The sequence below is a fragment of the Carcharodon carcharias genome, chromosome 4, assembly GCF_017639515.1.
Source record: "Carcharodon carcharias isolate sCarCar2 chromosome 4, sCarCar2.pri, whole genome shotgun sequence".
Lineage (NCBI taxonomy): Eukaryota > Metazoa > Chordata > Chondrichthyes > Lamniformes > Lamnidae > Carcharodon > Carcharodon carcharias.
Window position 1 is genome coordinate 6,382,327 of NC_054470.1, and position 72,089 is coordinate 6,454,415.

At 43.6% G+C, this 72,089-nt stretch overlaps 1 protein-coding gene across 1 annotated transcript; it reads left to right on the forward strand.

The window, feature by feature from the left end:
* Positions 1-19,779: 19,779 nt before the first annotated feature.
* On the forward strand, positions 19,780-45,596 carry LOC121276707 (cysteine dioxygenase type 1-like). The gene is made up of 5 exons (XM_041185254.1): positions 19,780-20,017; positions 35,371-35,448; positions 36,175-36,329; positions 40,653-40,822; positions 44,590-45,596. Exons 1-5 carry the CDS (start codon positions 19,848-19,850, stop codon positions 44,617-44,619), a joined length of 603 nt encoding a protein of 200 aa, XP_041041188.1. The 5' UTR covers positions 19,780-19,847; the 3' UTR covers positions 44,620-45,596.
* The last annotated feature ends 26,493 nt before the right edge of the window (positions 45,597-72,089 follow it).

Below are 72,089 nucleotides of genomic sequence, written 5' to 3' on the forward strand. Positions count from 1 at the left end.
GTATTAACCTCAGCTGGGATCATAACAAAGTGAGGGTTTTTGCGGGATCAAAAAAGCTTGAATTTTGGTGGGATCTGTTAATCCTTAAAGAAACAAGGATGTGGAGGTATTGGGCATAGGTACAAGATTTTCTGTGACATATATTACACTGGTTAGAACTCAAAAATGGCTTTAACTGTTGCTAAGACTTTTCTGGGAGTAAAAGATGGAGCAGTAGTTTGAAATCCTTGACTAAGGCTAAACTGAGAGAGTTAGCAGATAAATTGAATGTAGAAATAAAAGCAGGATTTCATAAGGGTGAAATGATTAAAATAATTACCCAACATTTGGAATTAAAAGGAGAGAAACCTGAAATTGGTGCCTCACAGCTAGAGTTAGCTAAAATTCAATTAAGAATGAAAGAAATAAAGATAGGAAGAGACAGAGAAAATTAAGAGCTTGAACTTGAAAAAGAAATGGAAATGCAAAACCTTGAGTTTGAGTTTCAAAGACAGAAAGAAATCAGACAATGTGACTTAGCTAGAGAAAAGCTAGGAATAAAGGAAGAAAGAAGAGTTGGTGGTTCAAAGGATGATTGTAGTTCCATTGAGGATCTTGATTCAACTAAAAATCTTTGTTTCATGTCTAAATTTATGGGGGATGGAGTTGAAAGATATTTCATCTCATTTGAAAAGATAGTTGTGAAGTTGAAATGGCCAAAAGAATACTTGGGCCTTAATGTTACAAAGTGTCCTGTCAGGTACAGCTATGGATGTGTACACTAGTCTATCAGAAGAGCAGTCTGTAGTGGTTAAAAGGGCAATATCTAATGCTTATGAGCTCATCCCTGAAACTTATCAATTAAAGCTTAGGACCATAAGAAAGAAACCTAATCAGACATTTGTAGAATTTGCAAGAGGAAAAGAAATGTGTGGGATCAGTGGTTTCGATAACTGATATAAAGAAAAAGTTTGTGAATGTGAGGTAAGTCTTGATTATGGAAGAATTCCGAAATAGCATTCCAGTAACCATCAAGACTTATTTAGATGAGTGTCACACATCAAAGATCCAAGAAGTGGCTGCTTTGGCTGATACCTATGATATTTCACACAGACACAGTTACACATAAGGAAATGGTCATATGAGAATCAACAGGAAAAATTGAAGCAATAGCTGCATCACCAAGATGCTGTTGACAATCATGGGCATTGTGAAGGATCAGTCACAGTGCATCCAGGTACAGATATTCGACTTCTACTGTGATTCAATCTCAAGCATTTGGAAGCAATTAAAATCTAAACACATCCCCACCATTATCAATGATGCATGCTACTGACAAAGCTTCCTGACCTCATCATTCATGACATCATGACCAAAATATGCCCTGGCTGGTGTGCAAGAGCTTCTTTTAACTTTCTGCAACAAAATCTCTATTTAGGCTCCTGAATTCATGAATGTATCCTGAATTGAGCAGCCAGCAGCTTCACATTGCTCTGAATGGTAAATGTCTCCTCTTGGCCCGAGATTCCAAGGAAACTTTAAAAAGGACTGGTAACATAATACGTGATTGCAATTAGCCTTTAACTGAAACTAAGGCAACATCATTTTCCTGCCCTCATGAAACCGTCCCCGTAAATGCTGTTTCACGTTCACTCACTATTTTCCTTTGCAGACGCTGAATATGCACATGGCCGTGAAACTGAAGAGAGGACAATGAGGGGCTGACAGGGCATTCATTTCATGAATTATTCAATGAGCTACTGTTTCCAGGATGAAAATGCACAAAGGCAGAAGCAATGTTGTTGGATCTAACGTTCGCCATGTTAATCATGTGCTGCGGTGATTCATCTCCTGGAACTTGTAAATGCGTTATGTGGTATTTAAGTCCACAAAGTCAACTCTCAAAAAGTATTTTCCAGCAATGCAGTCAGCCTACAATTCCACCTCTATTGCCTGTATTGCTACAGTTGTGTCAGCTCTTGAAGAAGAAGAGGTACCATGCCCCCATTGTGAGCATCCATGTGTCATTAAAAATTTAACCAGTGGAAACATTTTTGTCATTTCAGATCCCAAGTTGCAAGAGCAGACGCTCTTCCAGAAAGATGAAATAAGAGAGAATCTGACGTACCAAGAGAAAACCATTGAAATTTGGCAGAGGGAAACATTGAGGACATATGTGATGGATCGTGTTACAGAAACATGTCTGAGGTGGGCCAAGCACTTATAACATAAATAGCTTCTTGTACGCAATCAATTCGGTTGGGCTTCCAGTACTTAAATCTTCATTATGGCCTATGTAATTAATGATTAACGAGCTCCCCCCAAAACTCAGAACAAGTAATCTTATTCTAGTTGAATTATGGCCCGGAAAATGCGAACTGAAAATGGAATTATCCCTGGTTAAAGTTGTTAATGAAGCGAGGAGACTATGAGAAGAAGGGTTTGATTGGAATCAGGGAGGAGGGGTGGGGGAAGTGGTAACCAGAAGACTGTTTCTACTTTGGTGCTTCTGCGTGGGTTTGCCCACATGCGCTGCAATGCAGAATACAGTCAGATTTAATGGATATTATGGATGTGGCTTGTGTTGCCATCCTGGTAAGGCAGTAGAGCAGGTCGTGAAATACCCAACGGACATCAGTGAGTATGAGGGCAGCCCAGATGATGAAATACTTTATGACATGTCAAGGGCACTGGAAGAGGGAAGGACACTTAGAGGTGTTAAGAGACCTAGTGCCTTTGTGAACTTGCCATATTTTCCATTATCCTGGGGATTTCCCCCAGAATTCATGCATTGCCTTCTACTGGGAGCTGCAAGAGAATTAACTGAATTGTGGCTATCCTCACCAGCAAAGGAAGAATTTTACATTGGGTCTCCCTGAAGTATTGCGGTGCTGGACGAGCGTCTGCATTCCATCGGTCACCAAATTTTGTAGCAAAATTCTCCAAGACAATTAGCTGAAAGGAGATACTGGAAGGCCTCTGAATGGTACATGTCGCTATGGTTCTATAGCTCGCCATATTTAAGCGGGACTCTTTCAGATATTTATTTAAATCACTGGGTGAGGCTCATACAGATCTCTTTCCTCCTGTTACAAAAATAATTTTCTCCCAGTGAAGTAAGCAAATATGACGCATTGATGTATTAATTTGTGGCCAGGGTGCCAATTCTGTGTGGTGCTGCTGCCATGATCTTCAATGTGCACTTGCTGAAATATCTTCCAAAAAGTTGTGGGGCCCCTAGTGGACTCATTCATGATTCCCCTTCGAGGCATGCAATTGGCGGGTGAAGCAACAATTCAAAGGGCACAGGGGAATTATCTCACAAGTGGTGCATTAGTTTCTCCTAATGCAAAGTCTGCCACTCACGATGGGTGAGTTTACAGGCTCACCATTAAGCCCAAAGGGAGGAGAGGACAGTGCCCATGAAACCCTTGGAGGGATAGACCTTTTCAGCAAAGGTGACATGCAGGCCTTCAATCCTCAAGAAGTAATAGCTTTAGCTAGAAGAGACTATACCATTGCTGGGGATGAAATGGCTCATGGCTGTCATAGAATGGGGTGGTGCTCTTTTGTACACCGTAGTACAGAGGTGAAACAATGCAAAGAAATTAGCAACAAACAAAATGGACAGCTGCAAATCATCTTGGCATTCCAAGGTCATTGCCTAATTATTATCAAAGAACTATTGATCTAAGACACTGGCCCATTCCAAGATCTGAAAACAGGATACATTGCACACCTGCAGATCTGCACAGGCATTTCCCCTGATACTCAAGCAGTGTTGGCTGAAGAAGCAGTGGCTACCTGTGTTAAAATGGAGTTTGGTGATATATGCTATGTTGCATAGTTTCCAAATTATGCGGCTCTGAACTAGACCCCTCCTCATTTGAACATTTTGGAACTGAGGCTTAGTTGTTCTGCATTGTGGGGGCCAACGTTTCACACTTACAGTCATGGGAGAGAAATGTGTTAATTCGGACCGCCAAGTTATACAGCCCCATATTCGCAAAATGCCTGGTGGGTGCAAGGGTGACTGCTATTCTGAGGAACTGGAATGGAATAAAAACAAAGTATGTGATTGATGTCATGAAGTAATCTGTTATTGTCTTTATGATGGAATCATGCCGATGAAACAACAATGCATTACCACATAAATAACAAGCCTGCATATAAATGTACAAAGATGAATAAGATATGAATGAACAAATATGTTTCCATACATGAAAATCTCCATTGAAATTGCCACTTGTGTAATTTTTGCAATTTTCCTTCTGCAACATAAATAAAGAACAAAGAGGCAACAACATGCTCCTTGGATGGAACTTTATTAAGATGACACACCAATCATGAGACAATATAAAGCTTGGATGATCTGGGAGCGGAGAGGGTAAAGACTGGGGAGGAAGGAGTCTGAGGGAGAGAGATGTAGCTGGTGGGGGGGTGGGTGCAGGTTGGGGAAAGACTGCTGGAGCTAGGGGACAGCGAGGGACAAACAAAGCCAGATGCTGCATTGTGGAGGGTGGGGGGTGGGTGCGGTGTGGGAGTGGTTGGGGGAGATAGCGTCCAGTTTCTACATGAAGGGGCAGGGAAATTGCTGCATCTGGTTGGCAAGGCTGCATACAACAGCAGGGAAATTCAGCTGGTGGGTGCAAGGGTAAACCCAGAGCTGAAGATTAATGGAATTAAAATGAATAACAAAGTTAGTGACTGAGATCATGACATAATCAGAGAGGGATGAGAGAGAAGCATTGACTGGTGTTAAGTGAAGTAAAATTGACAGCCATATGGTTCTAGCTCAAGTGGGCTGAGAAGTATTGGTGTCCACTAGTGAATATTCAGAAACTGGGAGCCCCTACTGGATTTCTGATGAGTCCATTATGACTTGCTAGTTCATCAGTTGCTTCCAGTAAAATCCAGATGAGACCTGTCCCACACCAATTCATGCCAGTTCAGGCTTGAACTGTTTTTTCTTCAAGGCTTTTTTTAAATTCATTCATAGGATGTGGGCTTCACTGGGTGGGCCAGCATTTATTGCCCAAGCCTAGTTGCTCTTGAAAAGGTGGTGGTGAGCTGCCTTCTTGAACCGCTGCAGTCCATGTAGTGTGGGTACACCCATAGTGCTGTTAGGAAGGGAGTTCCTGGATTTTGACTCGGTGACGGTGAAGGAACGGTGATATATTTCCAAGTCAGGATGGTGAGTGACTTGGAGGGGAACTTCCAGGTGGTGGTGCTCCATCTATCCCTTGTCCTTCTAGATGGTAGTGGTCTTGGATTTGGATGGTGCTGTCGAAGGAGCCTTAGTGAATTCCTGCAGTGCATTTTGTAGATGGCACACACCACTGCCACTTTGTCAGTGGTGGAGGGAGTGAATGTTTGTGGATGTGGTGCTAACTAAGTGGGCTGCTTTGTCCTGGATGGTGTTAAGCTTCCTGAGTGTTGTGGGAGCTACGCTCATTCAGGCAAGTGGGGAGTATTCCATCACACTCCTGACTTGTGTCTTGTAGATGGTGGACAGGCTATGGGGAGTCAGGAGGTGGGTTACTCATTGCACGATTCCTAGCCTCTGACTTGTTCTTGCAGCCACAGTATTTATATGGTTAGTCCAGTTCAGTTTCTAGTTAATGGTAACCCCAGGATGTTGATAGTGGGAGATTCAGTGATAGTAATGCCATTGAACATCAAGGGGCGATGGTTGGATTCTCTCCTGTTGGAGATGGTCATTGCCTGACATTTGTGTGGTGCGAATGTTACTTGCCACTTGTCAGCCTAAGCCTTGATACTGTCCAGAGCTTGCTGTATTTGGACATAGATCGCTTCAGTACCTGAGGAGTCGTGAATGGTACTGAACATCTTGCAATCATCAGCGAACATCCCCACTTCTGATTTTATGATGGAAGGAAGGTAATTGATGGATCAGCTGAAGATGGTTGGGCTGAGGACACTACCCTGAGGAACTCCTGCAGTGATGTCCTGGAGCTGAGATGACTGACCTCCAACAACCACAGCCATCTTCCTTTGTGCTAGGTATGACTCGAACCAGCTGAGAGCTTTCCCCCTGATTCCCATTAACTCCAGTTTTGCTAGGGCTCCTTGATGCCCCATTCAGTCAAAGGCTGCCTTGATGTCAAGGGCAGTCACTCTCACCTCATCTTGGCAGTTCAGCTCTTTTGTCATGTTTGAACCAAGGCTGTAATGAGGTCAGGAGCTGAGTGGCCCTGACTGAACCCAAACTGGGCATCAGTGAGCAGGTTATTGCTAAGCAAGTGCCTCTTGATAGCACTGTTGATGACCCCTTCCATTACTTTACTGATGATGGAGAGTAGACTGATGGGGCGGTAATTGGCCTGGTTGAATTTGTCGTGCTTTTTGTGTACAGGACATACCTGGGCAATTTTCCACATAGCCAGGTAAATGCCAGTGTTGTAGCTGTACTGGAACAGCTTGGTGAGGGGCGTGCCCAAGTTCTGCAGCACAAGTCTTCAGTACTATTGCTGGTATATTGTCAGGGGCTGTAGCCTTTGCAGTATCCAGTGTCTTCAGCCATTTCTTGATATCACGTGGAGTGAATCGTATTGGCTGAAGACTGGCACCTGTGATGCTGGGGCCTCCTTACGAGGCTGAGATGGATCATCCACTGGGCACTTCTGGCTGAAGATTGTAGCAAATGCTTCAGCCTTATCTTTTGCACTGATGTGCTGGGCTCCTCCATCATTGAGGATGGGGATATTTGTGGAGCCTCCTCCTCCAGTGAGTTGTTTAATTGTCCATGACCTTTCACTACTGGATGTGGCAGAACTCCAGATCTTAGACCTGATAGTTGGCTGCGGGATTGCTTAGCTCTGTCTATCACATGCTGCTTATGCTGTTTGGTATGCAAGTAGTCCTGTGTTATAGCTTCAACAGGTTGAAACCTCATTTTTAGGTATGCCTGGTGCTGCTCCTGACATGCCCTCCTGCACTCTTCATGGAACCAGGGTTGATCCCCTGGCTTTATGGTAATGGTTAAGTGGGGAATATGCCAGGCCATGAGGTTACAGATTGTGTTCGAGTACAATTCTGCTGTTGCTGATGACCCACAGCGCCTCATGGATGCCCAGTCTTGAGTTGCTAGATCTGTTTGAAATCTATCCCATTTAGCACGGTAGTGCCACGATGGAGAGTATCCTCAATGTGAAGCTGGGACTTCGTCTCCACAATGACTCTGCGGTAGTCACTCCTACTGATACTATCATGGGCAGATGCATCTGCAGCAGGTAGGTTGGTGAGGGTGAGGTCAAGTATGTTTTTCCCTCTTGTTGGTTCCCTCACTGCCTGCCACAGACCCAGTCTACCAGTTATGTCTTTTAGTACTCAGCCAGCTCAGCCTGTAGTGGTGCTACTGAGCCACTCTTGGTGGTGGACATTGAAGTCCCACACCCAGAGTACATTCTGTGCCCTTGCCACCCTCAGTGCTTCCTCCAAGCGTTGTTCAACATGGAGGAGCACTGATTCATCAGCTGAGGGAGGACGGTACGTGGTAATCAGCAGGAGGTTTCCTTGCCCATGTTTGGGCTGATGCCATGAGACTTCATGGGGTCCTGAGTTGATGTTGAGGACTCCCAGGGAAACTCCCTCCTGACTGTATACTACTGTGCCACGATCTCTGCTGCGTCTGTCCTGTCGGTGGGACCCAGGGATGGTGATGGTGGCGTCTGGGACATGATCTGTAAGATATGATTCCCTGAGGATGCCTGTGTCAGGCTGTTGCTTGACTAGTAAATTTTGGCACTAGCCCCCAGATATTAGTAAGGAGGACCTTGCAGGGTCAACAGGGCTGAGATTGCTATTGTCGTTCCGGTGCCTAGATCGATGCTGGGCGGTTGTCCGGTTTCATTCCTTTTTGGTGACTTTGTAGCGATTTGTTACAACTGAGTGGCTTTCTGGGCCATTTCAGAGGGCATTTAAGAGTCAACCACATTGCTGTGGGTCTGGAGTCACACGTAGGCCAGACCAGGTAAGGACGACAGATTTCCTTCCGTAAAGGACATTAGTGAACCAGATGGGTTTTTTCAACAATGGTTTTATGCTCATCATTTGACTTCTAATTCCAGATATTTATTGAATTCAAACTCTACCATCTGCCTTGGCGGGATTTGAACCTGAGTCCCTAGAACATTGCCCGGGGTCTCTGGATCACTAGTCCAGTGACAAAAGCAGTAAGCCATCACCTCCCCACTATGGTCATAACTCTATGCAATTAAATCCTGATGAACAGTGAACAGCATCTCTCCAACCCATTTTAAACTATCTCTTCATTTATTTCGCTATTGTAACATATCCACATGGATTACATTGACTTGTGTACTCGTCTTGAACTTAGAAATCCAAAGAGAAAAACTGAATCAATAGAATCCCAGAAGGTAAAAACAGTTTGGACCAATATTCCTATTTCCCAGTTTTTACTGGTCTTCCATTTTAAGGTATACAAGACCAGTTTGGACCAGTGTTCTTATTTCTCTTATTTCTCCCTTCTGTCCTGAGCATTTTTGGCCAACAGGAGGCCCCATACTTCGGAATGGGCACACCCTGGCCTCTATTCACCCACCATAATCAATACCATCCTGGAGGATCGCTGCTGAGAACACTTCTTTTTGATGCAGCTATGTGCATGGACACTGGAGCAGTGTCCCTGTAAATGAAAGCCATAACCATACACCAGCCCTCAATCGCTTTTGAGCTTCCCTCCAGCACCCTCAAGCCTTAGTGCATCACCCTTGCCCTGCCCTCAGATAAGATCTACCCATCCCCTTATCAGCCATGACCAGCTATCAGGAACCCTTGAGCTTCCCGCCGGTACAGTAGTACATTCCCTCCCCCATAACCCTCAACGTGCCATCCATCATCCTCGGCACTTCCACTGTCATATCTGAACTTTCCAAAGTTACCCTCAAGCCTCAGGACTTCAAGGATAACCTTCTTAGACCCTTGCTTTCCACAATCATTCTGGACCTATGATCTTCTGATATCTAAGTTCATTGTGTGGTCCAGTATCCTCATTCTATCCCTCATGAGGGATCATAGGGGACAACGTTGGGGATTACAACATAACCACACCCATTGTGCTAGGTCCCTCCCTCCAGCACGTCCCTGCACCCTCGCCTTCCCTCCCTACCTCCCTCTCTCCCTGCTTCAGATATCCTCCCTGCTTCCCTCGCTCCCTGGCTTGGACAGCCCTGCCCTGTCTCACTAAGCCTGCAGCCTCCCTCCCTCCCCCTCTCCTTCCCTGCCTCAGACAGCCCTGCCCCATTGCCTTTTGACTGCCACCAACCGATCTCAATAATCCCTTGCTGTGGAACACCGAAAGGATACCACCTTGCCTGCTGCATGCCACTTATATGCATTTGTGAACCTGAATGCACGTATCCCTTGCTTGCCGATAACTTCGTTTGAAAGGTACACTTCATTCTGGTGAGATTGCCTTTTAATGAGCATGCACGCAGATATGTGCAAAGGGTTTCCCAATGCTGGCCGCTGGGAAGCCCAACACGTCTTCAAGCTTCCGAGAACTTCATACCTGAGTTTTATCCTGCTGTCAAGAAGTTGACTTTTGGTCTCCTGCTCAATGAAGTTCCCCCACCCGTCTTGCTTCATGCTCTGAGAAGCAGCACAAGATTCTACCCCATGTCTTTGTAATGGTGATTAAATCTAAACCGTTTATCTCTAATTGTGCCACTAGTTCATCCGTCTTATTGTGGATGCTTTGCAAATTCAGATAAAGAGCCTCTAATTTTTTTTAACCGCTATTTTTTAAATTGACCTTATTCACTCTTGCATCATTATCGTTAAAACTCTCTGCCCCTTCCTGTCCCCTGCTGCTTGTCTTTACCCACAGGAAAAAAACAGTAAAAACTGGGAAATAAGAATACTGGCCCGAACTGGGCTAGTGTACCTTAAAATGGAACACCAGTAAAAACTGGGAAATAGGAATATTGGTCCAAACTGTTTTTTCCTTCTGGAATTCTATTGTTTCAGCTTTTTTCTTTGGATTTCTAAGTTCTAGACCAATACACAAGCCAATGTAATCCGGTGTGGGATAAGTTACAATGGTGAAACAAGTGAAGAGATAGTTTAAAATGGGTTGGACTGAAGCTGTTCACTGTTCATCAGGATTTAATTGCATAGAGTTATGATCATCAGTTCCATTGTTTTTATGATCTGAATTGTACTGCTCAACAGCATAAACAGTATCGGATTTTCACCCAGAGACAGCAGCAGAATTTGCAAGTCTAACCAAGTTACTGTATAACTAATATTATTGTGTGGTATTTGTACACTAATATTGTACTGTCTAACTTGGCAATTTGCAGAAATGTTACTGCAGGAACATGGAACGGTACAAAGGTTCAAAGTTTTGAATCTCATTGTGAACCCCAGGGTCAGTCACCTGAAACATTCATGTAACCTTGTTACTTTACCCATAGATGCAGATGAGTGCTTCCAGCATTTTTCATTTTTATCCCAGTTTCACCCTGGTTGTTCCAAGGTGAAGTAATTTCTTAGATGTAAGGAAGGAATAGTGAACCTGCATATGCCCACTTCTTTAACACTGAAGTAAGACCACAGTAGCAGAGGCCAAGAAACATGCCATAGAAAAACACTACAAAATAGTTTGTGCATGATGTTTAAATTCACTGACAATAGGACTTTCAAAAACCCAACTATCTAGCCTTTGGCCCTTCACATGCCACAACAGTTCTGCAGCTCAACTGTACCCTCACCTCCATCTAGTACCTAATAAAATCATTACTGTCTCTCACCCTGGCTCTTCCCCTTGAAATGGCCTCATCTCTGCTCCCTTAAATCCAAGGGATTAGTGGGACTGTTCTTGCCTAGTTCCATTGTATCCAGAATATCACTTGAAATGGCTTTACTTCCTGCTCCCACACAGTTACCTCTGGACCTATACTTGGCACTCTCCTATTTCTGAGATTCCTTTTTATTTTATTTTATTTCTTTACAGGATGAGGGCTTCGCTGGCTAGGCCTGCTTTTATTGCCCATCCCTAATTTCCCTTGAGAAGGTGATGGTGAGCTGCCTTCTTGAAATGCTGCAGTCCATATGGTGGAGGCACACCTACAAATTTGTTAGGGATGCTGCCCCTTAGTGGCATTATCCAAAAGCGCAACATTAGTTTTCACATTAAGATAAAAGCAAAAAACTGCGGATGCCTGGAAATCCAAAACAAAAATAAAGATACCTGGAAAAACTCAGCAGGTCTAGCAGCATCTGCGGAGAGGAACACAGTTAATGTTTCGAGTCTGCACGACTCTTCAACAGAACTAAGGAAAAATAGAAAAGAGGTGAAATATAAGCTGGTTTAAGTGGGGGGAGGGAGGGTAGAGCTGGATAGAGGGCCAGTGATAGGTGGAGATAACCAAAAGATGTCATAGACAAAAGGACAAAGAGGTGTTGAAGGTGGTGATATTATCTAAGGAATGTGCTAATTAAGGGTGGAAAGCAGGACGAGCAAGGTACAGATAGCCCTAGTGGGGGTGGGGTGGGGTGAAGGAATCGAAATAGGCTAAAAGGTAGAGATAAAACAATGGATGGAAATACATTTAAAGATAATGGAAATAGGTGGGAAAAGAAAAATCTTTATAAATTATTGGAAAAAAAGGGGGGATCGGAAAGGGGTTGAGGATGGAGGAGAGAGTTCATGATCTAAAATTGTTGGACTCAATATTCAGTCCGGAAGGCTGTAAAGTGCCTAGCCGGAAGATGAGGTGCTGTTCCTCCAGTTTGTGTTAAGTTTCACTGGAACAGTGCAGCAGGCCAAGGACAGACATGTGGGCATGACTGCAAGCATGACCCAGACCTCCCTGTCACTTGCCATTTCAACACTCCACCCTGCTCTCATGCCCACATGTCCGTCCTTGGCCTGCTGCAATGTTCCAGTGAAGCTTAACGCCAACTGGAGGAACAGCACCTCATCTTCCAACTAGGCACTTTACAGCCTTCCGGACTGAATATTGAGTTCAACGACTTTAGATCATGAATTCTCTCCTCCATCCCCACCCCCTTTCCGATCCCACCCCCTTTTTTTCCAATAATTTATATAAATTTTTCTTTTCCCACCTATTTCCATTATCTTTAAATGTATTTCCATCCATTGTTTTATCTCTACCTTTTAGCCTATTTCGATCCCTTCCCCCCAGCCCACCCCCACTAGGGCTATCTGTACCTTGCTTGTCCTGCTTTCTACCTTTAATTAGCACATTCCTTAGATAATTTCACCACCTTCAACTCCTCTTTGTCCTTTTGTCTGTGACATCTTTTGGCTATATCCACCTATCACTGGCACTCTATCCAGCTCTACCCTCCCTCCCCCCCACTTAAACCAGCTTATATTTCACCTCTTTTCTATTTTTCCTTAGTTCTGTTGAAGAGTCATACAGACTCAAAACATTAACTATGTTCCTCTCCGCAGATGCTGCTAGACCTGCTGAGTTTTTCCAGGTATTTTTATTTTTGTATTAGTTTTCACGTATATGGTCCTGACACCAGTCGACCCGACGGCCATCTCTCTTGACCCCTCCACTGCTGCTAAATTATCAGACCACTTGTCCATGGATGAGCAAAAATTTCCTCCAATTAAATATTGGGGAGACTGAAGCTATTGTTTTTGGTTCCTGCTCCAAACTCCCTTCCCTAACCATTGATTCCATTTCTCTTCCAGGCAACTGAGACCAAAGCAGACTGTTTGCAACCTCGGTGTCACATTTGTGCTGAGATGAGCTATCGCTAAGATGCCTGTTTCCACCTCTGTACCATTGCTGGACTTTGCTCCCGCCTCAGCTCAATTGCTGCTAAAACCACATTCATGCCTGTGGTTCCCCTAGACTTGACTGTTCCATTGCACTTCTGGCTGGTCTCCCACATTCTACCCCACACAAGCTTCAAGTTATCCAAACCTCTACTGCTAATGTCCTAACTTGCACCAGGTTCTATTCGCTTGTCACCCTTGTGCTCGCTGCCCTACAATGGCTTCCAGTCAAGCAACATCTTGATTTTAACATTCTCATCCTTGTTTTCAAATCCTTCCATGGCCTCATCCTTCCCTAACTCTGTAATCTCCTCCAACCCCACATCCCTCTGAAATATCTGCACCCATCTAACTCTGACCTTTTGAGCATTTTTGATTTTAATTGCTCCACCTTCAGTTGCCATGGCCCTCAGTTCTGGAATTCCCACCCTGCACTTTTCTGTATCTCTGCTTCTCTTTCCTCCTTTAAGACAACTCTTAAAACCTACCTTTTTGACCAAGCTTTTGGTCATCTGACTTAATGGCCAGAATGTTGACGTTGCCTAGGCAGGCCTGACACCCCGATGCGCAAAATGATACAAGATGACGTCGGGCGTGTGTCCCGACATCATCGTGCGTCATGTAGGTCTTTCGTTCGGCGGGCAAGTGCCAGAGGCGGCTGTGTGCCTGTCGAACTGTCAAAGGCCTATTAAGGCCATTAGGGAAGTAATTTAGATCATTAGCAGTGCTGCCTGTTCAATCTTAAGGTGGCGGACAGGCAATGAGCCCAAGCGGCCTCCGCATTTTTCAGGAAACTCATCCATGGGCGTGATGAGGTTTCCTGAAGGTTTTATTAAATAAATAATTTTTGCGCAATTCACAAACATGTCCCAGCTCATGTGACACTGTCATGTAAGGGGACATGTCTAAATAATTTTTAACTTCATTATTTATGAACTGTTATTATGTACTTAATCTCCCTGATGCAGCTCTGTGCCTCAGGGAGATTTCTGCGCTCTTTCGCGTGCATGCTTAAAAGAGCGCAGGCCCCAACTCTCCCTCCATCCCCCCGCCCGCACAGGTAGTGCTGAGCGCTACCAGCTGTGCATCACGCTGGGCGGGCCTTAATTGGCCCGCCCATATAAAATGGCGGCACGCAGCCAATAACGGGCAGCAATCGGCTCTGCGCCCAACCAGCCCGCCTCACATTCAGAAAATTTTCCCCAATATTTCCTTATCTCACTTGGTGTCATATTTTCTCTTACAATGTGGTGAAGTGCCTGGGAATGTTTTATTATGTTAAAAGAGCCTATATAAGTTTGTGTTTTAATCAGTCCAACATTGTTGGCAATGCCTTCAGCTGCCTAGGCCTTAAACTCTGGAATTCCCTTCTTGATACTCTGGGTTTCTCTTCCTTCCTTGACCAAGTTTTTGTCCTAATATCTCCTTAAGGTTTCGATGTCAAATTTTGATTAATAACACCCCTGTGAAATGCTTTGCACTGCTTTATCAATGCATGGTAGAAACACAAATTGTTATTGTTGTGCCATTGTGAGGCGTGCAGCGAACATTAAAATCATCTCAAAAACAGAAACAGAAATACCTGGAAAAACTCAGCAGGTCTGGCAGCATCGGCGGAGAAGAGCACAGTTGACGTTTCAAGTCCTCATGACCCTTCAACAGAACTAGTAAAAATAGGAAAGGGGTGAAATATAAGCTGGTTTAAGGGGGTGGGGGGATGTTAGGACAAACAGTCAGTAAGAGGTGGAGATAACCAAAAGATGTCACAGACAAAAGAACAAAAAGGTGTTGAGGGTGGTGGGAATGTGCTAATTAAGAGTAGAGAGTGGGACAGGCAAGGTACAGATAGATTTAGTGGGCGTGGGGTGAAATAATACTAAAAGGGCATAAAAGGTAGAGATAAACAATGGGTGGAAATACATTTAAGAATAATGGAAATAGGTGGGAAAAGAAAAATCTATATAAATTATTGGAAAAAACAAAAGGGAGGGGGAAGAAACAGAAAGGGGGTGGGGATGAAGAAGAGAGTTCAAGATGTAAAATCGTTGAACTCAATATTCAGTCTGGAAGGCTGTAAAGTGCCTGGTCGGAAGATGAGGTGCTGTTCCTCCAGTTTGCGTTGAGCCTCACTGGAACAATGCAGCAAGCCAAAGACAGACATGTGGGCATGAGAGCAGGGTGGAGTGTTGAAATGGCAAGCGACAGAGAGGTCTGGGTAACGCTTGTGGACAGACCCAAGGTGTTCTGCAAAGCGGTCACCCAGTCTGCGTTTGGTCTCTCCAATGTAGAGGAAACCGCATTGGGAGCAACAAATGCAGTAGACTAAGTTGAGGGAAGTGCAAGTGAAATGCTGCTTCACTTGAAAGTAATGTTTGGGCCCTTGGACAGAGAGGAGAGAGGAAGTGAAGGGGCAGGTGTTACACATTCTGCGTTCACATGGGGAGGTGCCATAGGAGGGGGTTGAGGAGTAGGGAGTGATGGAGGAGTGGACCAGGGTGTCATGGAGGGAACGATCACTACGGAATGCCGTCAAGGGGGGTGAAGGGAAGATGTGTTTGGTGGTGGCATCATGCTGGAGTTGGAGGAAATGGCGGAGGATGATCCTATGAATGCGGAGGCTGGTGTGGTGATAAGTGAGGACAAGGGGGACCCCATCATGCTTCTGGGAGGGAGGAGAAGGTGTGAGAGCGGATGCGCAGGAGATGGGCCAGACACGGTTGAGGGCCCTGTCAACCACCGTGGGTGGAAAACCTCGGTTAAGGAAGAAGGAAGACATGTCAGAGGAACACTCCTTTCAAGTGAAGCAGCATTTCACTTGCACTTCCCTCAACTTAGTCAACTGCATTCGTTGCTCCCAATGCGGTGTCCTCTACATTGGAGAGACCAATCGCAGACTGGGCGACCGCTTTGCAGAACACCTTCGGTCTGTCCGCAATCATTACCCAGACCTCCCTGTCACTTGCCATTTTAACACTCCACCCTGCTCTCTTGCCCACATGTCTGTCCTTGGCATTGTTCCAGTGAGGCTCAACGCAAACTGGAGGAACAGCACCTCATCTTTCAACTAGGCACTTTACAGCCTTCCGGACTGAATATTGAGTTCAACAATTTTAGATCTTGAACTCCCTCCTCCATCCCCACCCTCTTTCCGTTTCTTCCCCCTCCTTTTTGTCTTTTCCAATAATTTATATAGATTTTTCTTTTCCCACCTATTTCCATTATTTTTAAATATATTCCACCCATCGTTTATTTCACCCCACCCCCACTAGAACTACCTTGCTTGTCCGGCTCTCCACTCTTAATTAGCACACTCTTTTAGGTAATATCACCACCTTCAATACCTCTTTGTTCTTTTGTCTGTGACATCTTTTGGTTATCTCCCCCTATCACTGCTTGCTTGTCCTAACAACCACCACCCCCCCTTCTCTTTGTGTTTAATTGACTGCCACTTCTCTTCAAGAAATGCCTACCTTGAAGAAGTTTTGGTTTACTCTCCGTCAGGATTTTCGAATCTCTCTTTTGCCTTCTTCACCTTCATTGCTTTCCATTTCTCTCCTGGTGTTTGACAAGGTGTTTACTAAAACCCGCTTTCACAGCCATATCTCCTTTCTCAGTGAATATCTCCATCTCCGGCTTACCCCACGTGGATCTCAATTGAAATTCCATCCCTCATGTTTTGAACTCACCCAGGATTACAGGTATCTCCAGGACATAAAACGTTTCTCGGACTGCTGTTCCCATCACATTCTGAAATCCACACTCAGTGCCATGCGCCGCCGCCATATGAACACACTCGACCTCTCCCTCCAGCAGCACCGCCGTCCCCTTTTTCAAAGCTGCGCGTGCCCCCAGTTTCATTTTACTCTTCATCTCATCCAACGCCTCAACAAGAAACTTTTCCTCTTTCTCTCAAGTGCTAAGGAACACAAACTCCAACAACTCATCGACACCAACACCCATCTAGGACCCTCCACCCCTGCCAGTCCCTCCGTCCCCACCCCATCTTTCAAGCCCAGCCCCAGCCCCAGCCGTGTATTCACAATACCCCCTGACCTTCCCCTCTCTGACACTGAATGTTCAGTGCTCAGCAAAGGACTTAGTTTCATACCCTTATGCCCTCACCTGCATGAATTTCGGGCTCGGCACGATGCTGAACTCTTCTTCTGCCACCTTCGTCTCCGCGCTCACTTCTTTGGGCAGGAGTCCTCTCCCAGTTCAACGGATCCTTTTACCCACCTCCAATATTCTCCCTCCACCTGGACCCCTCCCTCTGGATTCCTATCTTCTCTTGATCTTTTCATTGAGAACTGTCGACGTGACATTAGTCGTCTCAATTTCTCTGCTCCTCTTACCCATTCTAACCTGTCTCTCTCTGAGCTTACTGCACTCCGTCCTCTCAGGTCCAACCCTAACTTTGTCATCAAACCCGCTGACAAGGGTGGTGCTGTTGTTGTCTGGTGCACTGACCTCTACCTCGCGGAGGCTGAGTGCCAACTCGCAGACACTTCCTCCTACCTCTCCCTGGACCATGACCCCACCAGTGAACATCAAGCCATCGGTTCCAGGACTGTCACTGACCTCATCTCCACTGGAGATCTTCCTTCCACAGCTTCCAACCTGATAGTCGCCCAACCTCGGATGGCCCGCTTCTACCTCCCACCCAAAATCCACAAACAGAACTGTCCCGGCAGACCGATCGTGTCAGCCTGTTCCTGCCCCATGGAACTCATTTCTCGTTATCTTGACTCCCTTCTCTCTCCCCTTGTCCAGTCCCTTCCCACCTACATCCGTGATTCCTCTGACACCTTACGTCACATCAACAATTTCCAGTTCCCTCGCCCCAACCGCCTCCTCTTCACCATGGACGTCCAATCCCTCTACATCTCCATCCCCCACCGGGATGGTCTGAGGGCTCTCTGCTTCTTCCTCGAACAGAGGCCCAAACAATCCCCATCCACCACTACTCTCCTCCGTCTGGCTGAACTTGTTCTCACACTGAACAATTTCTCCTTTAACTCCTCTCACTTCCTCCAAATAAAAGGTGTGGCTATGGGTACCCGCATGGGCCCCAGCTATGTCTGTCTCTTTATGGAGTATGTGGAACATTCCTTGTTCCAGTCCTACTCCGGCCCCCTCCCACAATTCTTTCTCTGGTACATCGATGATTACTTCGGTGCTGCTTCATGCTCTCGTTGGGACCTGGAAAAATTTATTAATTTTGCTTCCAATCTCCACCCCTCCATTATTTTCACATGGTCCATCTCTGACACTTCCCTTCCCTTCCTTGACTTCTCTGTCTCAATCTCTGGTGATAGACTGTCCACCAATATCCATTACAAGCCTACCGACTCCCACAGCTACCTCGACTACAGCTCCTCACACCCCGCTTCCTGTAAGGACTCCATCCCATTCTCTCAGTTCCTTTGCCTCCATCGCATCTGTTCTGATGATGCTACCTTCAAAAACAGTTCCTCTGACATGTCCTCCTTCTTCCTCAACCGAGGTTTTCCACCCACGGTGGTTGACTGGGCCCTCAACCGTGTCTGGCCCATCTCCCGCGCATCCGCCCTCACGCCTTCTTCTCCCACCCAGAAGCATGATAGGGTCCCCCTTGTCCTCACTTATCACCCGATCAGCCTCCGCATTCATAGGATCATCCTCCGCCATTTCCGCCAACTCCAGCATGATGCCACCACCAAACGCATCTTCCCTTCACCCCCCCTTGACGGCATTCCGTAGTGATCGTTCCCTCCATGACACGCCGGTCCACTCCTCCATCACTCCCTACTCCTCAACCCCCTCCTATGGCACCTCCCCATGTGAATGAAGAATGTGTAACACCTGCCCCTTCACTTCCTCTCTCCTCAATGTCCAAGGGCCAAAACACTCCTTTCAAGTGAAGCAGCATTTCACTTGCACTTCCCTCAACTTAGTCAACTGCATTCGTTGCTCCCAATGCGGTCTCCTCTACATTGGAGAGACCAAACGCAGACTTGGTGACTGCTTTGCAGAACACCTTCGGTCTGTCCGCAAGCATTATCCAGACCTCCCTGTCGCTTGCTATTTTAACACTCCACCCTGCTCTCTTGCCCACATGTCTGTCCTGAGCTTGCTGCATTGTTCCAGTGAGGCTCAACGCAAACTGGAGGAACAGCACCTCATCTTCCAACTAGGCACTTTACAGCCTTCCGGACTGAATATAGAGTTCAACAATTTTAGATCTTGAACTCCCTCCTCCATCCCCACCGCCTTCCATTTCTTCCCCCTACTTTTTGTTTTTTTCCAATAATTTATATAGATTTTTCTTTTCCTACCTTATTTCCATAATTTTCAAATTTCCACCCATCGTTTATTTCACCCCACCCCCACTAGAGCTACCTTGCTTGTCCTGCTCTCCACTCTTAATTAGCACACTCTTTTAAATAATATCACCACCTTCAACCCCTCTTTGTTCTTTTGTCTGTGACATCTTTTGGTTATCTCCAACTATTACTGACTGCTTGTCCTAACAACACCACCCCACCCCCTTAAACCAGCTTATATTTCACCCCTTTCCTATTTTTACTTAGTTCTGTTGAAGGGTCATGAGGACTCGAAACGTCAACTATGTTCTTCCCTACCGATGCTGCCAGACCTGCTGAGTTTTTCCAGGTATTTCTGTTCCTGTTTTTTTTTTGGAGTTCCAGCATCCCCAGCTTTTTTGCTTTTATTAAAATCATCTCGTTATATCTCGCACCCTGGTCATTCGCGGTGAAACCGTTCATCGTAAACCAAAGGGGGGTGATTGTGTGGGGGGATCATTTATTAACATAGCGAAGTGAGATAGCTGCTACTTTACATTTGGCGGTGTGAATTAATATTATCTGCTTGGTTTACGTGACTTCCACGCATTGTATTAAAAATTTGGAAAAGATAAATTATTCAGAGAGAGGAATTAAAACCCCCCCTTGAAGTGGTATTTGGTGCTTTCCCAGCGCTTTGATTGATGCCATAAATAGCAGGCGGCCGGCGGCTGGGCTAGTGCACTAGAAGAAACTGGGTTGTTTCATTGAGGGATTTCTTAGTCATGGAGCAGACTGAAATGCAGAAACCGCCGAACTTGGCTGATTTAATCCGGGTTTTGCACCAAATTTTTGCGAGGGACAAGATTAACGTGGACGAGGTGCAGAATCTGCTGGAATCGTACAAGAGTGACCCTCGCGAATGGCTCAAGTATGCCAAGTTTGACCAGTACAGGTGAGCGGTGGAGGCGAACCTGCATTGTAGTCGGCTGGAAGGGCAGCTCGCACTACTCTGCGTAAGCAGCAAACAATGTCCTTTGCATTAACCTAACAGAAAGCAGGGCTCCTGGGCAGGCCCTGCGGCTGAACACTGACCATTGGTGAGGCTGCTCGGGAGCCCCTTGGCGGATTCTAGCTTTTATGTGTAAATGTGCGGGGATTCCGCACTAACTCCTCGCAAACTAGTAAAAGCAATGCCATAGCTTTAAGAAACTTGATACACCGTAATCCGGAGGTTTGCTTTGTAACTGGTGCTCCCCTTTTGTTTTACATTTCATGATTTGATTCGCTACATTTCACCTAATAGGCAAAGGATTTTTGACCACGGATTTTGTACTTTGTAACGGGGATTTACTAATCATGAGCACGAATTTTATTTACTAATCCTGCTAAACCCGATGCATTTATATATTCATAAAAAAAGTCTCTTACTAAAGTACTTGCTTAAAGTACTAGTTTCGAATTGCGAACGAGTCGCTCCCTGGCTCCTACATTTCGTGCTCGGACTGTGGAAAGTTATGACAAAACAAAATTTCGAAATCGCACCACTTTTCCTTTAGCCTCCCAGTACTGGCTGAGAACGGCAAACAACATCTGGAAGTATTTATCAAAGACTAAAGTAAACCAACAATACTCAGCTACCTTTTTTTAAAAAATAAAGTTGTTTTTCATCACCTCTGAAGACAGTTCGCAGACTTAATGTTACTTTTTATATCTCGTACCCGTCCAGACCCGAGTGTTTCCAGCACTTTTTTTTTCTGTTTTAGTTGAAGTGGATTTTAAAAAGGGGCCGTGCCTTGTCTTGTGTAACTGACCCACTACCTTGTATTCTTACTCATTTGGCTTTACTGATTGCCTTTTTACGTCTTTTTTTAAAAAAAAAAGACGAGTGTGTCCACAACCTGGTGGGAAGGGCATTACGTGACTTTTGTTGACAAGGTAATGATAAATATTACAAAACATTTTAGTATAGTTCCGTTTTTCATTCATTCACAAGATGTGGGCTTTGCTGGCTGGGCCAGCATTTATTGCCCATCCATAGTGGGCTATGGTGGTGGTGAACTGCCTTCTTGAACTGCTGCAGCCTGTGGTGTGGGTACACCCACAGTGCTGTTAGGGAGTTCCAGGATTTTGACAGTGAAGGAATGGTGATATAATTCCAAGTCAGGATGATGAGTGACTTGGAGGGAAACTTCTAGGTGGTGGTGTTCCCACAATATCTGTTACCCTTATCCTTCTAGATGGTAGTGGTTGTGGGTTTGGAAGGTGTTGTTGAAGGAGTCTTGGTGAATTCCTGCAGTGCATTTTGTAGATGGTACACACTGCTGCTACTCCCTTGGTGGTGGAGGGAGTAAATGTTTGTGGGTGTGGTGCCAACTAAGCAGGCTGCTTAGTCCTGGATGGTGTCAAGCTTCTTGTGTTGTGGGAGCTGCACTCATCCAGGCAAGTGGGGAGTATTCTTCACACTCCTGACTTGTGCCTTGTAGATGGTGAACAGGCTTTGGGGAGTCAGGAGGTGAGTTAGTTGTCATATGATTCCTAGCCTGTGACCTGTTCTTGTTGTCATAGTATTTACATAGCTAGTCCAGTTCAGTTTCTGATCAATGGTAACACCCAGGATGTTGATAGTGGGCGATTCAGTGATGGTAATGCCATTGAACATCAAGGGGCAATGGTTGGATTCTTTTGTTGGAGATGGCCATTGCCTGACACTTCTGTGGTGCAAATGTTACTTGTCACTTGTTAGCCCAAGCCTGGATATTGTCCAGGTCTTGCTGCATTTGGGCATGGACTGCTTCAGTATCTGAGGAGTTGTGATTGGTGCTGAACATTGTGCAGTCATCAGTGAACATCCCCATTTCTGACCTTATGATGGAAGGAAGGTCATTGAAGCAGCTGAAGATGATTGGGCCTAGGCCACTACCCTGAGGAACTTCTGCAGTGATGTCCTGGAGCTGAGATGACTGACCTCCAACAACCACAACTATCTTCCTTTGCACTAGGACTCCAACCAGTGGAGAGTTTTCCTCTGATTCCCATTGACTCCAGTTTTGCTAGTGCTCCTTGATGCCACACTGTCAAAGGTTGCCTTGATGTCAAGGGCAGTCACACTCTCTCCTCACCCTGGGAGGTCAGCTCTTTTGTCCATGTTTGAACCAAGGCTGTAATGAGGTCAGGAGCTGAGTGGCCCTGGCAGAACCCAAACTGGGTGTGACTGAGCAGGTTATTGCTAAGCAAGTGCCACTTGAGAGCACTGACCCCTTCCATTACTTTACTGATTGAGTAGACTGATGTAGTGGTAATTGACTGGGTTGGACTTGTCCTGCTTCTTGTGTATAGGACATACCTGGGCAATTTTACAGGTGGATACCAGTGTTGTAGCTGTACTAGAACAGCTTGGCAAGGGGTGTGGCAAGTTCTGGAGTACACATCTTCTGTACTATTGCCAGGATATTGTCAGGACCTGTAGCCTTTGCAATATCCAGTGCCTTCAGCCATTTCTTGATATCACATGGAGTGAATCGAATTGGCTGGAGACAGGCATCTGTGATGCTGGAGACCTCCAGAGGAAGCCAAGATGGATCATCCACTCGACACTTCTGGCTGAAGATTGTAGCATATGCTTCAGCCTTATCTTTTGCACTGGCATGATAGGCTCCTCCATCATTTTGAGGATGGGAATATTTATGGAGCCTCCTCTTCCAGTGAGTTGCCATTCACAACTGGATGTAGCAGGACTGCAGAGCTTAGATCTGATCTGTTGGTTGTGGGATTATTTAGCCCTGTATTACTTGATGCTTATGCTGTTTGGCATGCAAGTAGTCCTGTTTTACCTTTACCACGTTGACACATTTTTAGGCTTGCCTGGTGCTGCTCCTGACATGCCCTCCTACACTTTTTTTATTGAACCAAGGTTAATCCCATGGCTTGATGGTCATGGCAGAGTGGTAATATGCTGGGTCATGAGGTTACAAATTGAGAGTTACAATGCTGCTGCTAATGGCCCACAGCACCTCATGGATGCCCAGTCTTGAGTTACTAGATCTGTTTGCAATCTACCCCATTTAGCACAGTGGTGGTGCCACACAACACAATGGAGGGTATCCTCAATGTGGAGATAGGACTTTTTCTCCACAAGGAGTGTGCTGTGGCCACTCCTACTGATACTTTCATGGATAGATGCATCTGTGGCAAGTTGGTGAGGATGAGGTCAATTATGTTTTCCCTCTTGGTTCCCTCACCACCTGCTGCAGACCTGGTCTAGCAGCTATGTCCTTTAGGGCTTGGTCACTAGTGTTCTACTGAGCCCCCACCTGGTGGTGGACATTGAAGACTCAGAAAATTCTGCAACCTTGCCACCCTCGGTGCTTCCTCCAAGTGGTGTTCAACATGGAACACTGAGGACTCCCAGGGCAACTCCCTGACTGCATACAACTGTGCCACCACCTCTTGCTGGGTCTGTCCTGCCAGTGGGGCAGGACATAACCAGGAATAGTGATGTTGGTGTCTGGGACATTTGTCTGTAAGATATTCCATGAGGATTACTGTCAGGCTGTTGCTTGACTAGTCTGAGACAGCTCTCCCAATTTTGGCACTAGCCTCCAAATCTTAAGAGGACTTTGTAGGGTTGACAGGCTTGAGATTGCTGTTTTGGGTGCCTAGATTGATTGATTCTGGGTGGTCCCTTTCTGGTTTCATTCCTTTTTGGCTTTGTAGCGGTTTGTTAATAACTGCCATTTCAGAGGGCAGGTAAGAGTATACCACATTGTTGTGGGTCTGGAGTCTCCTAGATAAGGACAGCAGATTTCCTTCCCTAAAGGGCATTAGTGAATCAGATCAGTTTTTACAACAATCGACATGGTCATCATTTAGACTTACTGGCAGATTTGTATTAAATTCAAATTTCAATTTGCCATAGCAGGATTCAAACCTGGATCCCTAGGTTTACCCTGGGCCTCTGGATTGCTAGTCCAGTGATAATACCACTACACACTACATCATCACCTCTCCTTAACTTGAGGAGTACACTTCTACATTGTTCTGTGCATGAAAAGTTTGTTTATAATAAAATATTAGAGTTTTTAGTTGCAACTTTTAGCTAACTAAGTTAAATTTTTCCTTCCCAGTTTTTTTCTTCCCTTGCATTTCCTAATTTATTTGGATAGTTAACTCTCCATTAAAAATGGAAACATGCTGGAAATACACAGCCGATCTCCCTACAAAGAGGGGGGAAAGTTAATGCTTTAGGTGTAGATATTGTTTTAAAGTTGGTGTGTTCAAGCTATCATGTAGTGAAACAAAAGTGATAGACCACAGATGTGGAAAGCTGAAATATAACCAGCAAATGTTGAAAATAGTAAGCAGGCCAGGCAGCCTCTGTGGGGAGAAACAGATTTAACATAAAAAAAAGCAAAATACTGTGGATGCTGGAAATCTGAAAAAAAACAAAATGCTGGAAAAACTCAAGTCTGAGAAACAGTTAACCTTTTGAGTCTGTATGACCCTTTGGAGCAGAAAGGTCAAAACAGACTTTTGTTGATGGCCTGTCCATATATATGTGAATTGCACTCGAGTGCTTGCACTTGATAAGTTTCTTTCAAGGGTTGTCAAGGAATTCTTTATAATGGTTGAAGTTGGATCCATAAGAATAGTTTTTAAAGGGAACAAGTATTTCATAATTAAAAGGACATTGGGAAAGAGCAGTGGGTAAATGTGAAGACGTTAGATGAGATCCAATGCAGTTCAGACTTGTATCTCTGTCAATTTTAATGATTAAAGCTTAAATCTTAATTTTTTTTGTGGTTACTAACTAACCGATAATTTTATTGTTTCACACCAAGCATTTGCAATTTTTATTCTAACCTGGGATTTCCTATACTTTTTAGATTACATTTATAAAAGTTTGCATGGCTTTCATTACTAAAGTACTGTAAGTCAACTTTTCTTGGATAAGACCCCCCAAAGCCTGGCCACCGTTTACGAGGCACAAGTCAGGAGTGTGATGGAATACTCTCCACTTGCCTGGGTGAGTGTGGCTCCCACAACACTCGAAGCTTGATACCATCTAGGACAAAGGAACTTACTTGATTGGCACACCAGCCACAAGTGTCTGCTCCTTCCACCAATGTACAGTAGCAGCAGTGTGTGCCACTTACAAGATGCACTGCAAAAATTCACCAAGGCTCCTTAAACAGCATCTTCCAAACCTATGACCACTACCATCTAGAAGGACAAGGGCAGCAGATAGATGGGAACGCCACCTGGAAATTCCCCACCAAGCCACTCACCATCCTGATTTGGAAATATATTGCCATTCCTTTGCTGTTACTGGGCCAGAATCCTAAACTCCCTCCCTAACCACACTGGGTGTACCTGCACCACATGGATTGCAGCAGTTCATGAAGGCAGCTCTCCATTAACTTCTCGTAAGCAATAAATACTGGCCTAGCCAGTGCCCACATCCCATGAATGAATAAAGAAAAACCTTTCTTTGATCAACTTCTTCTGTTTGTACTTATTTGTCATTCACACCCAATTAAATTTTTAGCCCTAAACTTTGGAATATTATCTTTTCATTTGAAGAATTTGTGGAGTGAGCAGAAGGCTTTGACACTGCTGTGGTTTTGCTTTGAACTGACTGAAGTTGTGCAAATCTGCAGTTGGCCTGGGTCTTGCTTACAGAATTGCACTCCAGCTTTTTTGCATCATTTGCAATATAAAACTGACATCTTTGGTTCCACTAAAATGTGGCCTCTGTCTTAAGTAGCAGCAAATGTGCCTCATTTTGTCCAATTAAGATTCATCAAACTATTGTTGGTCTGCAGATTTGACGCCACGTAAACTCTTGTTTGCTTTTCTGCTACTCAGAAGATTTTGGTAGCGGAAAGCAGATTGCTTCCACCCTTATAACATTTCTGTGGCATTCAAAATGCACAATTTAATGCATTCATTGCACATAACTTTGTGGCTATATAAACACATGTTAAGAATAGGTAAACAATGGGCAAAGGGAGAAAGTAAATCATTACAGGGTTGATTGTTATGGTGGCTATGGATAAAAATGTATCCCAAGGCTTGGTGTGGAGGTAATTGAAATGGAGTACTATAAAATATGGATGACTAAGTACATTTCAAGTATGAAGGGTAAACTGTAATTACTTGAATCAGCTTGCAATTCCAGATTTGAGATCAGTATGCACCAGGCTTGCCTCCTGATGGGGGACTTGCAATTAAACATAAGGACTGAGAGCCCAAGGCTTCAGCAGTGGTCTAGTCACTGGCTTCAGGCTGCCTGCCCTCTCTGTATGCAGATATATGGGATAGCTGAAAGTTGCACTAACTTTTGGTTGTCTTTGCCTTGTCAGAAGGTTGAGGGGTAGTTAACCTGAGGGAGGCCTGGTGTAAGGTCTGCTACCAACCCTTTTTCACCCTAATGTCTAGGGCCTCTTACTTAGTAGACCCTTGCTTCCATCTTGGGTAGTCCCTTGGTATCAGTGGTGACTTGCTTTTGCTCTGGTTTGATGGGGCATCAGTAGGAATGTTTGACCACTTTAGTGATGTCCTCAATGTGTCCCTGAAGCATTTTTTGCTGTCCTCCTGGGATTCTCCAGCCATGATGATTATCAGGTAGAGCAGTTGCTTTGGGGAGTCTTATCTTTCCAATTACACCTGCTGCAAGGATAGTAAACTGCCTGTACCAGGCAGTTGGTGTGGCCCTTGCAGTAGGTGGATGGGATGGTGAAGTAGTGCAATAGAACTGGAGACCATGTCATGAACTCCATTCTTTTTCATGTCCCATATGATTAGATATAAAATGTGCCCCTGGAAGGTACAGAAATCTATCTCTTACAATGATGCAACATATCAGTGAATGACTCTCTTGAGCTGGCTCTTTTTTGGTCACACTTAAGTCAGTAACTGAAATTTTCCCTCATTGCATTCATGTTCATAATCCCAAAGCAATTTGTTGCTTCATCTTATTGCTTGCAGGTTTAGTCTTGTTTAGTATTTTAATAAAGCGGTTAAATTAAATCATAAAGGCAGCTTCAGTTAATACTCTCCTAAACAATAGGACTGACTTTTTTTTTGCTGTCACCAAATGCATCAAATTGTCATTCCTGATTCTTGCTATCTGTTCCTTTCCCCCCCCCGCCCAAACTTATAAAAGGCTTGCATTGCTTTTACTTTCAGTATCTGCATCTGAAATGTTAACCTTCCTGTTTTCCTTGGCAGGTGATGGTTTTACTTGCTGCTGCCATGAAAGGAACAACATGCAAATCTGGAGTTTAAAAACCACCTTGTAATCAGGATAATATATGACAGTGGCAAGCTGCCTGTGATGAGATTTTTCTTGCCTCTTGTAATTCTGTTCTGTTAGTGTGTAAGGGGATCGGTATTGAGTTTAACTTAATCATGTTTCAGATGCAGATTTGCTTAACCATTGAAATTCTATTTCTATGACCATCCTCCACTTTGATTAGACAAGACCCAAGACAATTTGGATTCCTAGGTAGAAAATAGATGTCAGATTTCCACACTTAAACCCGGTGTCTTCAGTTTTTTCAAAGAATAATGGTGTTCTATGGGTTCTGAGAAAATGCTTCCTTGAGATTCAGATCAGTTCCTAGACATTCAGTGATGGATGTGAGGAGAGCCAAGTCTTCTAGAAGAAGAGCAATGATTCTAAAGGAAATCCAATCTTGCAAGCAATTGAAACATGGATTAGTAATCTTAAATGGCTGCTGCTGCCGCACCTTATAGTGACACTTGCACTTCCCGTAATGTGTAAATTTAACTGAAGGAATGGTGGCAGTGGTAACTGTGCCAAGAGACCAGTTCAAATTCAACCATGGCAACTGGGGGACATTTTGAATTTTAAATTAATCTGTACTAAAGTCAGTCTCAGTGATACTAAAGCTATTGAATTGTGGATTGAAAATAAATCTAGTTCACTCTCCCTTCCTTTAGAGAAGGGAAATCTGACTTTGCTAGGTCTGGCCTACATGTCACTTCAGACCCACAGCAATGTGTTTGACTCTTAACTACCCCCCTGAAATGACCTAGCAAGCTATTTGGTTGTATCAAGTGATTATGGAAAAGTAAAAAGAATAAAGCCTGCTTGGCCACCCAATATCATCCTAGGGAGCAAAAATGGCAAAGGCCCACCTTGCCCATTTGATCCTGCAAATGCCTTACAACCAATATCCCAGAATCTTCCATCCACAGCAACATATCTGCTCCTCCAGCAGGATAGACCTACCAGAAGTGACAGCACAGTGGTATAGAGCTAGGGAATGGCCCTGGAATCCTTGGCATTCTCTGGGCCCCTGAAGTTTCATGGCATCAGGCCAAAGATGTGCAAGGACACCACCTGCTGATAACTAACTGCCACCCTGCCTCAGCTGATGAATCTCTATTCCATGTTCTTCACCGCTTGGAAAAAGCACTGAGGGTAGCAAAGGCACAATGTAGACTCTGGGTAGGGGATTTCAATGACCATCACCAAGACTGACTCAATAGTAACACGACTGAACAAGCTTGCTGATAAGTCCTGCCAGACTGGGACTGTAGCAGGTGGGGGGAATGATCTACATCCTCGCCAATTTACCTGTTGGAGATGCATATTTCCATGAAAGCACTGGTAAAGGTAATACCACAGTCCTTGTGGAGAAGTCCTGTTTTCACACTGAGGATACCTTGCATGTTTGGCACCACCACTGCTAAATGGGCTAGATTTCAAACAGATCTAGCAGTTCATAACTGGGGCTGTGGATCATCAGCAGAATTGTATTCAACTACAATCTGTAACATTGTGGCCTGTTCTTGCCCCATTGAACTCTGGCCTTCTACAATTAATTATTCTTACTCTATCATAAGGTTTCGGTTGGCCATGGAGGTGCAATCCAATGATCATTTTCTTGGCAGTTTTTCATGGTGATCCACCATTGCCTTCCACTCTCTCAGCAGGGTGAGGAGGCAGGCCCCAAATCTACCTCTGCTAGAACAAGAATCAAACTGGTGCTAGTGATGTTATTCTGAACTACATGTTAGCCAACTAAACTAACCAGCCCACTAGTTAACATGATTACTATTTCCCTAAATGATCCCCCATTGAGTTTTGTCCCACATCATTACCAAGAACCAGGTCCGGAAATGCCACCTTGCTCATTGGACTGGAAACCTATAGAAAATGCTCCTGAGCATACAAGGGGCTTTTCCCCTGTATCCTTTGGACTATTGCTATCTCGGTTTTAATTCAGATAATTGAAGTCTCCCATTATGACTAACTGGTATTCTAGCACATTCTTGCCATTTTCCTTGCAAATTTGTACCTCCTATCTTTTAGGCTATCAGCTAGTAGTAAATATATAGGATACACCTGAGCAATATAATGGTGTCTTTATGGTTTCTGGGCTCTAGCCAAAAATTGTCATTGACTGACTCTTCCCCCAACACCCCCTTCCTCTCCCCACCCAACTTTCCCAGACATGCCTATCTCATTGCTTTCCTGAATACCTTTTTTATCTAGGAATATTTAGCATAAGGGCAGTTAAGCCCTTTAAGCCAGGTTTCTGTTTTCACCACACCACATATTCTCACATGGTTATCTGTAGCTTACCAACCTTGTTTGCCACACTCCTCATCTTTACATATATGCACAGTAACCCTAATTTTTGACCTCCTTCTTAATTTGACCCCACCTAATATCTTGCTATTTCCTACCATAGTTCTATGTATCTGTCCCAATTCTGTGCTTCTCGTGAATGTTACTGCCTCACTTCCCACCCTCTGCCAAATCAGTTTAAACCCTTGCCAATACCACTGGAAAAATGTCATGCAAGGAAAGGCATCCCTGCTCTGTTCATTGGAACTACCTTAGGCCTAAAGTGGTTCCAATGTCATATAAACATATGAATTTGGAGCAGGAGTAGGCCATTCAGCCCCCTGAGCCTTCTCTGCTGTTTGACAAGGGTATAGGCCACAAATTGTCCATCTTAACAGGAGTTGATCTAATTCAGTCTTCATCATATTCAATGTTTCCACTTCTCTCTGGGGAAGAGAATTCCACAGACTAATGACCTTTTGAGACAAATTTCTCCATCTGTTGTCAATGGGAGATACTTATTTTTAAACTGTCCCCTAGTTCTAGTCTCTCTGGCAAGGGGATACATCCTTTCAGTATCCATCTTGTCGAGTCCTCAGGATCTTGTATGTTTCAGTGAGATCACTTCTCATAAATACCAATGGATACAAGCTCAACGTTTTTCCTCAAGACAACCCCTCCGTCCACGAATCAGCTGAGTGAACCTTTCTAACTTGCTAATGCAAGTATATCCTTCCCGAGACCAACTGTACACAGTACTTGATATGATCTTACTAATGCCCTGTATGGTTGTAGCAAACCTTCCCTACTTTTATTTTCCATTCTCCATGAAATAACACATCCCATTTTCCTTTTTAAAAACTTGCTGTACTTCACTAACTTTTTGTGATTTCATGCACCAAGACACCCCAGATCCTGGTCTACTTCAGAGCTCTGAAATCTCTCCATTTAAATAATATTGTACTTTTTTTCTGTTTTACCAAAGTGGACACGTTCACATTTTCCCACATTATACTCCTTCTGCCAATTTTTTGACCACTCACTTAACATATCTGTATAGAAACTCTACCTCCTGTTGACAACTTGCTCTCCAACCTACCTTTGCCTTCAGCAAATTTAGCAGCCATACTTTTGGTTCTTTCATCTAAGTCACTGATATGAATCATAAATAGTTGAGGCCACAGCACTGACCCCTGTGGGCACTCTACTTGTCACGTTGCCAACCCAAAATGAGCCATTTTATTTCTATTCCACTTTGTTAGCTAACAAATCCTCTATCCATACTAATGTTACGCCCTCACCACCACCATGCCATGAGCTCTTGTGTAGTAACCTTTTTGAAGTGGCACCTTATCAATGACTTTTGGAAACCCAAATACACCACATCTACAGGTTCCCCTTTATCCACCTTACTTATTACTTCCTCCAAGAACCCTCTAAATTAGTCAAAGATGATTTCCCTTTCTCAACCATATTGACTCTGCTTGTTTGCATCAAGTGCCCTACAATGACCTCCTTAATAGATTCCAGCATTTTCCCAAGACAAGCCAAGTTTGGCTAACTAGCCTGTAGTTTCCTGCTTTGTCTCCCTTTTTGAATAGGCATTGTATTTGTTATTTTCCAAGCTGATGGGATCTTTCCAGAACCTAGAATTTTGGAAAATTAAAACCAAGGCATCTATAATCTCAGCAGCCACCTCTTTTCAGACCTTGGGATAAAGTCCATTAGGACATGGACCTTTAGTTCTAATAGTTTTTACTGTACTCTTTCCCCTCGTGATTGCAAATAAGTTGTCCTCTCCCCTCCCTTTTATCTCTTGATTTGAAGTATTTCTGGGATGTTATCTCCTACAGTGAAGACAGTGTCTGTCTGTCTATCTGTTATTTCTTCATTTCCCATTATTAATTCCCCATTCTTACGCTCCCTACTAATCTTTCCTTGTATATCTGTAGAAACTCTTGCTATCTTTTATTTCTAGCTAGCTTTCTCTCCCTAATTTGTTCCTCCTTATTACTATTTGGCAAATCTTTGCAGCCTTTTTTATTCTGCTCCATCTTCTGAGCTTCCACTGATCTTTGTGGAATTATATGGGGTTTTCTTTTATTTGATACCATTGCAACTGGCTTAGTCAGTCACAGATGATGCATCCTTTCTAAGATCTTGCACTAGAATGTATCTTTGAGTCTTGTGAAATATGCCCTAGAATGTCTTCATAGTAATAAGGAAGAACAAATTAGGGAGAGAAAGCTAGCTAGAAATAAAAGATAGCAAGAGTTTCTACAGGTATACAAGGAAAGATTAGTAGGGAGTGTAAGAATGGGGAATTAATAATGGGAAATAATGTCATCTGTACTGACCTATCCCTTAACATAATTCCCAGATAACTTTATCCAGCTGTTTTCAGATCTTTGCAATTGCTTCTATATAAGTTTAAAACACTTCTCCTATGATGTCATTAATCCTGGTCATTGCACATTTCCAGATCTAGAATAGCCTGCTCTCTGGCTTTAAAATGTGCTGCTCTAAGCATTTGTCCTGAAAACACTGAGCTCACCTTACAGGCTACTGATTTTTGTCCAATCTATATAGTGATTAAAATCACCCCATGATTATTGTTGTACCTTTCTCACAAGCCCCTCTTTTATTTCTTCCTGTATACCCTGTTCTACAATGGAAGTTACTGTTTGACCTATAAACTATTCCCACAATTGACTTCATACCAGGAATCTAAAACTTCCTCCTGCACTGTCCCTCCAGCCACTTAGATCTTTTTTCCTCCTATTTATAGACTTGCTTGCATGTCATGTCAGGGGTAATCAAAAGATTACCCCCTTAGGCTTCCTGCATGCTAACTTCCCTCTTGGCTGTCAACTTTGACTGTAGGACCACATTCCTCCTTTACTTATATCGTAGATACTAATTTGGACCATGACTAGCTGTTCATCCACCATGTTTTGCAACTCCCTCTCTCCTGAGGGCTCAGCAGCTGGCCTTGGTGCAAGGGAGGCAACATGCCATTCTAAATTCAAATCTGCAGCCCCAAACTATCTGTTCCAACTATCTAATGCCTATCTCCCAATTTTCCTGAGACAGCCATGGTGCCCTTCACTTGGTTCTGGCTGCACTCTCCAGATCAGCTATCATTCTAGGACTAAGTACTGGTTGGAGCAAGAGCAGCACTCAGGACTTCTGCATTACTTTCCTGGTCCTTTCAACTGCATGGTTGTCACCCATTCCCTCTGTACCCTTAAGCTGTAGTGTGACCACATCATCTATCAATGTGCTATCCATGAAGCTCTCAACCTTGCAGATATGTTGCAGTGATGCTTGGGCTCAGTTTGTGTTACAGCTGCCAATACTTCCTATCTTTTTTCTGGTTACCTAGGACAGTGCCCTTGACTTCCCACATGAAGCAGAATGTGCACTCCACAGGTCTAAACTGCCCTGCTATTTATATGGGACTTGCTTACCAGCTACTCAATGAGCTGCTTTTGCTGTGTTGATGTCATTTGAGAATTGAAATGCTTTTACTTAATCTGATTATCCAGAAGTCTTGGATCATAATTTTATAATTTTTTAAATTAAAGCCTACCAGCATAATCACTCAGCTGTAAAAACAAAAAAACTGCGGATGCTGGAAATCCAAAACAAAAACAGAATTACCTGGAAAAACTCAGCAGGTCTGGCAGCATCGGCGGAGGAGAAAAGAGTTGACGTTTGAGTCCTCATGACCCTTCGACAGATCAGTTCTGTCGAAGGGTCATGAGGACTCAAACGTCAACTCTTTTCTCCTCCGCCGATGCTGCCAGACCTGCTGAGTTTTTCCAGGTAATTCTGTTTTTGTTTTTAATCACTCAGCTGCTTTGTTTATTGTGGTATCACTCCTTTGATCTGAACAATTTTTGATTTGACTCCTGGCTGGTGCTGTCTTCAGCTGCTGCTGGTATCTCCAATTGGACTTGTGCTATTTCCATCCTCTCTGCTAGCTAGTTCCATATTCTCATCAAACTGAATACTCAGCAGCTTGGACAATATCTGTGGTGAGAAACAGCTAATGTTTCATACACTACCAACACCTGCAAAGTTTTGTCTTTGCTACATTCATGTCATGCTTTGGGTAATGAAATTTCTCCTGAGTTCTTTACTGGGCTGATTGATCTCTAACAAGTGAAAACCTTTTCTCACCTGTCATGGCCCCTATGTGGTCATTTTCTTCAACCTCCTCTCCTGAAGAGCCCAAGCCCAGCTATTCCTGATCACCTTTGGTTCTAGTATCATCTTTGAATATTTTCTTGCACCTTCTCCACTGCAGCTATTGTGTTCATAGTATGAAGATCAGAACTGTACTTGGTACTGGTCTAACCAAGGTTTTACTGAAGCTTCAAACAACATTTCAGTTCTATACCTATAGAAATGTTTTATTGCCTTATTAACCTGTGTTGCTACCTTTTAGCAGTTAGTATATCTGTGTGCCCTTGGATCCCTTTTTGCTTCTGTACCTCCTGTAAATAGATATCTTTGCAGTACCGTAGGCAGGATTTGGAACTTGAGGATTCTGATTGCTGGCACAGTCCTTGAAGCATCACTATCAGAAATGATTGTTGGCTTGTTGATCTTGTTATCTGCTCAGCAGGAACAGAGGTTGGAACTCCAAGCCCTGACAGCATTGAGTTCATGTGCACGCACAGAAGAGTAGTGGCCTGCACATGCACAGTTCTAAATTTTTTTTCTATTCTACAGAGTATGTACACAAACAGAAGGATGTCAAGCCTAGGTCAGGTAACCCGATGTGGTATACCTTGGCTGCCAAATGCCCCATATAAAGGGGGCAGGGAGAGGTCCCAGGCAAGAGAGAAAGGACAAACAGGTCCCAGTTAAATACTTTTTTAAAACAAAAAATAAACCAGCTCCTAAGTTTTATAAGGCTCTGGGATGCAGGCTTTGAGTGCTTGGGTGAAGCCATGGTAATTGAAGAGGACTGAAGCAAAGATATTGCTTTGGAGAAGTTGTTCTCTTCACAACCAAAGATCTGAAGCCGCATTTGTAACTTAGTGCCTGCATGTCTACTCAGGAATCCAGAGGATTGGAATTTTAGAAAGTGAGATTGAAACCCTGGGGGCTGAGCCATTGTTGAAGACAATGGAGTTGGAGTGACTTTGGAGGTTTTAGAGATTAGTTGGCTTGCAGTGTGACTAACATCTGGGTGTGAGAAATCCATCAAATTTGTTTTGTGCAACAAATAGCAGATGTGACCAGTGTGGTGTTTGACCAGTTTTCATGTTAATTCACAGGTACCTCATTATTGCCCTGAATGTTAAACTTTACTATACAAGGCTTGTTTTTCTTTTTGTCTTTGTTCAAAACCTGTGGAATCTTGTGGCTTTTTTCTTTTAGAAAATGTGTTGAATCTCACCTTGTCTACATTAAGGAAAAATGTTATTGGTCAATAACAGGATCTTGCCAACAATTTGGGTCTGGCCAAGGATCATAACCATGATCCAAGTAAATCCAAATTATTTTCATCTATATTGGCTGAGACTTGAGGACCTATTTTCTTTTGCCAGATGTAGCGTTTCAATGCTACCATAACCTAGCAAATTGAGGCATTCAGATTTCGTGCTTCTGGTTTATAAACACCCTTTTCTAGCTTGGATCTTTTAGTTTAGACACTATATAATTACTACAAATGGCTTGTTTTCTTCCAGGTACACAAGGAACCTTGTTGATGAAGGAAATGGAAAGTTTAATTTGATGATACTGTGCTGGGGTGAAGGCCATGGCAGGTGAGCTATTTAAATAATTCAAAAGCCTTTTTGTGCTTTGATTTGAGCCATAAAAAGATAAATTGTTTTCTATATCATAGGTTTGCTTTTCTTTCCTCAAACAAAGGGGAATGGAAAGCAACTTTCCAGGAAAGTTATTACTTAACAGCAGGTCTGAAGATGAAGTGATTCAATAATATTGTTGCCTTCTATCTAATTTATAATGAACAATAATGCTGAATCTCAAACTGATTAAAAATAGAAGACCCAATTGTAAAGCAGGCTTATTCTGCTTGGCTATTTTTGGAATGTTGAAGTCTACTTTTTTTTTTTTTTTGCAACAATTTTTTTTATGGCTGAGTGGGCTGGCAATGTGCACTCTCGTCACTGGCTTTTTTTTCCCTCTGGAAAAGCTACAACAAAGTGAGTAGCCCTGTGTGGGTTTTCTTCTCTTTCCTTTCCCTTGCTTTTCAATGGAAAGCACAGGGTCTCATGTACCATGTTTGTGGGTGTGGTTGTGAAGCTGAGCATGTTCCAGTACACTGCATTTATGTCTGTTCATCTGTTCAGTAATAGCTGAATTGTGGTCATTTGAAAGCTGGTCAAAGATCTTAATGAAAATTCAGCCAGTTTTGAGGAAAAAGCAGGTGACTTTTAATCCCAGTGTGTTCATCATGCCAAGTGTTTTAATCAAAATTAAAATGGAACCACTTTGAGTTCTTGACTTTTTTTTTCTCCATATTATAGCAGTATCCATGATCATGCTGATTCCCACTGCTTCTTAAAAATGCTTCAGGGACAGTTGAAAGAAACTCTCTTTAACTGGCCTGATAGTGAGAAAAAAGAGCTGACCAAGAAATCTCAGGCAATCCTACAAGAAAATCAGTGTACCTACATCAGTGGTAAGGCTTCCATATTCAAAGATCTCAAGAAAATATATAGCTGAGATTGCAGTTTTGCTTTTGATGTTGTCAACTTGTATGTTTCTTGTGACTGTCTTATCTTTATTTGTGATCTGTTTTGTGTCCTCTTGCATGCCAAGGACTGTTCTGTGATTGCTGGATAGAAACATGCTATTCAACAACAAGCTGTAACATTTTGATATGCTTTACAATATTTAAGAGGCTGATACCCATGTTGGGATTGGGGAAATGCGTGTCAGACATTCCCAACTTCAGAAACAAAGCCTATCGTCTCTACCTGTACCCACCATACTTTCATCTCCTGGAGATGTAGACAAGTAGAGTTTGTTTGAGGCAGCATCAGGATTGTGGGTGCCAGTGCAGGCTGTTGGAATGCCCACCATGGCTTGCTGGGATAACAACCCAACTCCCCAGCATGTTGTTTTGCCCCTAACCCTTGCCACACTCCCCATATTCCAGTGTATCCTGCCATTATTACAGCACAGAAGGAAGCCAAGCCATTCAGCCCACCATGTCTGCACCAGCTCTCCAAATGAGTATTATGACTTGCTTGCCTTTTCTCTGACCCTGCACATTGTTTCTATTTAAATAATCATCTAATACTCTTGATTGAGCCTGCTCCCAGGCAGTGCATTCCAGACCCAAACTACTTGCTGTGTGAAAAGTTTTTCTCTCATCACATTTGCTGCTTTTGAAAATCATAATCTATGCCCTCTCATTCTCTATCCTTAAGAGTAGGAACACTTCTCCTTTATATGCTCTACCCAGCCCACTCATGATTTTGAACACCTGTTAAATCTCCCCTTGACTGTTGTCCTTGGAGAACAGCCCTCACTTTTCCAATCTATCTTCATAACTGAAGTTTCTCATCCCTGGAACCATTTTTGTAAACCTCATCTGCACTCAATGCATTCACATCATTTCTAAAATGTGGTGCCCAGAACTGTACACAATACTTCAGCCAAGGTCTAACTAGTGCCCTATACCGGTTAAGCATAACCTCCTTGTTCTAATGTACCCTATGCCCCTATTAATAAATCCTAGGATACTGTATACTTTAACTGCACACTCCACTGTCCTACCTTTAATGACTTATGCACATATATGCCCAGGTCCCTCTGCTCCTGCACATCCTTTAGAGTTGTACCTCCTATTGTCTCCATATTTTTCCTACCAAAATGAATCGCCACCCACTTTGCTGCATTGAACTTCATCTGCCCACTCCTCCTGCTTGTCTGTCACCAAATATCCACTTTGTACAGTCCTCAGGAGCCTTGTAAACAAAAGGAATCCTTTGAAATGTGTATTTCATGTGAAAAATGCACTTACTATGAGGACCATCAATGGAAAAACACAACCATTCATGAGATGAGGGGAAAGATAAATCCCCTCAAGTGGTCATTTGTAAAAGCAACATCAATCCTTCAATAATCTCTTAAAATGTGAACACAGCCCTTTGCTGAGAAGTGTTTTTCTTTTACCTCTTAACACTCAGCCATGTATTCATAATGGCCCCAGCTGCCAAAACAAGCCTTTGGAAACCATTTTAAGCTGCTACATCAATGACCTTCCCTCCTTCATTAAGGTCAGAAGTGGGAATATTTGCAGATTTATGTTCACCATTTGCAACTCCTCATGGAGACGGATCACTTTTTAGTAACCATGCAGTGAGCCTGGACAATATCCAGGCTTATGCAGACAAGTGACAAGTAACATTGCCTGGCACTTGTGTGGTGCAATGAAAGTATCCAAAAGAGAATCTGACCATTTCCCATTGACATTCAATTGCATTACCATCACTAAATCCTCTACCATCAACACCCTGGGGATTACCACTGACCAGAAACAGAATTGGACCAGCCATATAAATACTGCAGCAACAACAGCAGGTCCAAGGCTGGGAATTCTCTGGAGAGCAACTCACCACCTGACTCAAGTCTGTCCTCACTTGTCTTCCCAAGGCCCATCCACTTGCCTGGATGAGTGCAGCTCCAGTAACACCATCTCCGAGCAGCCCCAAATTTCAGTTGCAGAGAAACTGATTAATCATTAAGCAGATATGAAAGGTCACCATCCATCTTGCGTATCAATGGCCTCTAACTTCAAATCATTCTACATGGGCAGAAGTATTGTTAATGTGGTCACATGACTGAAACTGACAACAGATAAATCTATTGCCCCAAGAACCAAGGAGAAACCAGTCTGCCTGCAAGCAAGACCACAAACAGCAGCAAGGTCTGTGCCTTAAAGCTGGAGACTGGAACATTGTAAAATCTCCAAGCCTGTTACTTTTTAAAGTCCGCTAGTAAAGAAAACAAACCTAAGACAACAGGAAACTAACTTTGACCTCCTGAAAATCCACCTGAGGGAATCCTGCAATAACTTTTTTAATCATTGAATTCACCAAGCTATACTTGAGTAGAAAAGAACTTCTTTTACTGAGCCTGTTCTGACTCTAAATCCTGGACTCCCTTGCTAATACCATTGTGGTACCTACAGCACATGGAGCAGTTGGGGATGGCCAATAAATGCTGGTCTAGCCAGTGATTCCTCCACATCTGAACAAATTAAACTTTAGCCAAGATTTTGCCCTTGGCAGGTGCAGGTGGGAGCGGTCAGAAACCCAATCACTGCCCGCGATCGGGGCCAGACTGTGATTTCATGCTGGCGGGCCAATTAAGGCCTGCCCAGCATGAAACCAGCTTCAGTGCTGCCTGTGTGATGGGGTGGGGTTTTGATGAGGGTGAGCACAAACTTCTGCGCATATGAGCAGGTAAAGCTCCCTGAGGTATGGAGCTGCCTCCGGGGGATGAAGTGTTTTATTTCTTAAAATCAGTTTTTTAAAGTCCCCTCACATGAGCAGGGACACGATATTAAAGAAATGTTTACATTATTTAATTTTGTAATAGCTGTTGGAAACCTCATCCCACCTGTAGATGCGGTTTCCTAAAATATCCAAAGGCTGCTTGGCCTTTTTGCCTGGCTGCCAACTGGATAGGCAGCAATTTTTTTTCAATTATGACTTTAATGGCCTTAATAGACCTTAATTGTCAGCAGGCACACTGCCCACTCCTGTGTGTGTGCAATGATGTCAGGACACTTGTCTGATGTGTCATTTTATGCTCATCTGGGTTGAGTGTTCTGCCTGAGGAGTGTAATATTCTTCTGGCCTTGCTTTTTGTATCTTAACAAGGAGGCACAGGTTTATATGCCTGAAGTGTGAATATATTGTTTCTATACCACTTTGTCTCTAGTCTCATTTGAGACCTTTTTTTGTTTGCTCGAAATTCCCAAGTTCATCCAGTGACATAGTCCTGGTTTTTTTTTTTCACTAAACCCTGATTTAATCAAACGTGATTTGTGGTGTGTTGAGTAGTTTGAAGTAAGTTACCTCGTGTTTCCTGTGGAAGTTGAAAAATGCTGTTGACACCTTGAAGAATGCCTTGGTCACCATTTTTTTGTAAGCTTGATTTTGACTTTTGACATTAGCAGCCGGATTGAAATTTTGGGCTGATTTGTTGATTGCCCACTCTGGCTATATTTGACATTGAATAATTTCATGTTTTGGTAGAGAAGGAACAATGCACTTTTAACTGTAGTAACAGCATCAAATTGCATTTATATTGTACTTCTAACATAGCAAAATATTCCAAGACATTCACCACCTTCTCAAGGGTGGTTAATTAGGGATGGGCAATCAATGCTGGCCTACACCACATCTAGTCAGTATCAAAAATACTAAGCATACATGTTGCATGTTAGTGATTGGAAGACTAATCAGAATGTTGTTGGCTTCCATTTATGCTGTGCCTTATTTTGGTGAAACTTAAATCTCTGCCTAACCTATTGAGAGCAGCTCTAGCATTTGTGTAAAAGTTGCAGTAAGTAAGGGAACTAGTACACCAAATATGTAACATTTAGAGGCCCAGTAGAGGAAATTTGCCAAGCTACAACTTGCCAGTCTCTTGCTACTGTGTCAAGTAGAAATTGAGTTTTTGGTTATTTTAAAATCTTTTCTGAAAGATGGATGAATAAAAACTGAGCCTAAACAGTGTAATTCTAAAGTCTGTTGCTGAAGTTGAGATTTTTAGATAAAGCATGGCTACTAAAGGCGAATAGATTTTGTGTCCTGCCAGTTGCTTCAATGAGCATCAATAAAAGTTGTCTTTGATTCAAGGTGTTAAGTAAATGCATGATTGAAGTTCAAATGAAATGTTAAATCTCTCTCCACAGGTGCTAGCAACCTGAGTATTTCCAATATTTTGCTTTGAATCTAAATCACATGCTGTTTCTGTTTTTTAGATTCAATTGGGTTGCACAGAGTTGAAAATGTGAGTCACACAGAAGTAGCAGTCAGCCTTCACTTGTATAGTCCTCCTTTTGACTCTTGCAACTGCTTTGATCAAAGAACTGGATATAAAAAGAGAGTGAGAGTTACTTTTTCAAGCAAGTATGGAGAAATAACTCCCCATGTAAGTATTTTGTGCATATAGTCATTCTGTAGTACAGAACTTAAAGACTTGCTGCCAAAGCTTTTCATCTTGCACTCCTCAGGACAGATTTGCATGAATGCCAATTGTAAAGGGAGCACCAATTTAAACTACTTGGCAAGTGTGCTGATTTTTTTTAAACTCATTTACAGGGTGTGGGTGTCACTGCTAGGCCAGTATTTAGAAGTGCTCCCATGGAGAATCCACCAGGGAACAGTTAACTACCAAGCTTTTGTTTAAATTCAAACCAGACAGCTCAACACTAGTCAAGGCATTGCCATGGGGAATGAACCAGGGAATGGCTGTCTCCAAAGCTTTTTTGTGCTTTTCAAAAAGTGTGGACACATTCTGTCTGCAAAGGACAGAGCCCTGTGTGTAAATGTATGTAATGTTTAGCACATGTAGATCAGCTACACTAAGCCTGACTGATGACCTTAAATTGGTTTTCAGCACAATAAGGATTGTTTCATAAGTGCTGTCCAATCGTAGAATCACATCTAATGTTGGACACAGTCTGCAAGCACAAGCTGGTTTGGTATAGCCTATTGCAAACGGCTGAAAGGATATGCTGTTTATACAATTAGCCAGTCGTTGGGTCAAAAGGCCTATATACCTAGTATCTCACTGATATTGATATTTGTATCACAATACTCATAGGCAAAATGTCTCCAGCTTAATAGCAACGTTTTTAATGGAGAACACTGCATAATAGCAATGTGAAATGGCGCACTTCACCTCACATCTGAGTCTCCTTACCTTGAGGTAGACTGGGCTCTCGCTCACGCTTTCCATTGTAAACGAGGATCATGTGTGGACTGCCTTTTTCAACTAAACAAAAGCTTGGGGTTCAACCATTCCCTGGTGCATTCTCCATGGCAATGTCTCTACCACTCAATCAACATTCAGTATAAGTTGTTGGTTTTTCTGCTGCTATGTCTTATGGTTGTCCCCTTTACTGTTTCTCATCTTGTATAGCTGTCCTGATGAGTGCAAGATGAAAAGCTTCAACAGCATGTCTCTTTTATCAATATTGTGTAAATTGTTAGGGGGTGGTTATGCCCAGTACTAAAAACCTTGGTGAAAATTCCCAATTATTTGATCATCTCCTTTAATGCATCACCGGGACATTGTACTCTATTTATTTGGGTGGATGGAGTGCATGAATTGGTAAGTCCCTGTTTATGCCCTGGCAGGAAATCCATCCCCGCAACCCCTTTGGATCAGGCAAGGGGATGCATTCTTTGCATCAATATTGTCACATTAAAAATTAAATGTTTTCATGATTTCAGGTTCACATTCTATTCCTAGTGTATATGAATAATTGGTTTGACTTAACTAAATTTTCACCCTAATGGTGAGTTCAGTACTTGGGCTCTGATTATACTGATTTATTTATTTTTTTTTTTTACATCTATTTTTACATTCCACTATGGCAAAAGCCACATGAGTTGGTATCATTTGCTGTAACAAAGGCAAGGCGATATATTGTCCTAAGTGAGATTGGGTTTGGGGGGATTTTAATAGGACCCATTCTGAGGCTTAGACCTTGTTCCAATTCAAATAGTGAGACCAAGCTAGAAACAAGAACCACCAGTTTAAAAATGGACCTTCACTACATTTGAAGCATGATAAATCTACTGCAATATAGTGAAAGAAAATGAATGGATTGGAATTGTAGTGCAGGGAAGGCAATATTTTAAACTTACTAGCAATTTGGCAATCTGATCTTTAACTTCTGAATATTTTGTAATTTTAAAAACCCAACTTTTTTTTACCAAATGTGAGATCTCTTGCCTGATTAGTAGTCTGAAAATGGTTCAATGAAAGATGCAGGTGTAGGTTTTTTGCTTACTTAACCTCTTTTTAAAACATTTTACTCTTTTTATTGAGCATTTTATTCAAAAAATGCATAAATAAGGATGTTTCAAGCTGAAGCTAATCTGAGGTTGACATTCTCTTTCTCCCCCCCCCCCCCCCCCCCCCCCCCCCCCCCCCCCCCGCCCCCGACACATGGAAGTCATTGAACTATGCCAGTAGGGCAGGAAGGCCACCCACAAGCTTTTCTGCCCCAGACTTAACTGGGAAGAGATGGGGAGGCAGCAGGGTTCCCACCTGATTTTTACTGCCCAGCCTCCCCTCCCCTTGAGAGGGCATTAAATTCTGCCTAGCATATTGGCAATCCTTGTTGTTTTTGCTGGAGCACTTCTACTGAATATCTGGAAACTACCTGCACTGAGTTTGATCTTTCCTTTTTTTCTAAAATCAAAACTTCAGGATGAGTGAAAGAACAGTTGACTTTTTTTTTAATTTAAATTGATAAATGTGTCATATCTATACCAGAAGTTTTAATTGCTTGCTAAAAAGGCTGAGTCAAAAATACAGTTGCTCTGATATCCATTACATTGAAACTGTTTGAAGTAATTCTAACACATTTTACTCTAATTTGTTTTTCTGTTCTTTAATGACTTGAATTAAGAATTACTATAGTGTTGCTAAATTATACTATGCATCAAGGACTCTAAGATACCATACACTGATATTTAGAACCACTCATTTCAGCATTTGTTAAATAAGTACAAGGTCTGGGGGCATTTTGTAAAGGAGTGATATTTAAGAATATTCAAAACTGAAAACAGTAAATTACTTCACTATTGGTTTCTTTATAACTGGCCCCTATAGTCAGCAGCCCTTTATTTGAAATACAGTAAAGACATTAGGTAGGATCTTCCAGCCTAACACTGGCAGAACAGGAAATTTAGAGTTGCAACAGCTCAATTTTCCTGTCCAGTGTGCAGCAATGCCTGCCAGTGTTGGAACCAGAAAATCACACCCACTTTCCTTACAAATGTAGATGAGTAATTGGAAAATGACTGGGGAAGGAAGTATTTGGTCTTTCGACCCATTTTTTTTTTTATTTTTAGCTGGTTAAAATGGAAAAACATTTAAACATAATAGTGTTAAGTTTATTGACCTAGACAAAGGTGGTTTAGATGCAATATTGAGGACTCTTTTCTGTCTCTGCTGTTGGTGCCTTGTGTTGTGCAATTAAACTCAAAAAGGACTTTTGGAATGATGTGCACACTACTGCCTAATATGCAATTTAGTCCCTGCAGTATAAGGGTCTGGCAAATACAGGGTTAATGTGGGACTGAGTACAGTACTACCCGCAGTGATATAAGAAGGTACATGATCTATATTCAGATCAGTGTGGTTTTGAACAAATACTGGTTAAGCCCTAAGCATGGAGATGGCTCCTAGCCTGCACCCTTTACTGTACATGTGTAAATAGTTCTCTATTGATAAAGACTTTAGACCACAGAAGACTACAATGGCTTGTTTAGGAGACACCATTCTGTAACCAACAGTTCCAAACCTGGCTTGGGAGATTTATTTGCCAAAGCAAATGTAGTCCAAAATCAGATTGGGATGTGTATTGAACTACTTCAGTCACTGATTTATATCTTGACTGCGGAAAATGTACTTTCAACAATTGGACCAAACCTTTAAAATTTGGTTAAGCATTAATCAGACCAGTGTGATAATGAAACACTGATTTGATCAATAAAAGCATGAATGTAGTAACCATTGATAATGGACTTCTCCATATTAGCCCAATAGTTTTCTGGGGAAATAATGGTTTAAACTGCTATTGGCTTGTGTTGAATAATCCTTTGTAAATGTAAGAGGAAAACCAACAATTTGTGGTTTAACAGGTTGTCACAGTCTTATCTTTGTTTTTTGACATGCAGGCAAAGACAGATTTTCAAGAGAACAATTGATCAATTCATCAACTACCAGGCCTGCTCAGTGGAATTTCTGAATGTGCCCATGTAATGTTGCGATCCATATGAAGCTGTTGATGACCTTCTTTGGCTTCAGCCTTTTTAATGAGGGTGGGGGGAGGAGAGGAAGAAGGAAAAACATGTAATTCTGATATGATCAATATCTTTCCCTGCATTCCAATGTTAATAGTTAATCAGATTCTAAAGTGAAGATTAAATAAACATAACTTTTTTATAGAAGCAGTCTTAGTAATTTGCTTTTCAGCATGGGGGTGGTGGAGTTTAATGTTATCAAAATGAGTGTTTCAATGATTTTGTACACTTGTAACAGAATATGCTAATGCTGCATAAAGACTTTGTTTCTTTTTAATGCAAACTGAATTTCCTAGTATTTACCACATTCTGAAATAAAATGCCAGTATTGTTCCTTCCATTGGAATTTTGGGGACTGTTTGGTTAGCTTGCATAACTTTTTAATCACATTGCAATATGTAATATATCTTCCTACAAGAAGACAGCTGTAAATGTACTAATTTTATTACAAACCTGTTTGCTTGAAACCTCACTTTCACCTAACAATGTCTAAAGTAACTTTTTTGTATATATTTTGAAAAAGCTTTTTAGTTTTTAGCTTTTGTCAAATTCCTGTATATTAAGTGCCTTTAGTTTATATAGGTAATGAAAATAGTAGTTATTCATTTTGGTATGATTAAGTGGTACATAATGGTGTGTGTGTGTGTGTATATACCCCACTAAATAAAAGCTTCCTCAAAAATCCCCCATTGGTTACCTAAGAAATTCATTGGAGCACCCTATACAAATGAATTTAAAGTAAATGGGCCTATTTCAAGGGAAAGGAATATGGTGGGTAGGTTGTTTTAATCTCTAGGCATTGAGGAAAATGGACCCTTTTGTAATAGTGCAAAATCATTTTTTCCTGTTGCTGAATGCAGAATAAATGTTTTCAATCTGAATGTTTCTTTCTTTAGAGCTTAATACTATTTACATCAATATTAAACCTTAATTGGTCAAGCATGTTATACATCGGAAAACAAACTATACAATGCAATTTTTTAATCTAAAACTGTTGTTGGGCCTAATGATTTCAATGTTTTGATATTGTGTGCTAGCCTACTTCCTGACATGCAAATTTAAAGTGGGTGGAGTTTAATAGCCACAGCATGTGGCCTATCCACCAGCTGAAACCAGTGGCAACCATGCCAGTGATTTTCCAGGAGGCTCAATCAGGCATCTACCTGGTCAGCACCAGGCTTCAGGGCTCCTGTCATAGCAATTCCTTCCCTCCCCTGACACACCCTATTTTTCTTCCTGCCACTGCGCACCCAACCCCCCCCAACCCTGAAATTCTGCTGGAGGGCGGCTATTACACCTCAGAGCTACCAGGCAATCAAAGGCCAGCAGTTCTCCAGCACTGCCATCACCAGCAGGAGGAATGGCCACCGCCAGTACTGCAGTGTGGCCTACATCATAGGTTGTCACTGGAGCTCCAAGACAAAGGTGAGTGGGATGAGTTTACCAGGGCCAGATTAGGACCTCCTGGTGGAGAGGGGTGCTCTCATTACAGGTATCTCTGGGTACAGTGTGAAACCAAGGAAGAATCTCCCTACAAAGCCTCTAGGCCTACCTGCTCTGGACTAAATCAGAGGGAGACAGGAAGGTGGTGGAACCTCTACCCTCATGCCTGATCACAGCCACCTCCTGGATTGGGCTGGGAGGTGGTGTGGGGGGCATTAAATTTCACCTCCAGCAATATCCTGCTAGTACTCTAAATAAACAGAGATCAACCCCATCTTTGATCTTCTCCACCAGCTTATTTTCATTTGTGAAAAATTGATTTGTCCAAAACCATGGAACGGTTGACACATTCTTCACTGCGTTGCACTTCCAATCTTGCCCATGACATTGAGGACTTAGCAAACAGAGATGTAAATGGTGTTGAGTAAAGTCAAAAAGTGGTAACCAGGCTTTTTCAGTAGTTTGAAAGCTAGCCTGTAATAGCTGTTGCCTACTGCAAACTCAAAAGGAAAAATGAGGTAAACCTCTGTTTTGTTCTCTTGCAGCTATAGGTCTTGTGCAACTTTTTTGGGATCAAGTCACCTGCAAGTCTTAAGCAATTCAGGCAAAGGATCCTCGTTGATTACTTAATAACAGTAAAAACAATAAATTTGGCCCAAAAGTGCTTCAATCTGGCTTATGGAATGAAACCAGAAGTCATTGGCCAAGGTACTAGGAATGACAACAGCAAATTCAGTCCTGTTGACCTTGCAAAATTGGGAGAGAGTTCTCTCAGACTAATCAAGCACCAGCCTGACATAATCATCCTCATGCGATCATATCATACAGCTAATGTCCCAGACGCCACCATCACTGGGCATATTGCATCCCACGGACCGGACAGACCCAGCAGAGGTGGCAGCACAGCTGTATACATTCAGGATGGAGTTGCCCTGGGAGTTGTCAACATTGACTCCAGACCCCATGAAGTTTCATGGCATCAGGTCAAACACTAGCAAGGAAACTTCCTGCTGTACCACGTACCGCCCTCCCTCAGCTGATGAATCCGTGCTCCTCCTCCCAGGGCAACTCCATCCTGAATGTATACAGCTGTGCTGCCACCTCTGCTGGGTCTGTCCGGTCCGTGGGATGCAATATGCCCAGTGATGGTGACGTCTGGGACATTAGCTGTATGATATCGCATGAGGATGATTATGTCAGGCTGGTGCTTGACTAGTCTGAGAGAAATCTCTCCCAATTTTGCAAGGTGTTGAACACCACTTGGAGGAAGCATTGAGGGTGGCAAGGACACAATGTACCCTGGGTGGGGGACTTCCATCACCAAGAGTGGCTTGGTAGCAGCACAACTGACTGAGTCTTAAAGGACATAGCTGTTGGACGGGTCAGTTACAGGTGGTAAGGGAACCAACAAGTTGGGAAAAACATACTTTACCTCACCCTCTTCAGCCTGCCTGCCACAGGTGCATTTGTCTACAGCAGTATTGGTAGGAGTGACAGTCGCACAGTTGTTGTGGAGACAAAGTCCTGCCTTCACATTGAGGATGCCCTGCACTGTGTGGCACAACCACCGTGCTAAATGGGATAGATTTCGAACAGATCTAGCAACTCAAGACTGGGCATCCATGAGGCGCTGTGGGCCACCATCAGCAGCAGAACTGTACTCTAACACAATCTGTAACCTCATGACCTGGCATATCCCCCACTCTACCATTACTATCAAGCCAAGGGATCAACCCTGGTTCAATGAAGAGTGCAGGAAGGCATGCTAGGAGCAGCACCAGGCATACCCAAAAATAAGGTGTCAACCGGGTGAAACTAAACCACAGGATTACTTGTGTGCCAAACAGCATAGACAGTCAGTGATAGAGCTAAGTAATCCCACAACCAACGGATCGGAACTAAGCTCTGCAGTCCTGTCACATCCACTCATGAATAGCGGTGGACTATTAAACAACTTATGGAGGAGGAGGCTCCACAAATATCCCCACCCTCAATGTTGGGAGGGGCCGAGCACATCAGTGCAAAAGATAAAGCTGAATCATTTGCAGAAATCTTGAGTCAGAAATGCTGAGTGGATGATCCATCTTGGCCTCCTCCGGAGAACTCCAGCACCACAGATGCCAGTCTTCAGCCAATTCAATTCACTCCACATGATATCCAGAAATGGCTGAAAGCGCTAGATACTGCAAAGTGTATGGGTCCTAACAATATTCTGGCAATAGCACTGAAGACTTGTGCTCCAGAATTTGCTGTGCCCCTTGACAAGCTGTTTCAGTACAGCTACATACTGGTATCTAACTGGCTATGTGGAAAATTGCCCAGGTATATTCTATACACGAAAAGCAGGACAAACCCAACCCGGCCAATTACCGCCCCATCAGATCAGTCTCAATCATCAGTAATGGAAGGGGTCATCAACAGTGCTATCAAGCGGCACTTGCTTAGCAATAACCTGCTCACCGACGCCCAGTTTGGATTCTTCCAGGTTCACTCAGCTCCTGACCTCATTAGTCCATGTTTGAACCAAAGCTGTAAAGAGCTGAACTCCCAAGGTGAGGTGAGAGTGACTGCCCTTGACATCAAGGTCGCATTTGACCGACTGTGGCATCAAAGAGCCCGAGCATAACTGGAGTCAATGGGAATCGGGGAAAACTCTCCCCTGGTTGGAGTCATACCTAGCACAAAGGAAGATGGTTGTGGTTGTTGGAGGTCAGTCATCTCAGCTCCAGGACATCCCTGCAGGTGTTCTTCAGGGTAGTGTCCTCAGTCCAACGATCTTCAGCTGCTTCATCATTGACTTTCCTTCCATCCTAAGGTCAGAAGTGGGGATAATAGCTGATGATTAGACAAAGTTCAGCACCATTCGTGACTCCTTAGATACTGAGGCAGTCTATGTCCAAATGCAGCAAGACCTGGACAATACCCAGGCTTGGGCTGACAAGTTGCAAGTAACATAAGCACCACACAAGCGCCAGGCAATGACTATTTGCAACAAGAGAGAATCTAACCTTTGCTCCTTGACGTTCAATGGCATTACCATCACTGAATTCCCGACTATCAACATTCTGGAGGTTACCATTGACCAGAAACTGAACTGCACTAGCCAGAAATATACTGTGGCTACGAGAGCAGGTCAGAGGTGAGTAACCCATCTCCTGACTCCCCCTGGCCTGTCCACCATCTACAAGGCACAAATCAGGAGTGTAATGGAATTCTCCCCAGTTGCTTGCATGAGTGCAGCTCCCAAAACATTCAAGAAGCTCAACACCATCCAGGACAAAGCCCAATTGACTAGGCACCACATCCACAAACATTTGCTCCCTCCACCAACACACAGTAGCAGCAGTGTGTACCATCCACAAGATGCACTACAAGAATTCTCCAAGGCTCTTTCAACAGCACCTTCCAAACACACAACCACTATCATCTAGAAGGACAAGGGCTGCAGATGGATGGTATCACCACCACTTGGAAGTTTCCCTCCAAGCCACACCTCATCCTGACCTGGAAACGTATCACTGTTCCTTCACTTTCACTGGTTCAAAATCCTGAAACTCCCTTCCTAACAGCACTGTGGGTGTATCTACACCACATGGACTGCAGCACTTCAAGAAGGCAGCTCACCACCACCTTCTCGAGGGCAACTAGATGGGCAATAAATGCTCGCCCAGCCAGCGAAGCCCACATCCCATGAATAAATTTTTTAAATTCTTAAACTTTGCAAAGATAAATTCAGAAAATGGCATTTAAATTAGCTTGTGACTGTGAGCAGGAACTATAGAGAACATTAGGAGATGGTGTAGTGATAATATCACTCCACTGATAACGCAGAGGCTCAGGCTAATACTCTGGGGATATGGGTTCAAATCCCATCACAGCGGTTGGTGGCACTTGTATTCAATGAAGAAACAAATCTTAGCTTGACTCGGTAATAGTAGCATAAAGCATCGTTTATTGTAAATACCCATCTGCCCCATTAATGTCCTTTAGGAAGGGAAATCTGACCACAGCAATGTGGCTGACTTTTAACCGCCCCCTGAGATCACCTATCATGCCACTCAGTTGGACTAGACTGCTACAGAAAAGTGAAACCAGGTGAACAGCAGTGGTTGAAGTGGCTTATGACCTTAAAGGTAATTGGAGATGGGCAACAAATGCTTTGTCCACATCCTGTGAAAGTGTTTTAAAATATCAGATATTTTTTATAGTTTTACTTTTATTATCTGGTGTTGTTTTCCTTGGAGCAGAGAAGGTAAGAGTAGATTTAAGAAGTGTTCAAAATTGATCCTAAATTCCCTAGTTCAATATTATTTAATTTGCCATCTTGAGCTTAAGCCCGATAATCAGTTCAATAAATGTTAGATATTGTGATGAATGTCAGTAATTTTTGGAAATTTACTCGGTCAGAATTTGCTGCCAAAATGGACAGAATTTTCCCATCCTGCCCACAGCGGGTTTCGTGGCGGGCAGGAGCAGAGAATCAAGCAGTGGGCAAAAAGTCACAAGTCCGCTGTCATGAAAACAAGTCACAGTTCTCCCCATTGGTGCACTTGGCAGGTTGGTTATCCTGCTGACTAGTGGCGCAAACGCCATTTGCATTCATTAACATCTCACGAATGCTCATTAAAACAGCTGCTCGCTAGAACCTTGCCACGCCTTCCAATCTTACGTCATGCCAGCGGGAAATTACATCGGCCTCAAATCCATTTGAAAAAGGGTGGCATGCATAGATTGGATCTTACTTTGCTGGTAACTTCGATGTGAGTGGAACATACCTGCATAGCGCTGCGCTGGTCTTGTTGTGAAGAACGCCACTCTGCTGGGGTTTAGTGTTGAACTGCTCCTTCTCTTTGCTTTCATTGTCCCAAGGAACACCACCGTGCTGAGGTACTCATGCAGGCTTCCACTTTTAGGGACTAGCACTACAGCTAGGGGTGGGCCGTGAGGTGAGGGGTCAGGCTGACAAATACGATGGGGGCAACAGGGAGGGAAGGCTGTGGAATGGTAGTGAGGGGGAAGGGCAAACATTATGGGGGCCTTTCTGGGGTTGCCCTCTAACCTCCTGTTGCTGCAGGAGCCTGCTTAGAAAGGAGGAATACCTCATTGCGATGAAAGCCAAAGGCTTCATTAGCACTGTTAAAGGGCTACTCAGAACTCAGTAGCTACACATAACAGTCGCTGTAATATATAGAGTAATATATAGGAATGTAGAATTTGGGAATGCAGGCAATAGTGAGGGAAGTACAGCTGCATCATGTACAGCATTCCATCAATGAAGGCCTGTCACATGTTTACCAGCTGTGACACTCCTACCGGGCCAAAGGGCATCCTTTGACAGTAGCAACTAATGGGTCATTAATGTGCCACATCAGAGATTGGAACACAGAGCTAAACTGGGTCACTCATCTCACTTAAACTTTATCATCCCATGCAGGGTTTAAGATGTTACATTTGCAATACCATCCTGGTCACCTTGATGTGTGTGCTAGTGTCTCAGGCAAGGTGGCATCATAGACTGATAGACTCATAGACGTCTACAGCATGGAACGAGGCCATTCAGCCCATCATGTCTACGCCAGTCAACAAAGATCTGACTACAATAATCCCATTTTCCAGCACTTGGGCCCATAGCCCTGGAGGCTACGGCAATGCAAGTGAATATCTAAATACTTCTTAAATGTTACAAGAGTTTCTGACTCAACCACCCTTTCAGGAAGTGAGTTCCAGACTCCCACCACATTCTGGATTAAAAAAATTCTCAACTCCCCACTTATTCTTCTACCTCTTACCTTAAATCTATGCCCCCTGGTTATTGATCCCTCGACTAATGGAAAAGGTGCCTTCCTATTCACCCCATCTCTGCTCCTCATAATCTTATACACCTCCATCAGGTCCCTCTCAACCTTCGCTGCTCCAAGGAAAACAACCCCAGCCTATCCAATCTTTCCGCATAGCTCAGACCCTCCAGCCCAGGTAGCATCCTGGTAAATCTCTCCTGCACCCTCTCCAGTGCAATCACATCCTTCCTATAATGTGGTGACCAGAACTGCACGCAGTAATCCAGCTGTAGCCTAACCAGCATTTTGTACAGATCCAGCATAACTTCCCTGCTCTTGTATTCTATGCCTCGGCTAATAAAGACAAGTATCCCATATTCCTTCTTATCCACCTTAATCACCTGCCCTGCTGCCTTCAGGAATCTATGGATATGCACACCAAGGTCCCTCTGATCTTCAGTACTTTCCAGGGTCCTACCATTGATAGTGTAACCCCTTGTCTTGTTAGCCCTCCCCAAGTGCATTACCTCATACTTTTCCAGGTTGAATTCCATTTACCACTGCTCTGCCCACCTGACCAGTCCATTGATATCCTCCTGCAGTTTACGGCTATCCTCCTTTCTATTTACCACCCGACCAATTTTCGTGTCATCCTTGAACTTGTTGACATTTAAGTCCAAATCAATTATGTACAACACCAAGTACTGAGCCCTGCAGAACCCCACTGGAAACAGACTTCCAGTCACAGAAACATCCCTCTACCATCACCTTCTGCTTGCTGTCTCTGAGCCAATTTTGGATCCAACGTGCCACTTGGGCTTGAATCCCATGGGCTCTTACTTTCTTGACTTGTCTGCCATGAGGGGCCTTATCAAAAGTCCACGTAGACCACACTAAATGCATTACCCTCATCAACACTCCTGGTTACTTACTCAAAAAATTCAATTAAATTTGTTAAACATGACCTTCCCTTAACAAATCCATGCTGACTATCCCTGATCAATCTGTGTCTCCAAGTACAGATATATTCGGTTCCTCAGAATTCTTTCTAGTAACTTCCCCACCACCGAGGTTAGATTGACTGGCCTGTAATTTCCTGGTCTATCCCTTCCTCCATTTTTTAATATTGGGACAATGTTAGCAGTCCTTCAGTCCTCTGGCACCTCACCTGTGGCCAGAAGATTTGAAAATTACTGCCAGGGCCCCTGATATCTCTTCCCTTGCCTCCCTCAACAGCTTGGGATACATCTCATTCGGGCCTGTGGATTTATCCACTTTTAAGGCTGCTAAACCCGCTAGTACCTCATCTCTCTCAATGTTAATTTCCTCTGATATTTCACAGTCCTCCACCCTGATATCTATACCTGCATCAACCTTTTCCATTGTGAAGACTGATACAAAGTATTCATTGAGGACTGCACCCACATCTTCCTGTTCCACACACACATTACCTCTATGGTCCCTAATTGGCCCTACTCTTTCCCTAGTTATTCTCTTGCTCTTTATATATTTACAAAACCGCTTTGGGTTTTCCTTTATTCTACCCACCAATGCTTTCTCATGCACTCCCTTAGCTTTCTTAATTTCCTTTTTCAGTTCCTCTCTGCCCTTTTTATACTCCCCTAAGGATTCTGCCATATTGAGCTCTTGGTATCTGCCATAAGCTTCTCTTTTTTTCTTAATCTTAACCTTTAAGGCCCTTGACATCCAGGGTTCTCCAGACTTGGTCCCACCCTTTGTCTTTACAGAAATATATTTGCCCTCTACTCTCACTATTTCCTCCTTGAATGCCTCCTACTGCTCTGACACAGTTTTATCTGCAAGTTGCTGCTCCCAGTCCACTTGGGCCAAATCATATCTCATCTTAGTAAAGTTAGTCTTTTCCTAGTTTAGAACTTTTATTCTCGGCCCAACCTTATTCTTTTCCTTAACTGTCCTAAATCTAACTGAGTTATGGTTGTTATCTCCAAAATGCTCCCCTACTGAAACGCCTTCCACCTGCCTGGGCTCATTTCCGAATATTAGGTCCAGAACTGCCCTCTCCCTTGTTGGGCTTTCAACATACTGGCTAAAAAGGTTCTCCTGGATGCAACTTAAGAATTTTGCCCCCTCTCTACCTTGCACACTAAAACTATCCCAGTTAATATTTGGATAGTTAAAATCCCCTATTACTGCTGTATTATTCTTACACTTCTTTGAAATTTTATTACATATTTGATTCTCCATCTCTCCCTGATGGTTTAGGGGCCTATATTACACACCCAACAATGTGTTTGCCCCTTTTGTGTTTTTTACTTCTAACCATATAGCTTCATCTGATGATCTTTCCAAAATATCATCCCTCCTCACTGCTATAATTGATTCCTTGATCAACATTGCAACCTCCGCTTCTCTTTTTTCCCCCTCTCTATCTTGTTTGAATACCCTATAACCAGGAATGTTGAGCTGCCAATCCTGCCCTTTTAACCAAGTCTCGGTCATAGCTGTGATATCATACTCCCACGTGCCTATCTGTGCCCTCAGCTCGTCTGTCTTATTCCTCAGGCTCCTTGCACTAAAATATATTCCTTTTAGCCTTGCTAAACTCACCTCTTTCTTATCTAGCCTATTTCCTCTGCCTTCCAGACCTCACTTTTTGGCGTATTAACTTCTAATTCCATCTCAGCTTCTCTCCCCTCTAAATTATTTTTCAGGATCCCATCCCCCTGCCAGTTTAGTTTAAATCTGACCCAACAGCAAAATCCCCGCAAGGATGTTGGTCCCTTTTCTGTTCAAATGTAACCCGTCCAACTTGTACAGGTCCCACCTCCCCCAGAAACAGTCCCAATGCCCCAGGAATCTAAAACCCTCCCTCCTGTACCATCTCTCCAGCCACACATTAATCTGTTCTATCCTTCTGTTCCTGTACTCATGACTGTGTAGCACCAGGATTAATCTGGAGATTACTACCTTTGAAGTCCTGTTTTCAATTTCCTACATAACTCCCTAAAGTCTGCTTGCAAGACCTCATTTCTCTTTCTTCCTATGTCATTGGCCCCAGTATAGACCACGACCTCTGGCAGTTCACCCTCGCCCTTCAGAATGCCCTGCAGCCGTTCCATAACATCCTTGACCCTGGCACCTGGGAGGCAACATACCATCCTGGAGTCATGTCTACGGCTGCAGAAGCACCTGTTTACTCCCCTCACTAATGAATCCCTTACCAATGTTGTCCTTCCACACTTTTTCTCCCTGCCCTGAGCAGCTGGACCACCCACAGCGCCATGGCCTTGGCTCTGGTCGGCCTCCATAGAGAAACTGTCACTGTCCCCGTTTTCCAAGGCCAAAAAGCAGTTTGCGAACAAGGTGCACTTGGTGCATTCCCTCACTACCTGCCCGGTCCCCTCCTTTTGTCTGGTGGTCTCCTATTCCCTCTCTGCTTGCACTTCGTTAAGCCACGGGGTGACTATGTCCTGAAATATGCTATCCATGGACATCTCAGCTTCATGGATGTACCGTAGTGCCCCCAAATGCTGCTCAAGCTCCAGAACCTAGAGCTCGAATTGCTCCAGTAAGAAGACCACCTGCACACATGGTCATTCAGACCACCAGGAGCATCTAGGATTTCCCACATAGCGCAGGATGCGCAAGTCACGGGACTGAGCTCCCCAGTCATATATTAACTAAATAGAATATGGGCCCTTGCTTTTATTTTACTCTTACTCCTACTTGAGTACAGACTAGATGCTAGGTCCTCTAGATAGACTAGATCCTAAAGGTGCTGCTGACTGCCTGCCCCAGGGTCTTCCTCTCACACTCTCCTCTAGGTGCTGCTGACTGCCTGGCTTGGGGTCCTCCTCTCAAACTCTCCTCCAGATGCTGCTGACTGCATGTCCCAGGGTCCTCCTCTTGCACTCTCCTCTCCTCAAATCAGCCACCATGCAAGCAGGGCATGAAAAACAATGGACCCTTACAGTCTCCAAATGTGTCATCTTCTGAGCTTTGCTTTCTTGCCCCTTGAATCATTAATGACTTAAATGTTTCCCTTCAGAGAGAAGGCAAAAGCAGAGCTCAATGCTGTCTTTGTCAGGGTCCTAATGCAATGGAAGAAGCAAAGGAGGGAGAGGCGACTCCATGCACTGCTCCAGCAGGAGGGACATGGTCAAGAGGAGCCACAGCATGAACAGAAGGGTCAGGAGAGAGACCCAGAAAGATGAGAATGGATGGAGCAGAGGTTGGGTAAGATGTATGTTCCCTATGGGCCCTCCTCAGAAGGGCCAGAGGATGGAATGTGAGCAACATGACAGATGGGATGGTGGTGATGTGAAAGTCTCTGTGAGAGAACAAGTGTTGATATGTGTCCCCTGCTAATGGTTGTGTGAGACCCCTGAAGAGTGCATGATGCCATGATGAGAGTTTGATATTGGAGGTTGTTGAAGGATGACTTACCCTGGTGGAGCAGATGAGATCATTCATCCTCTTCCTGCACTGGGTGGCATTTTGGACGCGGGTGACAGCCACGCTGACCTGCTCCGCTGCATTGTCTCAGGCCCAAGAGGTGAGTCTACTGTGTTTCCTGTAGCCATCCCTGGGATAGATAATTTGTCTGTGCGCCTGCACCCCTCTGATCAAGGTCTGGAGGGCCTGATGCATGAAGCGTGGTACCACCTTCCTGTTCAAGCTCTTGCCAATTCCTTTTCTGGCTGCCAAGTATCTCTGGTGGGCTGGAGAGAGTGAGATTGTGTGTTGGACTGGCATTTAAATATGGTGTTGGAACCTTTGAACCCACCAGCTGATGGAAGACAGATGAATCAGCTCCTGACCTGCTAGATCATTCGGACTGATACACACCTCTGCATAATTAATGGAGCTCCAAGTGCTCCAAGTCCAAGTCTTGCTTCAATTGCATAGAACCTTGTTTAGACGCACCGGGAGTAGTATGTGCAGCTTTGGTCCCCTTACCTTAGGAAGGATATTACCATAGTGGGAGTGCAAAAAGGTTTACCAGGCTTGTTCCCAGGATGGCCGGACTGTCCTGTGAAGAGATTCCTGTGAAGAGATATTGGGGGGTGGTGGTGGTAGTGGTGGTGGTGGTGGTGGTGGTGGTGGGGGAGGGGGGGGGTGGGGGGGGGGGGGAGGTGGGGGGGGGCGGGGGGGGTGGTGGGTTGGGAGGCATGGTGGAGGGAAACAGGGTCTGTATTCTCCAGGGCTTTACAGGATGAGAGTTTCTAAGAGAGATGATCTAATTGAAACCTGCAAAATACTTAAAGAGATAGGCAGGTAAGATACTTTCCTTGGTTGGGGAGCCTAGAATCAGGGGACACAATTTCAAAATAAGGAGGAAGCCACTTAGGACTGAGATGAGGAGAATTTTTTTCTCGGTAGGTTGTGAATCTTTGGAACTCTCTACCCTAGAGGGCTAAAGTGCAGAATCTGGTGCGAGTTGCTGCCATTATGGACAGCGGGCTGAACGCTGTCAAAACCGCCCACCATCGAAATTAGTTTCATTATGCGAAAATTCCACCCAATGATTCTCATTGTCAATATGTAAATGGTCCAGCAATTTGTGACATATTCTGTGTTGTGAATCGCCACAAATTGCGAGACAATTTGAGCTGCTTTGTCGTTTAGCCTCAGAGAGCAGCTTGTGGTCAATATCCCCGAGTATCAAGAAATTAGGAATGTGGGAGCAAGTGTAGGCCATTCAGCCCATTGAGCCTGCTCCACCATTCAGTAAGATCATGGCTGATCATCCACCTCAATGCCTTTTTCCCACACTATCCCATAGCCCTCTATGTCATTGGTATTTAGAAATCTGTCAATCTCTGCTTTAAACATACTGAATGACTGAGCTCCCACGGCCCTCTGAGATAGAGAATTCCAAAGATTCAAAGATTCCTGCAATCTACTGTTCCACAGATCAATGAAATGGTGAGGCCCAACCAAAGGGAGCAGCAGTAGCATGATGGGAGCAGTATGTGTTGGCCTTTCCCAGTATGTCAGCACATTCTCTGATACCTGCTTGTGCCAGCAAGTCAGCTGGGCTAGATTAACCCTGGAGCAGTCTGTGTCTGGATCCTCATGGGCTTGAGTAGCTAAAACAGACTGGCCACAAGCATTTCAAGGATTCTAAAATAGAAGTTGTGTGAGTAGTGCAAATGTTCTTCAATTCAACATGATGACACTGGAGAAGAAGGTAACAGGAATTATGATGCAGTGGGGCTCTAAGTTCTCAGATGTGAAAAGTTTAGCAGAATTGCTAAAGTGAGCTGATCCCTGGCTGCAACGTGCTAATGCGGCCCCACTTCTGTTGTTTCATCTCCTTCTCTGAGGCCTTCTTTGTGCCTGTATTCTCTAGGATTTTGAAGAATGAGAGTTTCAAAGAATGAAAGGTGATCTCATTGAAACCTACAAAACACTTAAAAGGATAGACAGGTTAGCTGCAGGTATGATGCTTTCCCTGGTTGGGACGGGGTGGCGGGGGGGTGGTGGGGGGGGGTGTGGGGGGAGTCTAGAACCAGGGGACACAATTTCAAAATAAGGGGGAAGCCAGTTAGGACTGAAATGAGGAGAAATTTTTTTACCCAGGAAGTGACAGACCCCTTTAAAGCCCCTATCCAATCAATCTAACATTCTTTCTTTATGAAGTCTGCATGGTTGCCATTTAAAATTCCACCAAAGCTACAACATTCTCACATGGACTTTAGCTCTGCCTCATCCCTGGATATGACACAGAGTAGGAGTACAGAGTGAGATGACAAGGTCAGAGTATGATGATGAATGAGTGCTAAGTTGGGAATTTGGTACAGGTGGAATACCTCTGGTACATTTTTATCATTTTATAATTTAGATTAACTGTCAGACTTTGACTTAGAACTTTAAAACTGCAAGTCAGTTAACAAGCCTAATTTAACAGAAACTGTCTGGTAGTGGCAGTTATCTGTCAATCAACTGAAAGTGAATGCCTGAGTAACTGTTACTTACTGTAGCAGGAAACTGACGTAGCAATTGCAACTTAGGTGTGAGTCATCAGCCCCATATAATAGCAGACAGGTTTTGCTACAGCACAGAGTGGGAGCACGGATTGAGAAAATGAGGATCTAATGCTAAATTGGGAATTTGTTGTGGGTAGGATATAGCTGGTAAGTTTTTCTTAAGCTATAGTTTAGATTAACAGTCAGTCTCTGAGTTAGAACTTTAAAACTGCAAGCTTGCTAAGAAGCCTAGTTTTACTGAAACTACCTGGCAGCAGTAATCATTTGTCAATCAGCTGCAAGTGTTAATTACCATCGCACAAAGCTGAATTAACAGTTGCAACTTGGGTTTGAATCACCAGTGCAACAAGGAACAAGTGCATTGTCGAGAATTTGGTACAGGGGGGAACTCAGTGCAGGGGGGAAAGAGGTACTGTTTTTAATAACCTTTTACACTGGTGAGTGTTCTTCTTTTAACTCTAAACTAGAAGACTTGCCATGACCTTGGTTGTGTAAATTAATAGTTAATTAACTAGTTAAATAAAGTTAGAAAGGCATGGCAGGGATGGTGGTATGCCATGACTGCAACATGTGGGAATTTGGAATGCATTGCAGTTCCGGACAACAATATCTGCAGTACATTTCTGAATCTTGTGGAACTTTGAATCAGAGTTACTGAGCTGTTGTCTGAGTTGTAGACGTTGCAGGGCATTAGAGAGGGGGAGAGTTATCTGAACACTTTGTCCTGGGAGACACTCACACTGGTGGAATTTTAGAATTGATCAATGGTCAGGGATAGGATGTTGTGACTGTCAGTCAGGCAGGTATTGGGAACCAGCATGTAGTAATGGAGGACTCTCATCCCTTGACTTTGACTAATAGGTATGAGATGCTTGTTAACTCTATGGATGAGGAGAAATGCAGGGTGGATGAGCAAACCTGCCATAGCACCATGCTGCAGGATGCCATTCAAGTGGGAGGAGTGAAAAGGAATGTGGTAGTGATAGGGGACAGTATAGTCAAGGGGATAGACACTGTTCTCTGCAGCCACAACAAGGTGCTCTGAATGTTGTGTTGCCTGCCCAGTGCCAGGGTTAAGGATATTTCCTGTAGCTGGAGAGAAACTTGTAGTGGGAGGGGGAGGATCCATTTGCTGTGGCTCATGTTGGAATCAATGACATAGGTAGAACTACGAATGATGTTCTGTTGAGAGAGTTTGAAGACTTGAGATCCAAATTAAAGTGCAGCACATCAAAAGTCAGATCAAATGCAGATCATCTGGAATGATACCTCAGTCACATACTAATTGACATAGGTTCAAGCAGATAAGAGAATGAAACACATGGCTCAAAGAATGGTGTTGGAAGAAGGGATTTGAATTTATGAGGCACTAGTGCCAGTACTCAGGAAGCAGAGAGCTGTTCTATTGGGATAGGCTTCACTTCAACTGGGTTAGGACCAGTGTCCTGGCAAATCCTGGGGTTACAAGAGTAGGTCAGAGGCTGGGAATCCTGCAGAGAGTAACTTACCTCCTGACTCCCCAAAGCCTATCCACAAGGCATAAGTCAGGAGTGTGATGGGATATTCTCCACTTGCCTGGATGAGTGCAGCTCCAACAAAATTCAAGAAGCTCAATGTCATCCAGAACAAAGTCACCTGCTTGATTGACACCACCTTCAATATCCACTCTCTCCACCACTGACGCGCAGTGGCAGCAGTCTGTACCATATTCAAGAAGCACTGCAACAACTCACTATAGCTCCTTCAATAGCATCTTCCAAACCTGTGATCTCTACCACTTAGAAGGACAAGGGCAGCAGATGCATGGGGACACAACAATCTGGAAGTTCCCCTCCAAGCCACATACCACTCCGACTTGGAAATATATCACCATTCCTTCATTGTCGCTGGGTCAAAATCCTGGAACTCCCTCACTAACAGCACTGGAGTTGCAAATGGTGAACATGGACTGCAGCGGTTCAAGAAGGCAGCTCATCACCACCTTCTCAAGAGCAATTAGGAATGGGTTATAAAAATGTTGGCCTAGCCAGTGGTGTCTGTGAAAGAATAAGCAAAAAAAATCATATAAATACGGCTATGGTTAAGGCTTTAAACTAACAGCGTGGGGACAGGGTGAGGGAAAAGGGAGAATTATAAATCTAAAGAGAAAATTTGAGACAACAGAATAGTGTAGTAATGGGTAAAGAAAAGAACAGAAACGGACAGAGAGTTTAATGGTAACAGTGCTTCAGTGAGTAAGGTCCATGCAGGCAATAGCATTAAAAAATTAAATTAAAGGCTCTTTATCTCAGTGTCTAAAGCATCAGCAATCTGATAGATGAACTTGTGACACATTTCCATTTTTTTTACACTCAAGGGGCCAATGGGCAATTTTCAGAAAGATGAGGTTTGACACAACATTGAACATGAACTTAAAAAAAAAGTTAAGGTATAAAGAAAAGAAGCAATTTGTCGAGCAGCAAAAAAGTCAAAGGAATGAATTAATGCCTTTTAAAAATGAGTAGTTAATAAATTTATGACCATGAGAGTGAGTGTGAAATTGTGTGAATGTGTGTATGAGTGTGTGTGTCAGGCTTGGAGATTTTACAATGTTGCAGTCTCCAGCTTTAAGGCACAGACCTTGCTGCCTTTTGTTGTGTTGCTTGCAGGCAGACTGGTTTCTCCTTGGTTCTTGAGGCAATAGATTTATCTGTTGTCAGTTTCAGTCATGTGACCACATTAACAATATTTCTTCTGCCCATGTAGAATGATTTGAAGTTAGAGGCCATTGATACACAAGGAGATGGATGGTGACCATTCACATTTGCTTATGATTGACCAATTTCTCTGCAACTGAAATTTGGGGCTGCTTGGAGACAGTGTTACTAGAGCTGCACTCATCCAGGCAAGTGGATGGGCCTTGGGAAGACAGGTGAGGACAGACTTGAGTCAGGTGGTGAATTGCTCTCCAGAGAATTCCCAGCCTTGGACCTGCTGTTGTTGCTGCAGTATTTATATGGCTGGTCCAGTTCTGTTTCTGGTCAGTGGTAATCCCCAGGGTGTTGATGGTGGAGGATTCAGTGATGGTAATGCAATTGAATGTCAATGGGAGATGGTCAGATTCTCATTTGGATATTTTCATTGCACCACACAACTGCCAGGCAATGTTTCTTGCCACTTGTCAGCATAAGCCTGGATATTGTCCAGGCTCACTGCATGGTTACTAAAGTGATCCGTCTCCATGAGGAGTTGCAAATGGTGAACATAAATCTGCAAATATTCCCACTTCTGACATTATGAAGGAGGGAAGGTCATTGATGTAGCAGCTTAAAATGGTTTCCAAAGGCTTGTTTTGGCAGCTGGGGCCATTATGAATACATGGCTGAGTGTTAAGAGGTAAAAGAAAAACACTTCTCAGCAAAGGGCTGTGTTCACATTTTAAGAGATTATTGAAGGATTGATGTTGTTACTGAATAGAAGTTGCTTTTACGAATGACCACTTGAGGGGATTTATCTTTCCCCTCATCTCATGAATGGTTGTGTTTTTCCATTGACGGTCCTCATAGTAAGTGCATTTTTCACATGAAATACACATTTCAAAGGATTCCTTTTGTTTACAAGGCTCCTGAGGACTGTACAAAGTGGATATTTGGTGACAGACAAGCAGGAGGAGTGGGCAGATGAAGTTCAATGCAGCAAAGTGGGTGGCGATTCATTTTGGTAGGAAAAATATGGAGACAATAAAAAATAAGAGGTACAACTCTAAAGGATATGCAGGAGCAGAGGGACCTGGGCATATATGTGCATAAGTCATTAAAGGTAGGACAGTGGAGTGTGCAGTTAAAGTATACAGTATCCTAGGATTTATTAATAGGGGCATAGGGTACATTAGAACAAGGAGGTTATACTTAACCGGTATAGGGCACTAGTTAGACCTTGGCTGAAGTATTGTGTACAGTTCTGGGCACCACATTTTAGAAATGATGTGAATGCATTGAGTGCAGATGAGGTTTACAAAAATGGTTCCAGGGATGAGAAACTTCAGTTATGAAGATAGATTGGAAAAGTGAGGGCTGTTCTCCAAGGACAACAGTCAAGGGGAGATTTAATAGGTGTTCAAAATCATGAGTGGGCTGGGTAGAGCATATAAAGGAGAAGTGTTCCTACTCTTAAGGATAGAGAATGAGAGGGCATAGATTATGATTTTCAAAAGCAGCAAATGTGATGAGAGAAAAACTTTTCACACAGCAAGTAGTTTGGGTCTGGAATGCACTGCCTGGGAGCAGGCTCAATCAAGAGTATTAGATGATTATTTAAATAGAAACAATGTGCAGGGTCAGAGAAAAGGCAAGCAAGTCATAATACTCATTTGGAGAGCTGGTGCAGACATGGTGGGCTGAATGGCTTGGCTTCCTTCTGTGCTGTAATAATGGCAGGATACACTGGAATATGGGGAGTGTGGCAAGGGTTAGGGGCAAAACAACATGCTGGGGAGTTGGGTTGTTATCCCAGCAAGCCATGGTGGGCATTCCAACAGCCTGCACTGGCACCCACAATCCTGATGCTGCCTCAAACAAACTCTACTTGTCTACATCTCCAGGAGATGAAAGTATGGTGGGTACAGGTAGAGACGATAGGCTTTGTTTCTGAAGTTGGGAATGTCTGACACGCATTTCCCCAATCCCAACATGGGAATCAGCCTCTTAACTATTGTAAAGCATATCACGATGTTACAGAGATAAGAACAAAAAACTGTGGATGCTGGAAATCCAAAACAAAAACAGAATTACCTGGAAAAACTGAGCAGGTCTGTCAGCATCAGCGGAGAAGAAAAGAGTTGACGTTTCGAGTCCTCATGACCCTTCAACAGAACTAGGGGAATCCAAGGAAGGGGTGAAATATAAGCTGGTTTAAGGTGTGTGTGTGTTGGGCGGGGGGGCGCAGGGGGGGAGGGGGGGGGTTGGGTAGTGGGAGAGAAGTGGAGGGGGGTGTGATTGTAGGGACAAGGAGGCGTAAAAAAATCTGTGACATCTTTTGTTCTATGTGTTCTTTTGTTCTGTTGTCTGTGACATCTTTTGATGATCTGCTTCTATTACTGCTTGCTTGTCCCTACGACCACAACCCCCCTTCACTTCTCTCCCCCAACCAACCCACACCCCACCCCCCCCACCCTCCCAACACACACACACACACACCTTAAACCAGCTTATATTTCACCCCTTCTTTGGATTCACCTAGGTCTGTTGAAGGGTCATGAGGACTTGAAACGTCAACTCTTTTCTTCTCCGCCGATGCTGCCAGACCTGCTGAGTTTTTCCAGGTAATTCTGTTTTTGTTTAAAATGTTACAGCTTGTTGTTGAATAGCATGTTTCTATCCAGCAATCACAGAACAGTCCTTGGCATGCAAGAGGACACAAAACAGATCACAAATAAAGATAAGACAGTCACAAGAAACATACAAGTTGACAACATCAAAAGCAAAACTGCAATCTCAGCTATATATTTTCTTGAGATCTTTGAATATGGAAGCCTTACCACTGATGTAGGTACACTGATTTTCTTGTAGGATTGCCTGAGATTTCTTGGTCAGCTCTTTTTTCTCACTATCAGGCCAGTTAAAGAGAGTTTCTTTCAACTGTCCCTGAAGCATTTTTAAGAAGCAGTGGGAATCAGCATGATCATGGATACTGCTATAATATGGAGAAAAAAAAGTCAAGAACTCAAAGTGGTTCCATTTTAATCTTGATTAAAACACTTGGCATGATGAACACACTGGGATTAAAAGTCACCTGCTTTTTCCTCAAAACTGGCTGAATTTTCATTAAGATCTTTGACCAGCTTTCAAATGACCACAATTCAGCTATTACTGAACAGATGAACAGACATAAATGCAGTGTACTGGAACATGCTCAGCTTCACAACCACACCCACAAACATGGTACGTGAGACCCAGTGCTTTCCATTGAAAAGCAAGGGAAAGGAAAGAGAAGAAAACCCACACAGAGCTACTCACTTTGTTGTAGCTTTTCCAGAGGGAAAAAAAATCCAGTGATGAGAGTGCACGTTGCCAGCCCACTCAGCCATAAAAAAAATTGTTGCAAAAAAAAAATGAAGTAGACTTCAACATTCCAAAAATAGCCAAGCAGTATAAGCCTGCTTTACAATTGGGTCTTCTATTTTTAATCAGTTTGAGATTCAGCATTATTGTTCATTATAAATTAGATAGAAGGCAACAATATTATTGAATCACTTCATCTTCAGACCTGCTGTTAAGTAATAACTTTCCTGGAAAGTTGCTTTCCATTCCCCTTTGTTTGAGGAAAGAAAAGCAAACCTATGATATAGAAAACAATTTATCTTTTTATGGCTCAAGTCAAAGCAGAAAAAGGCTTTTGAATTATTTAAATAGCTCACCTGCCATGGCCTTCACCCCAGCACAGTATCATCAAATTAAACTTTCCATTTCCTTCATCAACAAGGTTCCTTGTGTACTTGGAAGAAAACAAGCCATTTGTAGTAATTATATAGTGCCTAAACTAAAAGATTCAAGCTAGAAAAGGGTGTTTATAAACCAAAAGCACGAAATCTGAATGCCTCAATTTGCTAGGTTATGGTAGCATTGAAATGCTACATCTGGCAAAAGAAAATAGGTCCTCAAGTCTCAGCCAATATAGATGAAAATAATTTGGATTTACTTGGATCATGGTTATGATCCTTGGCCAGACCCAAATTGTTGGCAAGATCCTGTTATTGACCAATAACATTTTTCCTTAATGTAGACAAGGTGAGATTCAACACATTTTCTAAAAGAAAAAAGCCACAAGATTCCACAGGTTTTGAACAAAGACAAAAAGAAAAACAAGCCTTGTATAGTAAAGTTTAACATTCAGGGCAAGTATGAGGTACATGTGAATTAACATGAAAACTGGTCAAACACCACACTGGTCACATCTGCCATTTATTGCACAAAACAAATTTGATGGATTTCACACTGCAAGCCAACCAATCTCTAAAACCTCCAAAGTCACTCCAACTTCATTGTCTTCATCAATGGCTCAGCCCCCAGGGTTTCAATCTCACTTTCTAAAATTCCAATCCTCTGGATTCCTGAGTAGACATGCAGGCACCAAGTTACAAATGCGGCTTCAGATCTTTGGCTGTGAAGAGAACAGCTTCTCCAAAACAATATCTTTGCTTCAGTCCTCTTCAATTACCATGGCTTCACCCAAGCCCTCTTAAAGCCTACACCCCACAGACTTTTAACTTGGGAGCTGGTTTATTTTTGTTTTGACTGGGACCTGCTTGTCCTTTCTCACTTGCCTAGGACCTCTCCCTGTCCCCTTTATATGGAACATTTGGCAGCCAAGGTGTGCCACATCTGGTCACCGACCTAGGCTTCATGTCCTTCTGTCTATGCACATACTCTGTAGTCTGAGTGGAATCTCCTCCTGTTGACAATGGCACCCGGCTGACCTGCTGGCCCCTTGATGGCCACATGTGTGCAGTTGATTACGCCCTGGATGTGAGGGAACACAGCAGTTGGCGCAAAGCCTCTGGCTTGCTCAGCCTGGCTGGTCTCATCCATACGGAAACGATTAAATGTCATTACCTTCCTGAATAGAGCTTCTGTCACCAGTTTGACGCAACTGTGGACTGCTGATTGGGACACTCCACACAGATTCCTCACTGACCCCTGGGAAGAGCCAGAGGCATAGAAGGTGAGGGCCACTGTGACCTTCAGAGCTGCTGGCATGGGGTTTCCATCCACTCAGTTGGAGATGATCTCAGGCCAGGTTATCTGACAAATGGAGGTCATGGTCTCCCTTGAGAGGCAGAGCCTCCTTCGGCATTGCACCTCAGACATATTGAGGTAGCTGCATCGCTGCCTGTAAACCCTGGCAGCAGGCTAGTGTTGTCTTTTATGGCCCCTTTCACCCTGGACTTTCTGCTGGCCCTTCACACTTTGTGCCTGCCCCTCTCCTCCCACAGGTCGCTCCCGTGGAAGCTGCATTGGGACTCCTGGCCTCCTCTCCCTTCTTCTCCTCTCTTCCTGCTCAGAGGAGGTGCCTCCAGCAGAGACCACAATCCCCATTACCAGGGTAACAGAAGGCTGTCTGACACCTAGAAGGGTCCATGCAGCCTGAATGCTCTGGGGGCGTTTGGAGACACCAATGAGTCCTGAAATGAAGCCAGGAAATGCTAACAATGAAGCCCTGAACAGAGATGAAGCTGCCAATAACCGATAAGTCACCTTATTGGATGACTTATTGATACTTGGCAGCTTCAGCTCTATTCAGAGCTTCATTGTTAGCCAGTTGTCCCAATGCAGCATCCAGGGGAGTGACCTGTGGGAGGAGAGGCACAGACACAAGGGGCACAGGGCCAGCAGGAAGCAGCAAACTATCTCCAAAACTCCCTACTACTGACACTGGCAATGTGGCTCACTCCTTTCAGCCCGCCCATGGATGAGGCTTTTGAAATTTTCGGCTGGCCACCTGCCTGTTTTGCCCATGCGACGAGCGCAAAATCGCATGGCCAACGAAAGATCACCGTCAGTTAGCTTTATAATGGCCTTAAGTGGCCTCTTAATTAATGGCGGGCAAGGCTCTGGCACCTGCTCGCGTTTACGCTCTGAAATATCACACAAGTGTGCGATGAATGCGGAATGCACACCCGGCATCATCGCGCACTATTTTACACCCAATCGGGTCGGGTGCTTGGCCACCCGCTGGATGTAAAATTCTGCCCCAAGAGTTCACAAACCTTTCAGTGAAGAATTGTTTCCTCCTCTCAGTCCTAAATGACAAACCCCTTATTTTGAGACTGTGCATCCTATTTCTAGACTCCCCAGCCATGGGAAATGTCTTCCCAGCATCTATCCTGTCAAGCACATTAAGAATCTAATGGCCCAGATTGTCCGGCAGTGGCAATACTGTTAGCGTTCGTGTCATTACGTCGCTGAAACTGACAGCAACGTCTGGAGTCCACACACATAGGCCAGAAACTTACCTATGTTGGGCAGACTGGGTGGGGGCGGGCGTGAAGCTGACTGAAATTTTTTAATAGAAAAATTATTTTATTAAATTATAAACTGGGACATATTTGCCAATTTAGCAAATTTTATTTATTGATTTTATTAAATCTTGAGGAAGCCTCATCCCGCCTGTGGTGACCTTAAGGTTGGATGGGCAGGGCTGTGAATTCACTAAATTACTTTCTTAATGGCCCTAACAGGCCTTTGACAGTTCAGTGCGCACTGCCAAACGCAAGATCTAAATGACAGGCGATGATGTCGGGACACATATCCAACGTCATCGTGCACCATATCGCTTGTCGGCATGCCCGGCCTGCCCCTGCACACCTCCAGCAGTATTATGGCCATGGAAAATAACACAGAAATCTAAAAGTTGCTGTCAGTTCCAGCTTCAGAGGCACACCACCACCCCCGCGTTCCCCCCCACCCCCCAACCCCGCTCCCCAGACTGCAATCATGAAAGTCATTGGAACTGATGAGAACTTATACTTACATGCTGTTCATCACACTATTCAAAGCCCTTGAAAGGGAAGGTTGTTGATTGAAGACTTGAGAACAATGATCTCGGCTGACACACCAGTGTGGTACTGAGGGAGTGTTATACTTTTGGAGGTGCCAATCTTGGATGAGATTTTCACTTCAGGCCCCGCCTGCCCTGTTGGATGGAAGAAAACAATCCCATGGCACTATTTCAGAGAAGAGCAGGTTAGTTACCCCCTGTGTCCTGGCTAATATTTATCCTTCAATCAACATAACAAAAATAGCTTATTTGGTCATCATCACATTGCTGTTTGTGGGAGTTTTGTTGTGACCAAATTGGTTTCTGCATTTCCTACCTTACAACAGTGACCACTGTGAAATGAAGGTTCACCAGACTGGTTCCTGGGATGGCAGGGTTGTGCTATGAGGAGAGATTGAGGAGACTTGGTCTATATACCCCAGAGTTTTGAGGAACAAGACGTGATCTCATTGAAACATACAAAATGCTTCCAGTGTTCGACAGGGTAGATGCTGGAAGGATGTTTCCCCAGGCACAGGGGGTCTAGAACCAGGGACACAGTCTCAAAATAAGAGTAGTCCATTTAGGACTGAGATGAGGAGGAATCTCTTCAATCAGAGGATGGTGAATCTTTGGCATTCGCTACTCCAGAGGACTGTGGAGGGTCTGTCATTGAGTATACTCAAGATAGAGATCGATATATTTCTAGATATTAAATATATCAAGGCTTATGAGGATAGTGCAGGAAAATGGCATTGAGGTAGAAGATCTGCCATGATCCAGTTGAATGGTGGAGTGGGCTTGAGGGGCCAAATGGCCTTCTCCTGCTCCTACTTCCAATGTTCTTATGTCCTGGTGCTAACTTCTGTCTCCCGTGTTGTGTTAATGCTCTGAAGGGAAACTGGTGTGTCCTCTCCAGGGTGCAATGGAGACAATGGGCCCAAAACTCAGCGTCCTCCTCTTGATCCCCCCAGTTAAGTCCAAAGTATTCTGTTTGGCAGCAGCTTGATTGCAGCAGATGCTGGAAAGCTGACATATTTAGACATTAATCTGCCTTTGAGTTCCACTGCAGATTTTATGTCAAGGTTTATCCCTTATCCTTTAACTCTCCCGAGGTATCCAGAAGGCAATGGAGCTATTTGCCCATAGCTGGGAGATTGGTTCATGGGTACCAGGGAGTATCCACATTGCCAGAGGGTATACACATTGAATGCCTGGGAGCCAAACCTCCTCTGAGTTCCCCCGAACCTTCAGCCAGGGGCCACAAGGGACACAGTTTCAGTGTGTTGCCATGAGGAGGCACAACTGAGTATTTGCAGATGGAGAGGCTGTGTACTGACAGGGAAAGACTTACACATTTGTCTCTTTTCTTCACATTGCTGCTAATCAGCAGTGTAGGCTGAAAATGAGAAGCAAACTAGCACACAAACACAGAAAGCATGCCAGCTCTCTTCACCCACACTAAACGCATCACGCTGATTTGTTGGACATACACAGTTCTAGCTGAATCTAATGATAATTATTTATTTTGTTCTTTGAAAATTTAACTCAAAATTGAAGGATTCAAAGAGCCTTTAACTTCCTGGTTGACTCTGTGTGAATAGTTCACTGTGATTGGCTGCGTACATCACTGTTGCTCCTCCCCAAGATATTCCCTTGACTTGGCACCAGATTTAAACTGCCATCAGGAAAGGGGAATTGCTTAGAGATTGCTGGATGTCTGCAAGCAGATGTCTTTGTGATCAGTGCTATGATGCGGCAGATGATGTGTGCCAGGCAGTGCAAATCCACAAGGGAAACTTGATCACGCTATCACAACAGTATTTATTTTGAGAGGCGTGCCCTGAATCCAGAAGTAATAAGTCCACCAAGGCTTTAGAGATTTTTTTAAAAAACTAAATTAAACTCTTATTAACAAAAGATTTCAAGCACATACATAGATCTACAAGCTACTACTATAATAACTGCTAAAAACCTTAATTAATCTGGCTTCCAGTTACCAGGGAACGGTTAAAAAAATAGATTTTAAACAGATCCAGCAAGTTAACGCAACACCCTAGACAGAATTCAAAGTGGCTTTTCCCAGCTTCGGTTTCTGTAGACAGCAGGCTTAATGCACAGATACTGGAGGCTTCTCGCACTTCAGTTAGGTCTTACAACGCCTTCCCTGACACATAGCCTCATTCTCCTTTATACATGTTTCTCCCTTTTAATATGTAAATTCCATTATCCATATGCCTTTGGAACTTTACTTTCTCATAATATAGATCCTTTCATGTTGCCACTATATATTGTCAATATCCCTTGAGAAAAATAAACACATTCCTCAGCTTGCTTGCCTGGCTGTTTGTAAACAGACAGAGACCCCCTTGAAAACTAAATCCCCCTTGATCTATCTACAGATTCAAATTCCCTTTACACATTACATGTTAAGATCCCAGCCATGTTTACTCATTAACATATTAAAGACACTTCTACACCTTACTTCTTTTGATAACTTCAACCTGAAGTCTTCTTGGCCACAAGACATAATTAAATCTCACACACAGACAGAACAACACAGCCACACCCACCCACACCCCCAGAAAAATATTATGAGAATTATTATACCTTCATCATGTCAGCAGCAAGTACCTTTGCTTCACTGATTGCAAATCTGGATCTATAAGTTTCTATGAGATCATTTCTCCTTCCTATAAATTCTATGGAATATAGGTCTAGTCTACTTAATTTCTCCTTGTGGGACAATCCCCTCATCCTAGAGACCAGGCTAGTGAATCTGGGTTGTACTCCTTGTGTGGCAAGTATATCCTTCCTTACTTAAGGAGACCAAAAATGTACTCCAGGTGTGTTCTCACCAAGACCCTATACAACTGCAGTAAGACTTCTTTTTCTTTTGCATCAATCCCTTTGTAATAAAGGATACATGCCATTTGCTTTCCTAATTGCTCACTGTATCTACATGTTACCTTTCCATGAATTGTGTACAAGGACACCCATTTTCCTTTGAATACCAACATTCTGCAATCTTTCATCATTTAGAAATTATTCTTTTTTTCTATTTTTCCAATCAAAATGGATAAATGCACATTTGTCCACATTATATTCCATCTGCCACATTTTTGCTCACTCACTTAATCTGTCTAAATCATTTTGGAGCCTCTTTATATCCTCCTCACAGTTTACATTTTCACCTAACTTTATAACATCAGCAAACTTAGATATATTACCCTCAGTCCTTTCATCTAAATCATTGATATATATTCTAAATACCTGAGCTGCACGCACTGATCCTTGCGGTAACCCATTTGTAGCGCATAGCACATCAACCCAAAAATGGATCGTATATTCCTACTCTTTTTTCTGTCTGTCACCTAATCCTCATCTGTGTCAATATCTTGTCCCAAATTCCAGGACCCCTTATTTTGTGTAATATCACTTTGTGTGGCACCTTATCGGATGCTTTTGAAATTCCAAATTCATTACATCCGCTGGGGTTCCCTGTCGTCCAACTCACGGGTACAGTCCCAAAAAGTTCTAATAGATTGTCAAACACTATTTACTTTTCATAAATCTGTGTTGAATCTGCCCAATTGTATTATGATTTTCTAAGTGCCATGCCCCTGATAATGGATTCTAATATTTTCTCTGCTACTGCTGTCAGGTT

What these genes read in the sequence shown, in the direction of transcription:
- LOC121276707 (XM_041185254.1), top strand. Translation starts at nt 19,848, where the DNA reads ATGGAGCAGACTGAAATGCAGAAACCGCCGAACTTGGCTGATTTAATC. An exon ending in TGGGGTGAAGGCCATGGCAG is followed by an intron (nt 35,449 to 36,174) that starts GTGAGCTATTTA and finishes TCCATATTATAG; the next exon opens with CAGTATCCATGATCATGCTG. An exon ending in ATGGAGAAATAACTCCCCAT is followed by an intron (nt 40,823 to 44,589) that starts GTAAGTATTTTG and finishes TTTGACATGCAG; the next exon opens with GCAAAGACAGATTTTCAAGA.